The sequence below is a fragment of the Phodopus roborovskii genome, unplaced genomic scaffold (genome assembly GCF_943737965.1).
Source record: "Phodopus roborovskii unplaced genomic scaffold, PHOROB, whole genome shotgun sequence".
Lineage (NCBI taxonomy): Eukaryota > Metazoa > Chordata > Mammalia > Rodentia > Cricetidae > Phodopus > Phodopus roborovskii.
The window spans coordinates 10969787-11041565 of record NW_026126571.1 but is presented as its reverse complement, the minus strand read 5'-3'; the positions used below and the strand labels follow the sequence as shown (position 1 = coordinate 11041565).

The 71779-nt window shown below is 47.9% G+C and overlaps 1 protein-coding gene across 4 annotated transcripts; it reads right to left on the bottom strand.

Annotated features, from left to right (window-relative positions):
- Positions 1-36639: 36639 nt before the first annotated feature.
- Positions 36640-52903, bottom strand: Thnsl2 (threonine synthase like 2). Of its 4 annotated transcripts, none has more exons than XM_051203066.1 (9): positions 52868-52903; positions 50135-50369; positions 48507-48701; positions 47427-47579; positions 42946-43176; positions 40536-40684; positions 40303-40428; positions 37414-37565; positions 36641-37071 (listed from the first exon to the last, which is right to left on the bottom strand). In XM_051203066.1, the coding sequence occupies exons 1-9, from the start codon at positions 52892-52894 to the stop codon at positions 36846-36848; spliced, it is 1494 nt and encodes a 497-aa protein (XP_051059023.1). In that variant the 5' UTR covers positions 52895-52903; the 3' UTR covers positions 36641-36845. The 4 variants fall into 4 exon arrangements, with proteins under 4 accessions (XP_051059026.1, XP_051059023.1, XP_051059025.1 ...); XM_051203065.1 differs by having other exon boundaries at positions 36643-37074; XM_051203069.1 differs by lacking the exon at positions 42946-43176 and having other exon boundaries at positions 36640-37074.
- Between the last annotated feature and the right edge of the window lie 18876 nt (positions 52904-71779).

Genomic DNA, 71779 nt, shown 5'->3' with positions numbered 1-71779 from the left:
GTTGGCTCAATGGTTAAAATGCTTGCCATGAAAACATGAGGACTAGATAGAGTTTAGATCCCTAGGACCCATGAAAGTGCCATCTATAATTCCAACCTTGGAAGCTTGAGCAGTGGATTCCCCAGTGAAGGCCGGCTAGTAAGAGTGGTCATATGGACAAGCTCTTGATTGAGAGACCGTGCTTTAAAGAATAGGGTGGAAAAATGGTTGATGGAGGGCAACTCTCAACCTCAACCTCACATTCACACACACACACACACACACACACACACACACACACACACACACACACGAAAATGGAAAACAGAGGAGAAAGGAAACAAGACCATTCAGGACAGCAATGCTTTTCACGGAGGAAGATTATGGGCCAAGACATCAGGTGCTGGAGAATAGGGAGGGGTAGGGGAGGGTAGAAACACCATACAGGGGTGGTCCTTGAAGCTTTTGCTGAGAGCTGAAGAATGACTGTCAGACAAACCCCTGGTGGAGTCTGTCTCCCTCATTAGAACACCATCAGGAACTTAACAGCAGGGGACTGATTGTAAAAATGTCATTTGTAGGTGATTGTGCTGTTGTAGGAACATCACAGGGTACACTTTCACAAGCGTAGATGGTGTAGACCTCTGGATTTCCACACCCCACACTTAGGCTATATAGTATTTATATATGGGAGAGCCCATTGCTTCTGGTACCACGGTGAACAAAACCACACAATATTTAATCTGGCTCAGGAGAAATTGATGCAATCAAGGACAATAAACAGCTGTGTGAGGCTCCTGCCAGGAGAAACCAACTGTTCTACAGTGAACTGGTCCATAAGCAGGAGTGACTCTGAAATAATATTACGGAGTTAAGCATCGTGGCTACGTGAGGCGGCGCTACAGCTGTCTGTCATCACTATCGAATGCAACACCTTCTGTATAATTGTATTTGTTGTTCTGGCAGCAAGATGTTGCTGTTCACACTGGCATCAGCATAATTGTGTGAGTAACGCCCTGTTCCGCAATGCTATGGTGGTTATGATGTCACCAGAGGGTAGGGTTTCTTTTCTGTTCCTTTATGATCTTAAGAATCACCGTCAGATGTGCAGACTGACACCAACTGCGATGTTAGTGTGCGCAATTGTACAAACTATGGATTTGGGATGGTGGTTGTGGCACTTGCCATTTTGTTAGCTGCGTCTCTGATTTACCTGAAATAGTTGTGGACCACCCCCCCCCAACATACCACACCACACACACACACACACACAGATATTCTGGAGCAGGTACTCAGCACATACTACAGGCATGGACAGCACAAGTTCTACAAGAGGCAGAGCACATTGCTGCCTAGAAAAGCCCCTCTAGGTGAGGGGTCAGAAGCCCCCCAGGCAAACTTCTCCAACATCCTGATGTAATGCTTAATTATTCTTGTTTATAAAACAAGGCAACAAACAAATTAAAACAAATCAAAACAAAGGGAAAGCAGAGAGGAGCACATCTCCTTCTGGATAGCCCTCGGTGAAAGGCAGATGAGATGGTCCTTAAACCCAGGCCAAGTGCAATGTCTCCACACTCTAAGTCAGTGAACAGCACAAGTTGGGCGGTCAGGCGCTGTGACATGAATGGCTGCCTCCCACTGTTATCCACAGCGATCGGCAGCCCATGTGTTGCTTCCCATAATTCAGGGCTTTACCAGTCAGCAGGGCACAAAGCAGAGATCCCATGGAGTAGAGGTTGAGATCCACCTGATCACATTGGCATTTCATTTGAGCCAATCGATGGGGCTAAGAGGTCACAGTGTTGTGATGGAGCCCTTCTCTCAAGGAGAAATCTGGTCTGTGTGAGACTTCCCTGGATCACCTTTTGAGATTCCTACACCCCGTGGAAAAATTCAATAAAAACTACAACAACCCACTCTAGGCACAACTTCTATAGCCCGGGCCCCTCACGAAGAAAGTCCCACCTCGCCAAGCATGGAATAGCCCACGGAGGGAGCTAATTTAAAATCCCAGCTACCAAAAGGCCAGCTGCAAAAACAAGACAGTGATACTTTTATTACGTATGTTTGTTTATACGTTAACTAATTTTCACCCATCTTCCATTCTCTTGCCATTCAAAGTAAGATGTGTTAACAGTAGCTAGCCTTGTGTGTTGGTATTTACAGTGTTTACGGTACAGGATTCCGAGGGGATCGGAATTGGCTAGGAGAAGAAAGAGTGCCCTCCTGAGGAAGGAAAGGGACTCTGTCCTTTTGCGGGAAAGAACTTAGCATGTTATCAGTTGTGTATGAATAGCTGTGTATCGAGGCTGCGTGTGACAACTGTGCATCGGGTGAACACTTGACACTGTTACTGCTTCTATTTGCTCGGTGTGGTCTTGCAAGGTTTCAAATGGGCAAGGACATAGCAATTCCCTTTCCTGTGTGCTTTTTCTTAGAGTGAATTACAGGACAAAAATTTCACACCGTGAGAAAGGCAGAGATGAGGCAGCAGCTGTTACGTGTGAGCTGCAGGGGCACTGGGCGCTGTCCCTCCCATGCTGTCCCTTCTCGGCTGCAGCCCTGGGTGGGGTTGCTCACACTCCTGCAGCTTCTCCACCTCCAGGGGGAAGAGCATGCCCAGTTTCACTGTGGGACATTTGCTGCTCCTGCAGGACATCCCACTGTGGCCACAGGAGGCGACGAGGCTGGCTTTAAACTGAAAACTTGTTCTTCCGAGGTCCTGACTTCCAATCTAACTGCGCACAGGAATTTTGCTATGGTTTGGAATCTGAAGTGCCTGCTACCTTGAAAGAGGCAAAGTTCAAAGGTTCAAGGCTAGGTCTTAATCCCCTAGGACTGGTGTCTTGAAAAGGTCATATAAAGATACAGTGGGAAGTGATCGAAAGGGAGAGACCTTGGGAAAAACCACACCAGTCAACACATTGATCTTGGGCTTCTGACTCCAGAACTATGAGAAATCGAGCTCTGTTGTTAGAGTCTGTGATGCTTTGTTATGGTGGCCAGAGCAGACTGACACATGGCCAGACATGGGTTCTGTCTCAAGTGTGCAGAGCCCAGACTGTGTGACTGCCCCTCTCTCTGGCTCTCTTCTGCAGAGAGGACAAGCTTGTCAGAATCTGTTGACCAGCTGGGTCCGGGGAATCATGTCAGATCTGACAGCAGATCCCAGGGTTCTGCCTCCCTGATGGATCTGGGCCGATGAGAATAGGCTCGGAGGACTTGCACATTAAAACTGTGAGCGGCATATGTATTGACCATATTGCCAACATGCCGAGTGTCCCTCTTCCAGCTTAGGCAGGAGGAAGTCAGCCTGTCACTAAGGCCTGTTTCAGCCACTTCCAGGAGTGAGTGAAGGGGACAGCCATGTGCCACTAAGCACACTCTTAAGCACGACTCTCCTCAGCAATGCACTTAGTTGTGTCCTGTTTCCCCAAACCTCTCTACTGACCCCTGTTCTTTAAACTATGTTAAAAAGCTCTTCTCACTAAACTCCAGCCATGCTTCACACTGGTTTGTCCTTAAATTCCTTTCTGCACCAAAGTCGTGACTCCTGGGTTCATCTGAGCAGGGTCAAGCAGGTGGCTTGGAGGAGCCGAGTCTGCCCATGATAGAGAGAACATAGCAAGTGAACATACATCCGTTGTAACATGCCAGGGACATTAAATGTGAGTTTCTGGGCAGGAGATATGACACGGTGCTTACCTACCAAGTGCAAGGCCTGGGTTCAATCTCTCAGAACCCTCTGCCTCGTGTTGCTTCTGGAGCACTTCTGAGAGACTGTAGGAAGTACCTCGTCCCTAATCACTTCCTAGGAAAGTAACCTCCTACCCAGAGGGTTGCAGCTTCAGGAAGAGGTAGACACACTATTAGTGTGCGTGTGCCGGTCTCTACCCTTGTGTTGCATTTGACTAAGTCTCAATCGTTTGATTTCTACCAATACAGACTCGGGAGCAGGATGCTGGGATGAAAGCCTACCAGATCAGAGAGGCAGAAGTCGTAATACCCAGCCGACCTTCTCTTCAGCCAAGGTCCCAGAAGCCTCCTCCTTCTCCTACGCTGTCTCAAACAAGGTTTCTCAAACCAATGTCCCTCCCTTCTACTTCCTGTGCATCTCTCTATCCATCCTCCTGATCCCCTCTTGCTCTCGATGGCTGTTTTCCTGTGTTCACTCCTGTCAAATGATGCTTGTCCCACCTCTTCATCTACAGGCGGCTTTACTTAACCCTGCTTATAAGATTCAAGCAGGAAGCTCTTAGATTAAAGGTGTGTGCTAGGGTTGAGCCACACCACAACTAGAAACAGGGTTTTTCCAGTAAAAAAAAATGTGATCTCGGGGTTCAAATACCTTGCAACGCCTTTTTTGCACTGGCCATTTCTTTCACACTCCATCACAAGATGAAAATTCTTAGCAGTAACTGCACGGTGCATCCAGTCACATCTGTGTTCTCGCGGCTCCTTGGAGCATCTGACAGCATAGTGTTGAGGTTCCCATTCTCTTAAAGAAGAGAGAATGCAGTAGAGGTGGTATTCGAACCTCTGTCCCCGTAAGAGTCTCTAAAGGGGGATACTATGGTATTATTGTTGTTGGATAAAGGCCATTATAGGATTTCTCCAAGGGATCTCTTCTGGGGAATGTAGGAGTCGATGGCCTGGGTTTCAGCTTTCCAGCTACTTGCCCAAATAAGTCAACCAACTTCTCTGAAGTAAGGATCACTATTGGAGGCTGTAACAATAAATCGAAGTAGAAATCCTGGTAGCTTTATGTGGAGAGAAAGCTCTGGGTGTTCTGATTTGGTAAATACAGTGAGTAGCATTCATTACTTCTAATGAAAATGTGTTTACGAGCTGAGGGTACAGTTCAGTGATAGAGGGCTTGTCAAGCCTATGTAAGGTCCTGGGGCTGCATCCTCAGCACTGAACTAAGGAACTAAGTTACTTTGTAGGAATAGATCTCACCAAGAGTAGGGTAAATAACAGCAGACTCCAGGTGGTTAAAGACTGGGGATGACACTAGCCCAAAGGTGCCAGCCAGAGCCTCCAGCTCACCCTGGGCTGGAGAACAGTTGACCCTTCCAGAGGAAACATGGGAGGATCCCAGGATTCCTCATGACAAACATATCTGGGGGGATCTTCAGCATTCCTGAGGCTTCCTTCTGCCTACCCATGCACTTCCAGCCACTGAAGTGCCTCTCTTTGGGTCAAGTCTCCCAAGCTGGATGACACAAGCTGTTAGAACTCCCTCTGCACAGAAAGTCAGGTCAGCCTCCTGGGACCTTATACCTTTGGTCTTGTTCTAGTCACATGCTAAGTCCAGGCCAATGAATAAGCCTCTAGGTATTTGCACACAAGCACTGGAGTATAGCCAGAGAAGTCTCACATTTGTTTTCAGTTCACGGCCCTGGCTCCCATCACTACCCTCTCCCTAGACTATGCTGGCAGGATCTAAAAATTAAAGTTAATTAAATCATGAAGGGAATTTCATAACCCCAGCCATACTTAAACACCTAAGATGCAATACCATCACCTATTCCCCTACCTGCTTAGTTATTTCACATTCTTCAACACATTCTCTTGTTCTTTAGTTCATGTGTTCTCCCAACACTCAGAAAAGCAGCCATGAGGGACCATTATTCTCATGGTGCAGATGGGGAAACAGGATGGGAAGGAAAGAAGATTTTTCCAGAGTCACCTGCAAGTGATGGGTTGGGCTTGTTAACTCAGGGACTCCTGAGTTTGCAGTTTACTTTTTTTCTCATTATCAGAACCAACACCAAGCTTTTCTTTTAAAAGAAAAACAAAACAAAACAAACAAACAAAAAACCAAAACAAAACAAAATGTTTCTGGGTCATGGACATGGCTCAGTTGTTAAGAGTGTTTGCCTAGCATACACAAGTTCCTGGGTTTGATTCCCAGCATGGCATGTGGCTCTTGCCCATAATCCTAGCACCCAGTAAAGGCAGGAGGATCTGAAGTTCAAGGTTATCCTCAACATAGCAAGTTGGAGGCCAGATTGTGCTACACAAGACACTGTCTTCAGTGAGCCAACAAACAAATCCATTTGTAAGATTGTGTGCTGTGGGGACATTTATAGAAGCATGCAGTTTTGGTATAGGGCAATTGTGAAGCACTGCTTGAGCCTATATGGCTTGCCAATGTTTGCTTAGATCTGACAGTCCATCGATGGAGAATTGGTTAAAACAACAGACCAGCCATTAATAGCATTCTGCAGAGTCTGAAAACAAGGTAGGTGGTTGGTTCCATGTGACCTCACAGGAGATGTGTGCATGCTGTCTGGCTCATCCATGCAAAGTGGTAGAAGGATCCACTCCCTGGCTCCTGTGGTGGCTGGCAGCATTCTGTTCCTGGCAGGGTGTCAGGCAAAGGGCTTTATTTTTTGGCTGGCTGTCCTCTCAAGCTGCTGTTCAGAATCTTGCCACCTGGGCCTCTCCCCAGGCCAGCTTGCAACACAGTGGCTGGCTTTGTCAACGCTGCAAAAAAGGACAATCAATTATCAAGATAGAAACTACAATCCTACATAAAATAAGAGTAAATATTGTCCACTGGATTCTGTGGGCTAGAAAGCACGGTTTCCTCCACTTGAGGATGGGCATGAATGTCAGGGATCATGGTGGTCTCTTGAGTTTGTCCCTGGGGCTCAGCCAGCTCTTCCCATAAAAGACTAGAGATTATGCAGCAGAGAGGTCTTACAGACCCAGTGTGCTTGTTGGAATCTTTCAGCTCTGCTTTTGTGGTGCAAATGCAGATGGGAACAGCATGTAAAACAAAAAACAAAAACAACAGTATGGTCCTGTGTAGACCATGATGACTCCCCGGGGCAGCAGCGGGCGGGGGGGGGGGGGGCAGAGAGAATTGGTTCTCTTCTACTGTGCAGGCCTGGGGATCAAACTCAGGTTGCTGAGCTTGGCTGCATGTGTCTATCCACTGAGCCATTTTCACTGGCCCTTGCCCGTGGTCTTTTTTTTTTTTTTCGTTTCAAACCACAAACACCATTTTTAGCTGGCAGGCCATATAGAATGAGCCAGCCGTATCTGGTCCACAGAGTTTGGCAGCCCCTACTCAGTTTCTTTCTTTCTTTCTTTTCTTTTTTTTTTTTTTTTTTTTTTTTTTTTTGTTGTTGAATGTTCTTAATTGTAGTTACCAGAAAATCAGAGGACTTGGGGAGCACTGCTGTCTACGATCGTCTTCTATTGGTTGTCCATTTGACAGATACCATGCCTGCATTAAAGGAGATAGATTTCCTTTGCCTTTAATGAGCCTCACGTCTCTGCTCATGTTCAACATGGTGGGTAGAACATGAAGAAGGATATGTCCTTAACTAACTTGTCCTGGGCTAAAATGTGACTTCTGGGAGGCTGGGAACACGGTTCAGTCAGTTCCGTACAATCACAGGGACCTGAGTGTGATCACAAAACCTGCCTTGAGAAAAGGAGGAGGAGGACATGCCCATAATCGTGGCACTGGGGAGCAGAGACAGGTAGATTCCTGAGACTTGATGGCCAGCCAGGCTAGCGCAATCAATGAGAGCTGGTCTGCCTCAAAAAAAACAAGGTAAGGCCAGCGAGATGGTCCACTGAATAAAGGCACTTGCCTTGTAAGCCTAGAACCTGAGTTCTATTCTGGGGACCCTCATGGAAGAAGGTGAGAACTAATTCCCACGAGCTGCCAACATTCCTGGCCATAGGTATTGTTTAAAGCGCCCATAAGTGATTATTTCTGTTTTATAAAAAAACCTTTCTCTTCTTCTGTTTTGGACATGTGTGCAGGTCTGTGGGTGTAGTGTTTTGTGTGTGGTGTATGAACGTGTGGTGTATGAACGTGTGTGTGTGTGTGTGTGTGTGTGTGTGTGTGTGTGTGCGCGCGCGCGCGCGCCTATGCACATGAAGAAGACAAAGGAGGGCACCCAATGTTTCTTTGTGTTTTTCCATGGAGACACAGTCCCTCACCAAACCTGCGGTCTGGGATCGTACTCAGGTCCCTGTGCTTGTATGGCAGGCGCTTTACTGACTGAGCCGTGTTCCCAGCCAGTGGCTAGAGAGCCCCATGAGTCATCCGCCTCCCTGTTCCTCAGAAATGGGTTGTAGGTACATGTGATGACACCTGTAGCACAATAAATAAAAGCTCTAGAGGCAGGTATTGGGGTTCAAGCTTCAAATTGAAGATCAGAAAAGCAAAGAAGCTGGCCACAAGCTCTTACCTCTATGTCAGACTGAAAGGTGGTCCTGGCTCCTCAGACGGCAATCCCAGACTGCTATGCTCTCCTCAGTGTGGCTGGAGAACCCTGAGACTGACTGTCTTCCTATCCTCAATGTGGCTGGAGAATGAATGCCAGCTCTGAGACCCCGTTTCTTTCTGTCTTAAATAGCTCGCACGGATCCGGGCTTAGAGGGATGAGTTCCAAGTCACTCTCCTGTAGCCCAGGGTGGCCTTGAACTCAAAGATCTATCTACCTCTTAATCCTGAGTGCTGGGATTAAAGGTGTGTGCCTGGCTTCTATGGCTTGTGGCTGACTTTGCTTTCTGAATCCTCAGAGAAGCTTTAATAAATCCTGAATAATATGTCAAAACACACACCCCGTTGTCTACCTGAGTGTTGGGGATCCAAATTCAGGTCTGTATGCATTTACAGTGATGCAGAGGCATTGAGTGTGGTGGGACATAGGTGCTGGATACTCATAGTCATCAAAAACCGACCTCCATACACTGGATCCACTTCATCTCACACCAAGGGGAATTAGTGTCACAGACTCCTCTGCGAGTTCTCAAAGCAGAACAGTGTGAAATTGTGGAAAGGTATAAAAGTATAAAAAGGCGAAACTCCTACGACCGGGAGCGGTTTCCAAGAGAGGAAAAGAAGATGTAGAATTTCCCTTGTCTAGAATTTTATAGGGCCAAGGCAGAAACCGGACACAGGCTGATGTCATCTCCTTTGAGCTGGCTAATTCTCTGGTTACCATGGGCTTAACCGCTGGAGGGCTCACACATTCTTTCTATCCTATCCAGATGTGCTTTTCACACATTGTTCACACATTGCTGGCGAGTGGTTGAAGGCCCACTTTGCTCATCACTGACTCTGGTTTGTTAGTGGTTGATCTTGGTTACCTGTTGGTCATTAGTTACTGGCTAGTGTTGTCACCTTCACCCTGTGCAAGGGTCCCATGTGCTATTAGCTCTTTTTGTTTTCACAGCTACCAAATATCCATGGGATGGTCTGGGGTTGCTTTCCTAAATGAAGGTGGCTTGTTAGAAATCATCCTTACATACAACTTAGTCTATTATAATTAGCTACATTAGAGACAATGCATTAAAAGCAAGGACATGTAACAAACAGTAGTGCCTGGCTCTCATGGAAGCTACTCGGCCACCCTGCCATCACTGGCCTCCCTGCTTGGATCCTGTTGTCTCTTCTCATACCCAGCTAGCTACCAGAGTCTTTGTTTACCATCCGTAGAGCTCCTGACTTCAGTGTTTGGATCTCACATTCGCCTTTCGCCTTGCCATCCATTCCCATTGTAGCGCACACGGGAAATGTGTCGCTTTACCGAGAGGAATTTTCCCTCATCACCTCACTTAGAGCTAACTTAACTCCTGCCTCAACTGTAAGCCCTCGCGTCCATCTCTCCTGCTCCCCATTTCTTTCCTTTTCTATTCTTTTAAGCAAGGTCTCATGTAGCTCAGCAGACCTCAAATTCACTATGTACCAGAGGATGACTTTGAACTTCTGATCATCCTGCCTCTGCCTCTCAAACGCTGAGATTACAGGTATGCAGTAAGCCTGGTTAATGTACTATTAGGGATTCAATCAGATCTTTGTGGATGCAGGGAACACTCTACCGACTGAACCACAGCCCCAGCACTGAATTATTATTTTTCTTTTATAAAGAATAATTGCAACCTAAGTGTCCCACAGTGAGCGAATGGCGAAATCAACTATGCTGTCTCCACCCCATTAATGCCACTCAACAGTGGCAGGGTGCAAGTTTTGATACACGAAGTAGCAGGAAATCTGAAAGAAACGAAGCTCAGTGGGAAACACAACCAAAAGCGTATACATCATGAGTCTATTTGTGTGACAGTCTTGTTGCCAGGGGTCATGGATGGCACTCTGGACCTTGATTGCTGCACAGCTACATGTGTGGTCAAATTGCATGGTTCTGTGTACACAGATGAGTGCTTGTGACACATGAAAACTGAGTGCAGCCTGTGGGTTGTGTCAAAGTCCGTGTCTTGTTGTTGTTTTTAAATTTGTTTATTTTTATTTACTGTGCATTGCTGGCTTGCCATGGGTGTCAGGTCCCCTGGAACTGGAATTACAGACAGTTGTGAGTTGTCATGTGGGTGCTGGGAATCGAACCTGGGTCCTCTGAGAGAGCAGTCAGTGTCCTTAACCACTGAGTCATCTCTCTAGATCACACACACACACACACACACACACACACACACACACACACACCCGCCAGGCCTTGGTTTTGATAGCATAGCACAGGTAAGAAAGATGTTCATCTGGGGGGAGGCTGAGTGAAGGCTTCTCTGTTTACCTTCCCAACTTCCTGAAAATAAATAGTTTAAATACTCTGCAATCCCCCGAAACAAACAAGAATGCTTGTTTTTGATACTTATGTGTGCATATGTGTATGTATGCATGGTACATGACATCTGCACACGTGTGGGTGTGTACAAATGCCTTTGAGTAACTAAAGTCCAGAGGGGAATGCTGGGTGTTCTGTTCTGTCACTTTCTACCTAATTATAGTTTTGGATGAATTTTTCTTGTTTCTTCAGTTTCTGCATTGCTGGGAACCAAGCCTAGACCCTTGTTCATGTCAGGCACGCAGTTTACAGCTGACAAGTATCCCCCTGTTGTGTTCCTTTGAGACAAGGGCCCTTCCTGAACCTGGGCCTGGGTCTGCAGCCATTAAGGCTCCTCCTGCCCTGGGTCCTGACTCTTTCGGGACACGGACTTGTGTGGCCATACCGAGGCCTTTTACATTGGCCCTAGGACCCGAGTTCTTCTCCATTCGTGCACAAGCAAGCACGCTTTCCCACTATGCATCTCTCCATTCTCTTTATTACATTTTTGTTTCATTATTTTTCATTAGGAGTCCAAACAGACTAAGATAATGGTTTTTATTAATTTTTTGGTGCCCCTTTCTCTTCCTTTCCTTCTTTGTTCTGATGCCTACAATAAAGTGTTAAGTCAAAAACCCTGAGGTTGTAGACATCATTGCCTTGTCCCATACAACGCAGTGCCAGAGTTTTTGATGTGGATGTTTTTTTCTGCTTCTTTTCTTCCGAAATATTTCTAATATTACAACTGTTTTCTTGTTTTGTTTTGATAGGAGTATTGTTGTTGCCATTGTGGTGTAAAGAATACCCGGTTCATTTTAAAGCCCTGTCCAAAAATAACTGGACTGGGTGTGAGCTTATTCTGATAACCTGGGCTCTGGGGGGGGGCTGATGCAGGAGGGGTTTAAGATTGGGGCCAAGGGGACTGGGCTCAGAGTTAAGGGTCCTTGCTGTTCTGGCAGAGGACCCAGGTCCAGTTCCCAGCAGCTGCATCAGGCTGTTCACAAACACCTGCAACTGCCACTCCAGGGGATCTTACACCTTCTACAAGTCTCCAAAGAAAGCTGCACTTGGTGCCTGTGGTGCAATGCATACACGCAGGCGCGCCCCACACACACACACACACACACACACACACACACACACACTAAATAAGTAAACAAACAAATATTTTTAAAAATTGAACGATTGAGACCAGCCTAGTCTACATAGCAAAATTCAGTCTCAAAAAAAAAACAAAAAACAAACAAACAAACAAAAAAAAAACCCAGAACAATAAAAGCAAACAAACAAGCAAAACTCCCTGGAGTAATGCAGCTTGCCTCTAACATCCACGAACCGCTCCTTAGTCTTATTTTGGAACTGATCTTTCTCTCTGAGCAGTGGCTGGCATGGACAGTGCTTTATAGATTACGTAGGTCGCCACAGCCATCTTTTCATGGGAGACTTTTAGGACTGAGGCAGCGCTCAGCTTGACATGTGGTTAGTTTGGTAGAGCCTGAATGGTTCCCTGGTTCCGAATTCCTAACCTTCTCCTTTGCACTGGTGCCAGGCTGGCGTAGTTGTTTAGAAATCCTAAATTAAGTTAGACATACGTACTTCCACGTTCAGATCCGAGTCCCTCACACATTCTCCTGGGGCTGGAGGACCCAGCCAGACCTGAGACTAATTAGCACCGCTTTGAAAAAACTCAAGGTGGTCTAAGAGAGAAAAGAGGTTCTGTTGGTTGTTGCTCATTTGCGGATGTTTTTCCTGCGAAACCACATCAAAGTAGGGAAGCCCACCATGGACTTGGCAGGAAACCAAGGCTCCCTGGCCAATCTGAGCAGAAGCAAGTCCCATCAGGCAAGAAACTATGTTATCTTCTGGGCCCAGACTTCCCGGGAAACGCTGGTGAAGGGACAGCATCCTCCAAGCAGGAGAGCTCTTCCCCACTCCCAAGCCGGGCTGCTCAGGGGGGCCCACTCCAGGACTTACTTCCGGCAGAGGCCTGGCTTCGGTGAGACTCATTGAGTCTGCAGTAGAGGCACGACATGGTGAAGGTGACTTTAGGGGACTAACCCATCGTGTACAGTCCAGAAAACATTACGATGCCTTCCCATCTTGCCAAAAGGAGTCCGTCCTGTTTACTTCTCTGTTGCTGTGAAGAAGAGTTGGGGCAAGCACTGAAGTGGCCTTAAAGGACACTGCTGGCTGACTTGCTCAGCTTGCTCTCTTAGCCACCCAGGATCACCTGCTCACACAGTGGTACTCTTACAGTAGGCAGCCTCTCCCCATGTCAATCATCGTGGGATTGTTTATAATCCCAATCTGATGGAATCACTTTCTCAACAGAGGTTCTCTCTTTCCTGGCTTGTGTCAAGTTGACCAAGAAAAAGAAATAAATAAAAAGCCCTAACTAACCCGCACAGTGCCATCAAACCCGCTTTAAGAGAAACTAGAAGGTTCATTCCATTTACTGCTCAGCAGGGCATAAGAGGAGACAAAACACTAAGATCGCCATGTCCCTTTCTCCCCCTTATGTCTCAGCCTCTTAGGGGATTCCAGCACCGGGTTCTCACAGAGAAGCAGCTCAGTTCTCTCAGTCCAGAATTCTAAATTATGTTTAAAGGAAACATAAGATACAGGCAAAGGGGGGGGGTGAGGTTGCCATGCAATGTGCAGCTCTTCAACAAGAGGGACCACAAACTCCCATCTACACCTGTTCACCCGAGATGTAACTGTGGTCATGGCTATCATATCCAGAGCCCATGGCTGCTGCTGATGCTGCTGCTTCTCCTCCTCCTTCTCCTTCTTCTCGTTCTCTCTCTCTCTCCCTCTTTATTTTTTTTAAAGATTTATTTTTATATATACAACATTCTGCCTCCATGTATGTCTGCCCACCAGATCTCATTGTAGATGGTTGTGAGCCACCATGTGGTTGCTGGGAATTGAACTCAGAACCTCTGGAAGAGACAGTCAGTGCTCTTAATCTCTGAGCCATCCCTCCAGCTCCATGGCTTTTTCTTTATGGCCTGAGTGCCTGGCTCTTGACCTGGCATATAATAGGCAACAGCACACTTAGCATGAGTGAACAATTGACTAATTGGGATGAGGACTTGCTCTGATGGTAGTGGAGACATCTCAGTGATTTCTGAGCTGTGGAAGTGGCATACTGTTATATTCGTTTAGAAACACCATTTTGGCTGCCCTGAGTAAGTCTCTGTAGCAAGATGCATCTGGGGTTTCAGCTGTGCCTTCTAAATCTCAAAGGTAAGACCTGTCAACCCTTCTCCATACCCCAAACAGACGCCAGCCCTGTAAGTACAAAACCCACTTATTACGGAGTAAGGGTCTTGATTCGCCCCCCCCCCCCCAGTTTCATGTGGTGCCGAGGATCAAACCTTGGTCTTTGTGCTAGGCAACCACTGTACCAACTGAGCTATGTCCCCATTCTGGCTGTAAATTTTAAACATTACTTTTATGTATTTATGTTACATGCATGCACATGCATGTCACAGGTCTTGTGAGGGAGTCATGGGACAATTTGCAGGAATTGGTTCTCAATTTTCACTCAGTCCCAGTGATCAAATTCTGGACGTCTGATTAGGCAACACTTGCCTTCACCATCTTGATGGCCCTCGATGGACTTTAATGGGTCACCAATCACCTCGGCCGTGAATGGCAAGGGCCATCCAGGTAAGGAAGGGATGAGAAAGAAAGAAGCTAATGACACCCAGGCCCGCACTCTGTAGGTCCCAGAATTCCTTCCTCTAGTGCAGGAGTTGGGTATGACAATGCCTTTCTCAGCCCGCTATGGCCTAGGGTCCTAAGGTGCCAGATATTCAGCCGTCACCAAAGGTCAGTCTGAGGCAGTGGCTTCAAGTTCAATGTCTCACATAGATGAAACCTAGAGGCGCAGACCTTCCTAGGATTGTGCAAAGCAGAATTAACCAAGCTTTTGTGAAAAGGGTTCCAGAAAAGCGAGCATTTAAGGAAAGTGAGGGAAACACCCAAGAGCGGGAGGGAGGGATTGCCAAGACTGGAAGAAGCTGTGAAACTCTTTGGTCCACAGTTTTGTTTGCAGCACCATGGCAAAAACTGGACAAAGGCAGAGAAAATTTCCATAGAGGCCCAAGTCTCTGGGCCGCCATGGGCCAAGCCAACGGAGTCGCCAATTGCCACTCTATGCATACATCCCTGATCCCACCATGGAGTTAGTCATACTCCACTTGAGGGGACTCTAGCCAGCCCAAGCATGGCAGACACGGCCTGGCAGGCCCTGCTCTTCTCCTCCATTCCCTCTCCCTTGCTGAAAAACCGTTAGATCGCACGTCTCAAGCCAGCCACCAAAATGTATTCCTTATTTGGCTACTTCTTCCTCCTGACTACCAAGGTCCAGCTGTCAAAGTATTGAAGTCCAGCAATCAAAAGCCCCTTTGGCTACTCTACCCTACCTAACTTGCCCAGTTAAAATTAAACCTCTCATTCGAACACGGGGTTTCCCCTTTTACCTTTATGAACCATCATCTTCTTATGGGCCTTGTCTGTCTCCTCTCAATTCAGAGGCAGCCCTTTGTCCCGCTTCTGGACAAATATCCCTACTGCCTCTTCCTCATTTCCTTCCCCTTCTCCCTTGGCTTCCATCTCCTGTGTTTGTCTCTTATTTCCTGTCCTCTGTCCCTCTGGGGCAAAGAAATCTCCGTTGTGCTGAGGACTTGGCTTGGGGGTTCTGAGCCTAGACCAGGCCTTTCACTGTTCATGTGCTGGCCACCCAGGTAGGGGTGGCCAAAGCCCCCTCTGTCCAGCTCTCACTCAGGCTTTGTTAGTTACAGACCTTGTGTCAGCAGCTGTCAATCATTTGGCTAGCGCTGCTTTCCCCTCGCCGCTCAGGTGTCTGAATTACACTAAGCTTTCTTCTCTCTCACACTTCTATGACAGCTTGTAGCTTTACCATGGCCGTGTCTCAACTCTATCACAGCCATTAAACGTAGCTGCGTAGCTGCCGTCATCCTTGGTTACCTTGTATTTAGCTCCTCATCAGTAGGGTTGTCTGAGATGGTCTCCTAGGCAGAAAGAAGCTTCCTGTTTGAAGCCATCCTCCCTTACAATTTAATCTGTTACAATTAGCTGCATTCCAAGTAAGACTATAAGAAAGGACAGCAACGCCTTTTATTCGTCCTGTAGGAGCTGTGTGTGTGTGTGTGTGTGTGTGTGTGTGTGTGTGTGTGTGTGTGTGTGTGGCAGGGGAGGGGGAGGTGGTTAGACATCCAACCACCACTGTAGAGTCCTGTCTCTCCTGCTCTCTGTCTAGCCTGGTTATTTCATATACAATTATAAGCCCTCTTATTCTTCCTTAGTGTTCCAGACCTTATTGTGTTAAGTGTAACCTCCTTTTAACCCCAGCCTATTTTAACTATGTGAGCAATTTGTAGTTTTCATCACAGGCCTTTCAATCTTACTACTTAGAGTGAGCTAGCTCTGTACCCATAGGTCACAGTAGCCACAGCTTTGCCCAACCCCAGACACGCCTCCTTAAAGAGAAACAGAGAGGCAGAGCCTTTGACTGACAAATGCATGCCTTGATTTAGATTTCTGGCTCTTGAGAATGCTAGAGCGTCGTGGGAAGCCTACATTCTTCCTCTTTATCCCTTTCCCCTGATGATCTTGTCTGCTTTTTGTGGCAGTTTTGCCCAAGACAAGAGGTTAAAAACCGTAACTCAGAAGCTAGAAATAGGAACCCTAGAATCTGACAAGTCAAGTTGGCTTTGGTTTGAAAATCCACTGGGTTGTCTGATTTTGGCACCTGGCACGCAGGGAAATCATCAGTTCATGGTGGCGTCTAGTTTTGTCACCAGCCAGATGACTGCTTGAGAAATAGAGATAGAAAAAGGGTTAGTGGGGATAGGCTCACTTGAGAACCGCCTCTTGGCTGCTGAGCTGGCCAGATGCGGGGAGGGGATTCAGATTATCCCCAGAGCCCCTGGGGGCAGAGGAAGAAGTATAGGGAGTTTGAAGGTGACATGTTTGGCCTCATCTGAGACTTTCTAATAATAATCTGAAGGCGTGCCAGGGTTGCTCAGCAGAGAATAAATCACCCATAAAGGAGGTGTTTAAGCCAAGGCTGGAGAAAGGCATGGTGAGCTGTCAGAGGCAGGGTGAGACAGATTTAAATGTAAACAACAAAGCCTCCTCTTCACTTGAAATACTCTGTCATCCCCCAGTCAGTGTTGAGATGCCCCAAAGGCACGCTACACACATGCTCACAAAGCCAGCAAAAGGAAGAGAGCGAGAGAGTACTCTGTAATAACTGCTTGGAGGGGAAGAGAGTACACCATGAACAAATGCCCGGAACAGTTTTCGATCCCAAACCTGAAAGAGAACTCAAGCACAAAATCAAGAACACAGCCATCGGACAAAAATGATGGAGGGTTTTATCACATGCGGGTATGAGGGCACAGTGCTCTCCCCAAACAAGGAAAGGGTGAAGAGTTTATTATCTGTGGGAGGCAGTTTGTGATGGGTACGCTCCTGTACATGCTCAATTTAAAATACATCCCTTTGACATGCTCGGTTAGGCTCATGTTGTGGTTTGAGTGAGAATGGCCCTAATAGGCTCATAGGTTGAAATGCTTGATTCCCAGGTGGTGGACTGATTAGGAAGAAATAGGAGGTTGCGTTTCGTGTGAGTTCGGCTTTAAGGCTGTCATCCTGCCAGCAGCTAATCGATAAATCTTTTAATTATGATTGGATTGAGTCTAAGGTCTCTTCCCAGGGGTCACGCACGACAGGAGAAGAGAGGGTGACTAGGAAGAGGGTTCAGGATATAAGACATCAAGGCCTGCCTCCCACTGACCCATGTCTTCCAGGTAAGCCCCATCTCCTAGGGGCTTCACAGCTCCCCAGACGGCACGGCTATCTGGAGACCAAGTGTTCAAATACGTCCACCTGTGGCGGACACGCCTGTGGGGGACATTCTCATTCAAACGGCAGCACCTGTGCAGTGTAACCCGTAGCTACGCATGCACGTTTGTCCTCCTCCTTGTATTGTGCAGTGGCCCAGGAACAGAAAAACCCTTGCGTTAGAGATGGAAACCATGCACGGTCCCAACAGCTTGCACCCTACCATGCCATCCCATATTTTCCTTAAACAGTGATGTGACCTAACTCTGATCTGAGCTTCTAGAACTAAATACTAATTGACAGAGAATACAAAGAAAAAAAAATGGGGGGGGGTGAGCACATTAAATTATCCTAGAAGAAGCCGTTCCTGATTGCACACTCCTGTATTCCCTGTGGCTGGAGGATTAAGAGCTCGTGGTGGTTGGCAGCAGCACACCTTTAACCCCAGTAGGCAGGAGGCAGAGGCAGGCCTGATCTTACTGAGTTCCTATGTAAGTTTCACTCCGTAAGTGTGTGCATCTTGAATGGCCCTTGAAGGCATGTGGTGAAGGTTTGGTCTCTAGTCTGTAGCACTTGGAGGGAAGCAATCAGGCCTCCCGAATGTGGCTCTGGCTCTTACATGAGAAGCGGGGACACACATTTGCAGGGGTTATTGGGACTTTGGCCCCTATTGTCCTCCCACTGTTGCTTCCTGGCCACCACAAGATAAGCAGCTTGTTCATGCCACATTCCCTCCACGATGTGCTGCCCTACCACAGGTCCAAGGATGATGGAGCCAAGCCCCTGTGATTGAGACTTTCCGCTAAAACCAGCCTATCTTCCGTGCAAGTCCACTCTGGTATTCATTGGGGTGACAGCTGACTAAATTAGCATATGAGATTGACATGTTACCTACCGTGCAACGAGGCACCTCTGCGTTATCAATCATATCATAGGCCATTGGCGATCAACCCAAACCTCCAGCCCCTCTCCTTCTCTCAGACTTTGGTGACCAGCCCTCATTCTGAAGCCATCGGATCAGGAGGGATGGATCAGTCAATGAGGTGTGTCCTGGGCAAGCGCAGGGTCCTGGCCACCAAAGCACTTGCGAAACCCCTGGGCAGTGTGGCACACTCGTAATCTCAGGGCTGGAGAGACAGGGCAGGAGGGTCCCTGGGGCTTGCTGGCCAGCCAGCTGAGTCTACTTGGTGAGTCTCAAGCAAGTGAGAGCCCTGTGGAAAGCTAAGGCGGATGGCTCTGAAGACGATTCCTGAGGTGATTCTCTGGTCTCCGTGTGCACTACTCCCCGCACAAACTTGCCAAAAACATCATAGAAAAGGGGCAGAAATAACTGGAGAGCGTGGCTGCAGGGGAGACTCTTGAATTGCTGCCATCGAGGCATGAGATGGCCCTCGCAGGGACAAACACACTGCAGCATGGGCACTTGCCAAGACTGAGCAGAAGGGACACTCAGGGGAACCCTCCTTCTGGTGTGTGTGGGGGGCTATAAGGGTTTCAGGAAGATGAGGTGTCAGTTTTTTTTTTTTTTTTTTTAATGACGCAGCTGTTGGGGAACTAATTGGGAAGGACAAAGTTCTCAGAGGGAAAGGAAGGGGGAAAACAGAGTAATGAGGTAAATATAATCACAATATTAAATATATGTATATGAAACTCTCTGAGGTAAATATAATCACACTATTATATATATATATGTATGTAGATAAAGTTGTCAAAATTTAAAGACATTTTATTCTCCATATTTGGAAGGTTTTAGGAATTTGAATGCTAGATGTGAAGGACAGAGACCCACTATATCCCCATATGGCACAGGTGTCCACTGGGAGACACCTTCCAAGGCCAACCCCAGAGGCCGTAGGGCAGCTGCTTTTCAGTCTTACAGCTATCAGCTGACAGACCCATACTCTAAGATCAGATTCCTTTGTGTCTACACACAGACCATACACCGTACTTCCTCACACTCATGTGATCTGGGAAAGCTTCCGAGTGAGTGATGAGCCTGCCTTCTGCCACCCCCAACCCACTGGATCCCAGCCTCTAATGTGTCGCTTTCATATTATAACAGAGGTCTACCCCCCCCCACGCGCGCGCGCGCGCGCGCACACACACACACACACACACGTGATCTAGCAGGACCCAGTGCGTGAGACCCAGAGTTTCTACAAAAGCGTAGTAACACATCCAAATCCAGCTTTGGACCAATGGGTGTACGTCTTTGTAGCAGGCGTATATAACCCTTCCAGAATTCAGGTGTTAACTGTCACTCTTCCATGGGAGTGTCACTAGAAACTCGACGGCAGCTTTCTATACAGATGTATCTGATGCCGTGTGATCTAGGCTACTGGCTGACCCCGATACAGGGTCTGGTTTTGTTGTGGGCCTTGCTGACCGCCAGCATCCTTCCCTACCGCTGGGTGGATGAGCTATAACCCCATTCCAAAGCTTAGAGATGACCAAGTGCAGCGTTTCCTAGTCTTTAGAAGGTTTCGGGTTTTGTCTGTTCTCTTGGATACTGTTTCCCTGTAGCTCAGGCTGGCTTCAAACTCCTTATGTGGCTGAGCTGGTCTTGAACTCCTGATCCTCCTGCGGTCACCTCCCACATGCTGGGATTACAGGTGTGAGCGGCCATGCCCGTTTCATGCTGTGCCAGGGAACAAACCACGGGCTTCCTGAACACTAGGCAAACATTTCTATCCAATGCTCTATGTCTCCATCCCCATGGTTTCAAGGTAAAGGAATTTTTCAGATATTGTGAACATGTCCCCAAACCAGTAGACCAATGGTTGTCAACCTTCCAAACGCTGTGACCCTTTAATACAGTTCCTCATGTGGTGGTGACCCCCAACCATGAAATTATTTCATTGCTACTTCCTGACTGAAATTTTTCTACTGCTATGAATCGTAATGCATCTGATAAAGGGCCCCAGGGGCTTGTGATCCACAGGTTGAGAACCATTGCAGTAGATGCCTAAATTTTTAAATTTTTATCAATGTAGCGGGTCCTTGAATCGCTTACGGTTTTTATCCTAGTCTCTACATGGTCTATCTGTTTTTTTAAAGATTCATTTTATTTTGAAGTATACTTATGAGGTGTGTGTGTGTGTGTGTGTGTGTGTGTGTGTGTGTGTGTGTGTGTGCCCAAAGAGGCAAGAGGCATCAGATTCCCCTTGGGGATAGAGGTACAGGCAGTCGTGGGCCACCTAACACAGGTACTGAGAACTAAACTTGGGTCCTCTGCAAGAGTAGAAGGTACTCTTAACTGCTGAGCCATCTCTCCAGACTGTTTTGATTTTTAACAAAGGTATCTACTTTTTTTGTGTGTGCTACATTTCTGCATGTTAGGTCAAATGATAATTATTCTACCAATTTATTCTGAGGGCTAAGTTTAAGCCCCTCAAGGTACAGGAGTGGCCAGGCCCTGTCCCGTGAGAACCTCCAGAGTAAAAAGCCCAAGCTTAATTCTGGGGTTTGAAACCCCACCAATCCCTGCACTGGAGACCCCCACAATGGAAAATGCCATCCCGAAGAAACCCTGTATAAAACTAGTTCCAACTCAGGTCTCTGCCACTTCTCTCCTGGGCGGAGGCAGCAGCCACCCTTTTGTGCTACTCCCAATAAATCTCTTGTGTGAGGTTGGTTGTGTGGTGTGACTTTGCAGTTTCCCTTGGCTTTCCCCCTCAGAGCTGTAACACTTACACTAAAGTGGTTCTATGGTGTGATAATAATCCCCGCCCTCCCCCAATCTCTCAGAGATTTATTAGACAAACTTTCGATCTTAAATGACCTTTTACAATTTTTGGATGTACAGATCAGGGGGTCAGCTTGTTGAATTGTTTCCTTCCATCCACCATGCAGTCCCGGGGATTGAACTCACATACAGAGCTTGCCCAGCATATGCGAAGCCCCTGGGTTAAGTCCCCAGAGCCACGTGAATGAGGAATGGTGGTGAACGTCTGTAAGCCAGACTGGGTGAGTGAAGACAAAGGATCAGACGTTTAGAGTTACCCTCAGCTGCATGCGAGGCTTGATGTGGTGTGACAAAACTTTCCCCAGGGAAATGCACCCTGCACCTACCACCCCAGTTAGGAATCCTATACCCCAGTTAGGAATAGCTACCACGGAAGTTCAACCTGGTGAACCAAAACGCTTTACTGGGACATCAGCTGGAGAAGAAATGACTCGCAGACTGCATCACAAAGGCCCATCTCAGCCTGGGCGACAAGGCTGGGAAACAGGGCACACTGCACGCATGCCCACATGCACAATGGGAGAGCGTCCTCTCCAAGTGGCTCTGGGCCACTCCCCTCAGGCAGCTGGGGCTCACAGAGTTGTCTTTGCAGCTTAGCTGCTCTGAGAGACTTCTCTGCAGTTTCACTTCATCTGAGAGGAACTCTTCAGCTTTTATTGCTACTCTCGGAGGGAGGGACCTAGTGAACCTGGTTGGTTTCAAGGACTTCCTGAAATTATTTTGAGCTGTTTGCCTTCCTGCTTATGGAGCTTCCCTGAAGAATGGATGTTTCAATATTTGATGAAACTGAGATAGATAACATTCTATCTCAAAAAAAAAAAAAAAAAAAAGTGGGAAGAAGGGGTTAGCAATGTAGGTTGTAATCAAAGGCTCAGGTAGAAAGCTGGAAGCCTTTATAAATACATTCAGAGAAAGGGAGGGAGGGAGAGAGGGAGACAGGGAGAAAGGAAGGTGGAAAGCACTGTTCATGGTGAAATATGACACTGTCTCTCACAAACGCTGTAAAACAGCTGCTGCTCTTCCTTTGCTACAGTGTATCAGAGACAGAAATAAACGGTAAAATTAGACTTGGTGTTGAACCTGATAACAAAGATTAAACCTTCCTCCTGTTAGGCAAAGAGATAGATTTAAAATAATGTTGAAATAATTACTTCAAAGAACTGGGGAGATGGTTTAGTCAATAAAGCGCTTACCCCATAAAGATGAGGACTGGAGTTCAAGACCCAGCACCCATGTCAAAAAGCCAGGTGTTGGCAGCGGGGGCAGCGGGTACCAGAGCAGAGAAAGCGGAGAAAGGGGCGGTTTCGGGAACCGATGGCCAGCTGATCTTGCTGAACTGGTGAATGACAGGCCAAAGGCTATCTCAGAAAACAGTGTGTACAGGGCTTCAACTCTAAACAAGAGCTACTGAGAGCAGAAGAAAGTGTCTTTCCTTGGGAAGAGCCCCCGTCACCAAATGGTTGGCCATGATGTCACATACACACAGGCAACACATACAAACTGAACAGATTATATTTATATATTTATATAGATACATATGTATGTGACAACAAATAAATAAAAAGGAGGCCATGAGTTTGAAGGAGAGGGAGGGGAGTACATGGGAAGGACTAAAAGAGGAAAGGAAAAGGGAGATATAATGTGATTGTTATTTCAAAAAATAAAATTATTATTAAAATATGTTATAGGTATGTATGAGATTCTCACACATGATTAAAAAGTTTGTAACATGAAAACATAATGTGGAAGGGACACGGAGATGGCTCAGTGGTTAAGGGTACTGACCTCTCATACAGAGGAGCCAGGTTCGAGTCCCGGACCCTACATGGCAGGTCAGCACCCTCTGTAACTCCAGTTCTAGGGAGCCCAACACCTTTTCTAGCCTCTTCAGGCAGCAGGCATACATGCACACAGGCACACATGCAGGGAAAATACTTACACACATAAAACAAAATAAAAATTTAAAACAGTAATGCAGAGAAGGACTGAAAAAGAGACCCAAGGTTGACCCCCACTCAAAGGAACACACACATCTGTACACACACACACACATCTGTACACACACACACACTATATAAAACTAAAGTTTTAATTAAAATGATTTATTACTGCATGTAGATGTCAGAAGACTAATTTTTTTTTCAAAATTATTTCAAGATGGGCACGTGCCCAACACTAGGGAGGCTAAAGAAGTTTGAGTTTGAGGCCAGTGTGGGGTCACAGCAAGGTCTGGTCTTTAAAGGGTGACTTTCCTTAGGACTTGAATGTGGAGTGTCTCTGTGTTTCATGGCTAGAACATAGATCCCAAGTTTTGGCCTTGTTTTAAGAGGTTCTGGAGGTTTTAGGTTGTAGAGCCTAGTTAGAGGAAGTGAGCTGGTCCTTGGCGGCGCCATCCCGTGATCCCTTCTAATCCTGGTTTCCTACATTCTTGGTCAACACTACAAACGACTCTTGTGCATGCTCCTCCCCGTTATATGGATTGCCACTTCTGAAACTGCAAGACAAAATATGTCACAGAACGAAACCCGTCCTTCTTCCTGACCACAGCAACAAAACAGGTAGCTGATACAACAGCGGGCGGTACGGGCCTGTTATGTCATTTTCTTAGTAGGCTGAGGCAGGAGACAGCAGGTTCAAGGCAGTGTGGGAGACACGTGAGTCCAAAGGTGGCCGGAGGAACTCGAAGCAAAGAGTGAAAGGCGGGCGGAGGGTTTAAGGAAAGCGGGACAGTAAGTGGTGGTTTGAAAGTGGTCCCCGGGGGCCCATAGAGAGTGGTACTAATAGGAGGTGTGGCCTTGCTGGAGGCAGAGTATCACTGGGGGGTGTGGGGGCTTTGAGGTTTCAGAAGCTCAAGCCAGGCCCCACTGTCTCTTCCCGCTGCCTGTGGATCCAGATGTGGGACCCTCAGCTTCCTCTCCAGCACCACGTCTGCCTGCACGCCGCCATGCTTCCCGCCATGAAAATAATGGACTAACCCTCTGAACAGCAAGCAGCCCCAGTGAAATGCTTTCTTTTGTAATACTTGCTATGGTCACGGTGTCTGTTTACAGCAATAAAACCCTAACCAAGACACAGTATTTACCTTGCTTCAACCTTACCTAGGTTCAATTCCCAGTACCACACATACCTGCCAAGGACTGAGGCCACCTAGCCCTTCCACTCTTGGGAATTCTGCTGTAGAATCTTCTCGCTCATTCTTTTTTGAAAATCGCCTCACTGAGCAGTATCAGCTCACCAGGGTCCCTAGGCTGTGGCCAGCGAACACCCCTAGCTCGGCTACCTTCTTCCCATTCCTTCTAGTGCGGCCAGGTTTATCCAGTCACACTCCGGAGTCTTCCTCTGAGCGCCCCCTTCAGGCTGCTCTTCAGCAGCGCCCAACCCGTGAGGGGTGAGAATAATAAAAGTGTGTGTGTGTGTGTGTGTGTGTGTGTGTGTGCGCGTGCGTGCGCACGCGCGCATGCATGCTTGCACACGCAGTGTAGCTCTATCCAGCTTGCAATAGCCACACAACACAGGAAAGAGGCAGAGATGCTCCTACCATCAGCCCCCCAAAACTGCAGGTCATCTTTGTCTTCTTGTTATTTTGATGTCCTTGTTTTCAGAATTTAGTTTGTGAAACTATTTGTTTATTTATTGTGCATGTGTAAGAACATGCACTGGATAGCACACACATGGAGGTCAGAGAACAGGTCATGCGCAGTTGCTATTTCCCACCACCACGTGGGTTCCAAGGATAGAACTCGAGTCATCAGGTTTGGTGGCAAGCACCTAGCCCACTGAGCCATCTCATTGGCCCATGCGTATGTTGGGTTGTTTTCTTTAGTTTAAACTTATGTATTTATTTTGCGTGTATCTATCTTCAGAACTTTGAAATTTAAATAGTTAATTGCAAAAAGCAAATAATGGGCAGGGAAGATGACGTTATTTTTGGAAAGGAAGTGAGGCCCCAGGGTTGGAGAGCCCAACTATTCTCCTAACCTGCATGCTCTCCCACCCCTTCAATCAAGAGCGCCCATGCCCCCCCCCCCCCAGCCCAGCAGCCAGGTCCCAGGGTAGCTGTAGGCAGAGGAAGTGAGGCTGGGGAATCTGAGGGAGCTCAAAGCCGGATTTCTGGCCAAACAGATCCTCCCATTCTTTTCTTCCAGCCCCAAATCCCATGCTTACTCACGTCACAGCCCCTACTTTTAACCTGCCAAATGCCGCTAAATCTGCAAATTAAACCTCTGATTGCAGAATTCCTTTTGATGTTTTTTTTTTAAATGTGGGGATTTTTAAAACGTAATTATTCATACACTAAGATTTTAATTGTACCGCTTTCTCCCTCTCTCACCTAGCTCTTTTCAGGGCAGGGTGATTCCCTTCTGCAGGGCTTGCCCAGGCAGCACTGGTCCTAGCTACAGGAAGGAGCCTGCAGGAGTCTGCTTCTGCAGGTCTAGATGCTGCATCCTGGGAGGAGGTGAGGGCCTGGACAGCTGCTGGCGGCCTGCAACAAGTACCGAGGAGGGAGCTGTGTGGGCAGACAGAGGTCTTTGATCTGGGCCATCCAGATGTTACAGAACAGCTGGAAATACAGCCCAGCTGCCCACTCTGCCAGTCCACTCCTCCCTGCCCTCTCCAAGGCACACCAAGACTGGGACTTTTGGTTTTTATGTTGTGGTAAAAGATACATAACACAAAATGTGGGGCTCAGGATGTGGCTTGGTTGATGGAGTGCGTCTTAGTCACTGTTCTGTTGCTGTGAAGAGACACCACGACCGCGGTAACTCATAAAGGAAAGTATTTAACTGGGGCCTTGCTTACAGTTTCGGAGGCTTAGCCCATTATCATGCTGTCGAGCTTGGCTGTAGACTGGGTGCTAGAGAAGTAGTTGAGAGCTACATCCTGATCTGCAGGGGGGGGGGGGGGAAGACAGGGCCTAGCATGGACTTTTGAAACCCCAAAGCCCACCCCAGGGACACACTTCCTCCAACAAGGCCACACCTCCTAATCCTCCTGATATGATCAAAGAGCTCCATTCCCTGGTAGCTAAGCATTCCAATATTAACTTATAGAGAGAAGGCCCTGGGCTCCATCCCAGCCCTGAATACAACAGGGTAAGATGGAGCATGTCTGTGACCCTCATAGCCCTGATGGCTTTAAGTGAATAAATGAAAAGTGGAACTTTCTATGTCATTGTTTGAGACAAGGCCTCTCATTGTATAGTTCTGCTGGCTTGGATCTCTGTATGTAGCCTCAGACTCATCATTGTGCTGAGCTCAGGCTCATGTGCAATCACACCCACATAAAATATACTTTCCTATTCTTTTAAAAGATATGGTTATATAGTCCAGACTGTACTCAACTCCCTGTGTAGCTGAACAACTCTCTGTTTCCTTCTTCCTTCCTTCCTTCCTTCCTTCCTTCCTTCCTTCCTTCCTTTCTTTCTTCCTTCCTTTCTTTCTTTCTTTCTTTCTTTCTTTCTTTCTTTCTTTCTTTGTTTTTGCTTTTTGTTTTTCCAGACAGAGTCTCTTTGTGTAGCCCCAGCTGTCCTAGAACTATCTCTGGCCTCAAACCACAGAGACCAGGCTGGTCTCGAACTCACAGAACTCCTCCTGCCTCCGCCTCCGCCTCCGCCTCCGCCTCCGCCTCCGCCTCCGCCTCCGCCTCCGCCTCCGCCTCCGCCTCCGCCTCCGCCTCCGCCTCCGCCTCCGCCTCCGCCTCCTGAGTGCTGGGAATACAGGTCCTGTGCCACTGGGCCTGACTTCTGTGGTGCTTCTGTACCAGGAAGGGAAGCAGAGAGCATGGGGTCTCCCCACCATTTCACAAGCAAGTGCACTGCAGTGCTGAGCAGAGGGGGTGGGGTGTGCGGGAGAGGGCGGGAGAGGGCGGGAGAGGGCGGGAGAGATGGAGATAGAATTGAGAGTGGGAATGGGGCTTCCCGACCTTCAGAACATGCCTGCTGTAGGTCCCATCTGTATCCTCAAAATAGGCCTCTATCTCTAGAGTTTTCTGCCAGTGCCCAGACTGATGGCAGCACAGACCCAAGAGCCACAGGACAGCAAGCTTGCATTCTTTGTTCCTTTTTAAAAAGATCTGCTTATTTACTTTATGCATATGTTTGCTTGCCTGAGTATATACATGGGTACCTTGTGTGCAGGTACCTGAAGAGGTCAGAAGAGGGCGATGATGGGTCCTCTGGAATTAGTGTACAGGTGGTTGTAAGCCACCTAAAGTAGGTGCTGAAAAACCGAATCTGCATCTCTCCAGCCCAGAAAACTTTCTTTATCTTGGGAAACAAACAACAGGGTTATGTTTTAAAAGTTAATTATTACTGTTATTGCATTTATTTGTTTGCACTGGGGAGGGCTGTGGCTGTATTGTAATTACAAATGATTACACGGGAGCTAAAGTCAGAGGACAACTTTGTAAAGTTGATTTCTTCCTTCTCCTTCTACCTTGTGGATCTTGGGACTCGAACTCAGGTCACCGGTCTTGGCAGTGAGCACCTTTACTTGCTAGGCCATCTTGCTGACCTCCAAAAATAGGGTTTTTGAGGAACAAGTTCAAGGGGTCTACAGTATAGCATGAGGACTATAATTAAGAACCACGCACTCAGTACTTGAAAACGGCCAAGAGCACCACGTAACCATAGACGGGTTATAATGTGGGATAAGCGTCGGGGACTGAGAGAGCAGATTCCTGGTGTGAGAGTGACCCCAGGAAGAGTGTGGTTCTCAGCGATGACAAGGACCACGCTGAGCAGTGCAGTGCTGGCCTGCTTCCTGTGAAACCTGTGGCATTGGATCCACTTGGCGGGAGCGCCTACAAGCCACATTTTACAGTAAGTCACTCACCCACCAGCTGAAGCCCACATAAGGCCACGGTATATTCACTTAGCATGTGCCCTGGTTTGCTTCCTGCTGCTAGGGGAGGGAAGGGTTTATTTCACCCTACAGCTCATGGTTCATCATCAGGGAAAGCAGAAGCAGGAACTAAGGCAAAGGCCATGGAGGAACACCAGTTTCCAGCTTGCTTCCCACAGCATGTTAAGCTTGCTCTTTTATACAAAGCAGCAGGCTCCAACCAAGGAGTGGCCCCTCACTTCACTTCAATCTTTAGTCAAGAAAATGCCTCCCCAGACCCCCAGGCCGGTCGGCGTGGGCGATCCCGCAGCTGAGATCCCTCTTCCAAGCTGGCTCTTCTCCTGTCCTTCTGTGTCCCTGCCCTTTTGCAAAGCCCCACCCTGCAGGTTTAAAGCACAGCTTTCCAGTCTCTTCGCCCATCATTTGATCCCCTGCTCCACCCACCTAGGCTCACAGGTCTAACCCTAAGCTTAGAATGACCTCTGTGTCTTTTCTGATATGAGCCCGCCCCCTCTTTTAGATCTCTGTCTGTCTCTCTGTCTCCCTTGTGTGTGCGCACGCGTGAATAATATTCATAGAGCATGTGTGGGATCAGAGGACAACTGGCAGGAGTTGGTTCTCTCCTCCATCGTGTGGGTCCCCAGGGTTGAATTCAGGCCGGCTGGGTCAGTGTCTTTCCACACTTAGCTTTCCCACCGCCGCTCCCGCCCGACCTCCCTCTCCAAAGGCAACTAGACCCGGCTGGAATAGAACAAGACTCGCTACCTTCTTTGACAAGAATTCTAGCAATGGGCTCAGCTCAGGGGACAAAGGTGCCATCCCCTCTGCTCTACCATCCTCTCGGAGGACATGGCATTTGCATCTGCTCTGTGTTTCTCCATCTCTTGCCCCTGTGTTATGAGGCTGAGCCACTTGGGCTGAGCTTCTCTGATAGCGTGATGACCAGAACCAGGTGACAAGAGTTTTTGGGAACTGCTCTACTTACTGAATCTAGGGGGACAGGCTCCTCAGTTTTTCCCTCTTGCGCCAGGGGCTGGGCACATCAGCATTCTCTCATTTGCTCAGATTTGGAAGATGGTGACTGAACACCTCCAGGGACACTGACATGGCTGTTCCCTCAAATAATCGATGCCAGGCTCCTTCGCCAGGGCCAACTCTATTCTGACTGACTGAGGGTGTTCCCAGGAGGGATGGCTGTGTAAATTAGGGCTTCTCAATTGCTCTGCTCTGATGATCTGTGTGCCATGGTCAAGGCAGAGGTCCTAGCTAAGCCTCAGTTTGCTCACCCATAAAGAGCAAGGATTGAGAGAAATTTCTCAGCAGGGAATCCAGGGCTTGCTGATCAACCAGCTTAGAGAGCTCCAGGCCAAGGGAGGACCGTGAGCTAAAAAATGAAAAGGGACCTGAGGTTGTCCTCTGGCCTACACACACACACACACACACACACACACACACACTCACACACACACACACAGACACACTCACACACAAACACTCACACACACACTCACATGCACACAGACAAACAAACAGACAGACAGACACACACACACACACACAATTCTCCAGCAGCAGTGTATTTTTTTTCCCCTACAGGGTTTCTCTGTAGCTTTGGAGCCTGTCCTGAAACTCACTCTGTAGACCACGTTGGCCTCAAACTCACAGAGATCCTCCTGCCTCTGCCTCCCAAATGCCGGGATTAAAGGCATATACCATCACTGTCTGGCCGTCAGCAGTGCACTTTATGTGTGTGATTTTATCTTAACATCATTTTTCAAATAATTTTCTAGATCAACCATCTGAATGACTTAAAACTAAGTCATTGTATCATCATCATCTGAATCCACGATCACCGATGATAAACAATGTCGCAGTAAGGGAAGGCAGCTAGGGTTCGCTGGCTCTAAGAAAAGGTATGTCACCTCCTAGCTGCTGTGACCAGGGTATTCTGCCTTTAAAACTGGAAACGCTTGGAAGAAGGAAGTTACTGCAGCACAAATGGGAGAAAAACATGTCAACAGCAGCAACGATCATGTCCCAGGAAGACAGGGTCGGCGTCTCCTTGCACCAGAGTCCTGGTGAGAGCACGTATATATCACGCACTAGCAAGGCTGCTTTGAATCCCTTCACTCTGTGTATACATTTGCTCACCATTAATCTGAACGTTTACCTCTGCTTTTCCTAGGTGAGGCAGTGCACGTGTTTGTCAGTGTAGGGAGTTCCTAGGAAGGTTTATCACAAAACTAAAAACTGTTTGAGGCAGTGCAGAGCTGCAGAGCGGCTGAGAAGATGGCTCCGTGGGGGAGGAGCTCCTTACTGCTCAGGCACTGAGTTGGAATTCCCAGCATCCACATGAAAAGCTCCACGCGGCTGTGCGGGAACATCTGAAAGCCCACACCTGTGATGGGGGAGACGAGGATGGCTGCCAGCCTCCTTCCAGGTTCAGCAAGACACTCTGCCGCGAGGGAAAAGGTGGAGCGTGATAGATAGATAGATAGATAGATAGATAGATAGATAGATAGATAGCGCAGGGCACCTGACTCCTCCTCTGGCCTTTGCACGTGCATGAGTTTGCCCCTCCCATGAAGACACCCCTCAAAACACGAACACACACACATCCATACTAAGGCATATGTGAACTTTTTAAAAGCAGGGAGGCACCAATAGTAATTTAAGATGTAATACATTTAAATTTTCTTTTAAAAAATCATCTTTGATGGGATCCAGGACTCGTTGACCAATCAGCTTAGCTACTTGGAGAGCTCCAGGACAATCAAAGACCCTAAAATAAAAGAAAAGAAAAAGAAACAGAAACTGGGGGCAGCACCTGAGAACCAACGCCTGAAGGTGTCCTCTGGGCCAAGCCCGAGGTGTCACTCAGTAGCAGAGCACCTGCCTAGCATGTGCAAGGTCCCAGGTTCAAGCCTCCAGCCTCCAGGGCGCTGACTTCTCAGAAAACAGGCAAGCAGGTGGCTTGTGGTGTCGGGAGGAGCCTGCGTGGTTTAGCCTGCTGTGGTTTGAAATGGGCAGGCCCATCTTTCAAGGGAGGACTTTGGGTGTGCTCTGCTGCCCTCTGCTGGCTATGAGAATTATTGGCAGGAGCATGGCATAGAGCTGGGTCCCACTGCGTCTCAACCCTCAATACCCAAACTAAGTCAATTAACAAGCAAATATGATCCCTGATTAGGGGAGAGTCTTGGGCAGAGACAGCAGCAGGATAGGAGTTGGGGGGGGTGACCCTCATAAGTGTCCCTAGCAGCCAAGCCAAGGAGGGCCTCCTACACTTTCACCTTGATCGGAAGGACCCGAGCCCCGCCACAAACTCCTGCACCGGTTACACACAGGCAGACACACACACACACACACACACACACACACACAGACAGACACACACACACACATAGACAGACAGACACACACACATAGACAGACAGACAGACACACACACACATAGACAGACAGACAGACACACACACACACAGGCAGACACACACACACATAGACAGACAGACAGACAGACACACAGACACACACAGACAGACAGACAGACACACACACACACACATAGACAGACAGACACACACACACATAGACAGACAGACAGACACATACACACAGACAGACACACACACACAGACACACACACATAGACAGACACACACACACACACACATAGACAGACAGACACACACACATAGACAGACAGACACATACACATAGGCAGACACACACACACACACAAACACACACACACACACACACACAACACACGCACCTACCTCCATCCAAATTGTTTCCTGCTTCGCCTAGCTAGGTATCCAGTGCGGCCTGACAGGTAATGAGAAGCCATCCCGCTGTCCCTGAGCATTGGCTGAGCTCCGTGAGAACACAGGCTGTAGAATGGAGGCCTGATGATGGGTGGAGCCCAGAAGATAGGTCTGGGAGGAAGGAATCGACTTCTTAGGTAGGAGCAGCAAGCTCTAGGCACAGGGGTTGTCTCTATGCTCTTTCCAGGAGGCAAGTGGCTCCGTCCTACCTAGTTTCTCACCCCATGTTTATTTTAGCTGGGAAAATTCAACAAAGGTTCCCAGGCCTCACTCATCTCTTCTTAAACCAACAGGTAGCCATCCTGGTGGGGCCCACCAGCTGCACCCCCTCCTTGACCCTGAAAAATCTCACGGAACCACCGCCAACCCCTTCTCATAGCAACACCCATTTCACCAAGCACACCCCCACTCCCAGCCATCCCCTTCCTGGGAGAGCAGCTCCCATAGAGCCACATCAGGAGGAAGGGATCTTTTCTTAAATCTTTCCTCCATGGCTCCTGCCCATTCCCTAATGATGAGGCTGCTCCTCCCATTCTCAGATGCCAGAATCTCCTTCTCAGTTCTAAGCCATCACACCCAATGATTTGAAGGGGACTAGAGGTCTGCAGAGCCAAAGATCCCTTCCTGCTCTTACGTTCCGAGGACCTCCTAACATCCCACCATTGTGAAAGCTACCTAAGCCCTCTGAGCTTCATCTTTCCCTCTCGCTAAAATCAATTTCCTGGGCCTTTGAGAATGGTTCAGTGGGCAAAGGGACTTTCTACATTAGTTCCATCCCGTATTAGTCAGCGCTCTGTTGCTGTGAAGAGACACCGTGATTACAGACATTCTTATAAAGGAAAGCATTTAATCGGGGCTGGCTTAGAGTTCAGAGGTTCAGTCCATTGTCATCACGGCAGGGAGCATGGTGGCGTACAGACATGGTGCTGGAGAAGCAGCTGAGAGTTCTACATCCATATCCACAGGCAGCAAGAAGACAGAAAGCCACTGAGCCTGGCTTGGGTCCTTGAAACCTCAAAGCTTCCTCCAAAAAGACCACACCTCCTAATCCTTCTAAATAGTGACACTCCCCAGAGACCAAGTTTCCAAATCTATGAACCTATGGGGATCATTCTCATTCAGACCACCACATTCCCTGGACCCACAGCGCCGAAGGAGAAACCAACCCCCACAAGTTGTCCTTTGTCCTCCAAGTGTGCACTGTGGCTTGCACTCCCTCACACACACAGACACACACACACACACACACAAACATACACAGACACACACACAGACACACACAAACATACACACACACAGACACACACACACAGACACACACACAGACACACACACAGACACACACACAGACACACACACAAACACAGACACACACAGACACACAGACACAGACAGACACACAGACACACACACAGACACAGACAGACACACAGACACACACACAGGCACACACACACAGACACACACACAAACACACACACACAGACACAGACACACACACAGACACACACACACAAACACACAGACACACACACAGACACACACACAGACACACAGACACACACAGACACACACACAGACACACACAGACACACACACAGACACAGACACACACACACACACAGACACACACAGACACAGACACACACACAGACACACACACACAGACACACACACACAGACACACACACACACACCTGGTACAGCTCATCCTTACAAACTCACAGGGTTTAGCGGGCTATGAATACCACTACTGAATCCATGTGATTCAGCCCTGAAACTACCTGAACAGATCTGGCGACGTCTAGGCACAGCAGCTGGGTTTGTCAGTTACCTTCTAACCTTGGCTGGAGCTGTACCAGCACTAGGCTAAGCAGAACCTTAGGAAACGTCATCCTCAGGAACAGAAATCTCAGGCAAGACAAGACTAATTCACAAAGCAATCAGTAAAAATCACAAGGTAACTTAAAAGTACTGGATTGCTGGGTGCAGGCTATCTGTGTGTTAGTAGGAAGACAGGTTTGCGGGGCTCTGGGAAAGAAATCTATTATTTCACAGAGTCCCCAAAGCAAATCTGCACGGCAATACTCTGATCAGCAAGCAGGAGAGGAAACTGAGGCCCACACAGATAAAATGCTTGCTTCATGCCCCTGCTACCAGCAGACACATGACTTAGAAAGATTCCAACCTCCTCTTCATTTGAAACCGCCTCCTGCCTTTTCCTGTTAGTAGTACACGTGTACATGAGCTGTGATGTGTGTGTGTGTGATATGTGTGTGTGATGTGTGTGTGTTGAGATGTGTGTGTGTGTATGTGGTGTGATGTGTGTGATGTGATGTGTGGTGTGTGTGTGTGTGTGATGTGTCATTGTGGCACATCACAGATCATATGACTCTTCTCTTGAGTTTGTAGATGGTCTTTCCCTCAAACATCATCGTCTTCCCTTTGTGTACATGTCTGAGTCCTTTCCACTTCTTACAAAGACACCACCCACATTGGATTAGGTCCCCCACAAAGACTTCATTTTAAGTGAATTACCCTTCATTCTCAAGAGACTAGCCTGTGTCTGCCTCCAAGGTGCTGGGTGACCACTCTCATCCTGAACTGCCATTTCAGACCTCGTCACCAGTTACAGTGATACTCAAATGCACTGTGGCTTAAAGTCTCTGCAGAAAATCGGAAGAGGACACAACTCAGCCCAGAATGGTGTCAGACGAGGGTCAGTGCACCCTGAAATGGTCTACAGCCTCTCTTCCCCATCCTGTCCCCAGGACTCCTCATGGCCATTTGTGTCCCACCTGGTGCTGTGCCCACTATGTCCTGTGCCTTTTATTCTAGGCTCCCTCAGGTGGCTTCTCCAGGCAACCAGGGCTGCAGCAGCCCCTTGTGGGCCTTCTGGGAAAACACAGCCAGGTTTCCACATAAAGCAAAGATCAGCATTGGGGGGGATCAGAAACAGGGGGGGTGCGCGGGGGAGAGGGAAGGAGGCTGAAAATAGCAAGGGAACCCCACAGGAATGCAACTGGCTCTCCAGAGGAACCGTGATGAACATTTCTCACCACGCTCAAAGCCATACTGAGGTAAGGCCCATCTCCATGGCACATTCCCTCACCTCCCAGGACCCCAGTCAGCCCCTTTTAAAAATGGGAACACGAGGAGCACACTGTTAGGAGCGCGGCTTTGTGGAGGAAGTGTGTCACTGTGGGGGTGGGATCTGAGGTAATACACGCTCAAGCTAGGCCTAGTGTGGCGGTCTTGGCTTCTGCTGCGTGCTGATCCAGATCCAGAACTCCCAGCTCCTTCTCCAGCACCAAGTCTGCTTGTATGCAGCAATGTCCCATGCAATGATGATAACGGACTAAACTTCTGAAACCGTAAGCCAGCCCCAATTAAATGTTTTCCTTTATAAGAGTTGTCATGGCCGTGGTGTCTCTTCACAGAAATAAAAGCCTAACAAAGATACCGTGTCACAGAGACTGCGAGTATAACCTGTAAGGGGTCACTGCCATTTCCTTCGAGTAACCCTGCCATCCCCGCCCCCAGTAGGTCCAGCATCCCCACTGAACGCTGGTTCTCAATGGCTACCGTTCCAGGTACTACAGAGATGTGGACCTGGCATGTTCTGATGGGACAAACCAATCAGACAGGCTCTGTGTGGTTCTCATTCTCAGTCCTGGGTGAGGAAGTTCCTGAGGCCCAAGTAGATGAGGGCAGAGCAACTGTAAGGGCAGGGTAATAACATCCTCTGTGCCAGAGTTTTCCTCTACTCCACGCCATCTCTGCTTTCTAGAGGGAAGTCCGCCATCCAAGGCATGAGGACTGCCACCGCCACTCATGGACTTGCATTTGCCTGAAATTTCTCCTGCTACCTGCAAGATCCGAACCCAGTAACATAAGTAACTGAAAAGCTAGACGACTTGGTTAGTACACTGATGCCCCCATGGTTTTCTGTCCCACACGACCTTCACTTTTGTGATCAGCGTCTTTCCATACCACCAGCCCAGGCTTCCCTGCCTCCTGCCTGCTCTGCTGAGCTAGCCTGGTGCAGCAGGTGGGTGTGGCACATGCCGCAGCATCAGCTCTCAGGCCAGTGGGGCTGCCAGCAACCCTGCACATCTGCTCTGCCCAACAGCCATTCAGAACCCCATACAACTAACAGAGCTTTTATTCCAGGGGTTTCCCAGTGTTTTAGCAGGTTGAAAGCAACTGGCAAAGAGAGCCAAGGCTCTGAATTTGGTTTGGTGACTGAATAAACAGGGAGCTGGATACAGTAAGACCCAGGCCACAATGTAGGCGAGTAGCCTTGCATCACAGGTCAGGACCCTGACCCTTTCCAGCTGAAGCTGACCCCAAGTCCAAGGCTCATCACTCACAGTCCCTAAACATGCATATTAAGCAAGGATACTGCTGAGTCTTTCAACAGCTGCCAGCCTCTACCCCAGTTGCTCACTCTTCCCCCACAGAATAAAGGTGAGCAAGCAGATTCCCAGGAGATATCTGCAGCTTTCCCCAGAAGCAGGGACACAAGCTACTCAAGGGCAAAGCTCCTTGGGACAAGAACACACACACACACACACACACACACACACACACACACACACACACACACACACATTTAAAGACACATACCATGTATATCTGGCTGCCCTGGAACTTTCTATATAGACCAGGCTGATCTAGAACTCACAGAGACCTGCCAGTCTCTTCCTCCTGAAGTTTAAAAAAATATTTATTTTTATTATTGTAAATTATATATAGGTACGCGTGTCTGTATGCATATCTGTTCACATGAGTGCATGGCCCACAGAGGCCAAAGATGTCAGAACCCCTACAGCTGAAGTCATCCATGGTTGTGAGCCGCCTAACTTGGGTGCTGGGAACTAATCTTGGGTCCTCTGGAAGAGCAGCGAGAGTTCTAATCTACTGAGTCACCCTGTCCCAGCCAGTCCCAGGACAAGACTTCAAACCAGTTCCAGCCTGGCTACTCTGAGGAGTTGACAGCACAACCTTCCCACCGCTGGGACAGGCCCTCAATCGTGCACCTCAGCATCTGTGTCCAGTCATCTCCTCTCTGCATCGGGATGCAGCGTGTCTCCTTGTGCTCCAGGGCTAGGATCTCTGCAGGAGTCTGGGGAGTCAGCCCAGCAGCCTGGACTGCTTCTGGGAATTTGGCTGCAGAGGCAGGGGCTAGGCAGCACCGAGAGATGCTACTGAAGACGGGCAGGACACGTGAGAACAGGTAGCAGGATGGGGAAGAAGATGGAGGAAGGAGGACCAGGGGAAAGGTTCAGGACAGGGTAGGACAGAGAGCAGAGACAAAGACATGATTAGTACCTCAAACTTACCTATATAATAAGCCTGCAGCGTTTCCCTATGAAGACCCAGTGGCCATCGCCTCCCCTTAGGACCTGGGATATAGTTCACGCCTCTTCTAAGGACAGTTGTAGCTCTTGGGCACAGAACCCACCATGGTCACCAACATCACTATTCTCGATGCCCTGCTTCGAGAAGAGTTATTCCCCCAGTGCCCCAGGCCTCCCTGCTGGTACCTGGACTGCCCATTGTCAGACTGCTGGTAATGGTAGTTCACCGCTGTGGCTGAGTGGGGGCACAGCAGGTACTGGTTCTCCTCCCAGCAGCGGCCCATAGTCTGGATGATGGCCTCATCAGACACCGACTCGGATGTTACAGCCTCTGAAAGCTGAGGGTCAGGGGACAGGGGTGAATGTTGGGAATCACAGAAGGAGGACTAGGACCCTGTGATATGCACAGCCACAGCAGCGCCAGGAATACTGACCCAGCTCAGAGTAAAATCAATTTCCAAGTTTTGAGCCAATTCCAGTTTTGAGCCTACTTAGTAGAAGGGTTCACAGAAGTTTTGGGTACATCTCAATGTATTTAGATCATGAATCAAATTAGCACACTCCTGATCTACAGCCAGATACAACACAAGTCAGGGGTGTTCAGACTTCCCGTGGAGTGAAAACTACCCTGTCAGTGCTCACCCCATTTAGGAGCACCTCCCCGGGAACTTCTTACTCACAGGCAGAGGAAGACTCCCTTCTCAGAGCTCCCTGGCATACCAGATAGTTTCTTGAAGAAGTTCTGCTTGCTTACAACATAGCAAACACCCTACAGGTACCCAATGGCATCATAGACCAAGTGGTTCATAGATTGTTTATGTAGCTATTTCCTGGTTAGGGTCAGAGACAGTAACCAATATTTTTTCCCCTTCTCTTCCTCCTCATCTTCTTCCTTTTCCCAGTTCTGAGGATTGACTGGAGGGTCTAATGCATATTAGGCATATGCTCTACCATTTAGATGCATCACTCAGAATGTTAGCTGCATTTGTATTTCCAGCATCTAACCTAGTTCTTGAACCATAGCCAATAGATAATATGGATAGGTGGATGGATGGGTGGGTGGATGGGTGGGTGGGTGGATGGATGGGTGGATGGATGGATGGGTGGATGGATGGGTGGGTGGATGGATGGGTGGATGGATGGGTGGATGGATGGGTGGGTGGGTGGATGGGTGGGTGGATGGATGGGTGGGTGGATGGATGGGTGGGTGGATGGATGGGTGGATGGATGGATGGATGCCCTTCCAGCAAATACAGCATCCTTTGAGTATAGCCAGGGAGAAAATGAAGAAACAGAGGATATGATGTTCAGTTTTAATGGAGGATCCTATTTACATAAGGAGGCAGAATATTGATTATCTGCACAAACCATGAACCAAACAAACTAATGTTTGGCTCTGTCAAAAGCAATTAAGCTATTCAGAGCACTGCCTGCGATTGCAGAGGACCCAGGTTTGGTTCTCAGCATCCACATGGTGGCTCACAACTGCCTGTAACTGCCATTCCAGGGGATATGATGCCCCTTTCTGGCCTCCACAGGAACTGCTTGCATGAGGTACACATACAATGCACATTGGTAAACATTCATATACATTAAATAAAAAATAATAAAGCCCTTTTCAAAAGAAGTATAGATTATAAAAAAAAGGGAGGCCCCACTTTGGTCTTCAAGGGTATATAACTCAGCTCAGATAACTTTGTTCAGGGTTGAGACTAGCCCTTCAGGAGGGACACTAACACATGAGGGACTAAGTTAAAGGAATTGGGAAGGCCATGTTGGTCAATAAGGATTCTCTTTAAGTGGAGGACACTATGGTAAAATCTAACTGTGCAATCTATAAGGAGCACATTCTAGAACTTTGCAATGATCAGAGTTGTAGTGAGGTAGATGTTTCAGTCCCCCAGTGGGGGAATGCGGAGCTAGCATGGCCACTGGGTGGGAATGAGGGACAGAAGTTTAGGATACCCTGTAAAATAAGGCCCTATTGCCAGGCCGTGTTCAAATAAAAGCAATGCTTTCTAACTAGCTTCCTAAAATAAATCAGACTTATGTATTAACTAAATGAAGTCTCTCTAACAGAGAGACAGAGACAAGAACAAAGGACAGAGATAGGGTCAGCAAGAGCTGTAGTCTCTGTCCATGCCAGAAGGGCAGAACGACTTTGCCCTTGTACAGTTATTGCCATTATTGGAAATTAACAACAATAATAAATAAAAATATTCTGGAATGCAGGCATAACACTGTATAAATAAATAAATCTTAAAAAATAGGAATGGTAACTGCTATGTATTTCCAGCAGTATGTAAAGAGCCTCCCGTGTAATCTCACAGCACCTTATGAGACAGGCTTTCTTGTTATCCTGGCTCTGCAGATGAGGAAACCGAGGCACTGCTTTTATAAGAGTAGCTTAGTGCTTCACAGCTCTCCTCATTCAATCAGTGTTAACTGTGAAAGTTCCTGGTTTGCAGAAGATGCTCAGAAACCAGGCGTTCCCATCCCTTGTTCAGACAGACTTCCATCCCCCCAGTCTGTCCTGTGGCTGTGTCCCTTTCTTCCTCCATGGGATAGGGGTCTTTGTGCTCACAGATACACACTAGGGGAACCTAGAACATTAAGCACATAGGGTTGTTCCTTTAAAGGAAGGAATGTAATAACCGCTATCCACCTAGAAGGCTGGATGTGGATGTGTTTACTAGTCTAGTGACCTTTGCCCTGTGTGCTAGAGACTTTCCCAGCACCCATCATCAGTAAAGTCACAGAACCAATCCCGACGACTTTACAGAGTTTCAGTGTAGTCACACCTGATCTGTGTGTGACTTGTGTGTTCTTTGTTGTGCACATGGACTGAGTTAATCATCACAAGAATGGCATGCACCACATTGTGCTGTGCTTAAGATGCCTAAAATAAACCACTGGAGGTCAGACTAAAGACATTTGAACCAAGAGCGTCTACTGAGTCCTGGCGAACTGAACTGCCTTCTTGCCTCTCTTAGATCGTCAGTCTGCTGGCTGTGGAGGTTGTAGAGACACCGCACCCTCCAACCCTACTCCCACAGGCTATGGCCAGTGACCAACCTTGCTATGTAGTTCCTTGGGTAGGTGCAGACTTTGGGATCTTTCAAACTGTTCCATGAGGGCTCTTGTTGCCTGGCTGTCAGAGCCAGAGAGCAGCCAGAAGATCCTCTCCATATTGTAGGGCACCTGAGTGGAGAGGCAGGGCTCTAGGCCACCCCCATTCCAACCGTTACCCAGCCCCGCCCCGCCCCACCCCACCAGCTGCTGACTGATTTTCTCCCCACGGGGCCCACCTGAATGTCCATAGCAGATGCCAGGGTTGGCTTGACGACCTCACACAGAGAGAAGTCTCCCTTCTGGACAGTCCTGTGGATGATGTCATTGCCGTTCACTGCCACAACCAGGCGGATGGGCAGGCCCATCTTCTGAGCAATGCACCCAGCTTGGGACAAGATTGGAAGACAACAGGCAAATTTTAGGACAAAGGCAAAGAATTCTTTTTTTTTTTTTTTTTTTTTTTTTTTTAATTGAGCTTAAATAGAAACAGACCAACCTGGGTGCTGTTTGGAAATGAGGCTAGAGAGAGATGAGAAGAGACGTAGGACGTGGGAGAGGGAGAGAATGAGGAGCGTCACTGTGCCCTGCCTCCCAGGGACTAACACACTTATGAAGGGTGTGCATCAACCTCCGCAGAGGAGGAAACATCTTTCCTGCACCCTACCCACCTGCAGAGTCTAGATCTTTACATTCCACCCCTGCGGCTCAGGGAGGGCGACTGACTGTTCACTGCAGACACACCAGGCTAAGTGGCACAGCTTCTGGGGCTTCTCCTGTCTCCGTCATCTTGTCGTGGGAACATGGAGATTGCAGATGTGTGCTGCCACATCTGGTTCTGTGTCTAAAGATCCACACTCAGACTCGTGTGACAAACACTTCACCCACTCAGTTCTCCTTCCCAGGCCCTCGCTTTTTGGAGGGAGTGGGGACGTTCACCAATATCACCTTAAGTTTGTAAAGCCCGTTCATTCACACTCTTATGTCACTTCATTGCAGTGTCCTTCAGTGATGAGGAAAAACGGAAGCTCAGGAGGGCCCAAAGACTCAAGGCCGAATGGGTCCTTAGGAAGACGGCCAGACGGGAACGTCCTTTGCGGCTATTGCCAATGTTTTATTTTCTGCCATGTGCTGTGCAGGGCGCAGCTACAGGTGGCATCTCTAGTTTGAAGATGACATGGAGGGGAAGCATGCTGGGTGTCAGCCTCTGAGGAGTGGGGAAAGCAGCCTTCCTTGCCTAACTGACAGCCCACTGTCATTCTGTCTTCCTATAAGAAGCCAAGGGGTCTCCTAACACTACGATGTTTTTTACCATTTCACCCAATTCACTCCTGGGGCCAGAGACACTCACACCATTGCCTCCTCAAGAGATGGCAAGGGTGTGGACCCCAGCCAGCTTGGGCTGTCACCTTGGCTCCACTACCGGTCAGCCACTACCGGGAGAGCTAGCTTCTCTGTGTCCAGTTCCTCGTTCTAAAATGTAAGAGTACTTCAGGTGGACCTGGATACACATCTGCAAACCTGGGCTTCCACATCTGCAAACCCAACTGACCAAGAATCAAAACTGTCCAAAACAGGGTGTGGCGATACACCCTACAATCCCAGTACAGTTGTTAGAAGCCGAGGCAGGGGGATGGAGACTGCGCTATACTGAATTCAAGGGCAGACTGAGTTATAGAATGAGAACCTATCCCAATTTAAAAAAATCACACCTATATTAAACATGTTCAGACTCTTCGTTGCAAACGCTCATTAAAGCCCATGTCCACTAAAATGACATCTTTGTTGCAAATGCTCATTAAAGCCCAGTGGCCACTGAGATGACCTTTGCATATTGTTTCTTGTTTAAAGCATGCAGGTGTACGTGAGTAGGTCATATGCAAACACCATGCCATTTTACGTAAGGGACTTGAACGTCTGCAGAGTTTGGTATCCGAAGGCATTCAGGAACCAATTGTCCTGTACAACAGGAGACAGCCACATTGTCCTAGCCCCATGAAATTATTAACCCACGAAAAACACTTAGGACAACAGCACCTGGGGCATGCATAGTTAACGCCTGAGAATGTTTGTTAGTATTCGGTGCCAGGCAGTGTGGGACAGCACTTTTCCTGTTCAAAGCTCACGGGCACCCCGGCAGTCAGACACGTGATCAGGCTTTCATAGCCTAGGAGCTGAGTCTGAGGAACGCTCTAACAACTGTGCATCTAGTAAAGGGCCAAGCCAAGGCCAGACTCCCGAGGTCAGAGTCTGTTCCGCTTCACACGGCCCCAGGGCAGTGAGAACACAGAGCGCCACTGCACAGAGCGGGTGTCCCTCAGCAGGCGGCGGGCAGAGCTGGGAGTAAAGTGGAAATGTTGGGAAAGGACACCGAGCTAAGTTGAGCCTTGATTTATGTCTACTAGCAAATAAGTACAGGCCAGGCTGCTGAAGTTCCTGGGCCGAGCCCCTCAATCTCCTTCCGCTGCAGGACCGTGGAACGCTCTGTCCCCAGCCTCTGCAAGTCAGAAGAAATCTAGGGCATTCCACACGGCTTTCTGTCCTCTTTAGAATAAAACAGCACCTTCTTCTCCACATTTGTAGGCAAAGGGCAGCTGGAAAGACTGGGCACTTTCTGGAAAGCCCATTTGCATCCCAGGATCTCCTTACCTGCAAGGTTACCCGCAGCCCCTGTTGGCACAACCACCTCCACAGGGGGGAGGGGGTGCGTGTCCAAGGAGGGTGCACACTGGAAATAAGCGAAGAAGTGGTGTGCCATCTGCACTAGGACCCGAGACCAGTTGATGGAGTTCAAGCTCATCAAGTTGTGCCTCTGGACGAAAGCCACATCAGCAAACACGGCCTTGATGGGCTCATCAAGTTCATCGCTGTTCCCTTCCACTGCCAGGGAGACAGAAGAGGTGAGCTCTCAGGGGCGGCGCGGCAGAAGCCCCGACAGTCCCTCTGAGCTCCGCCAAGGCCCATCCTCTTCCATCTAGTCCAGCCTTTCACATGGCCTGGCCTGGCTTTCCAGGCTCTGTATAAGCTGCTTGGGGAATAGAACACGGGTCATTTGTTCTTGTGACCCTGAACCTTTGTCCTCACTTGGGAGAAAAGAAAATGTGGTCAGAACCATTTCTAATTGTCTTGTATTCTATAAAACACGATAGAAAAAGTCAGCATCCTGGGATATTGGGGAAAGAATTCCCCTTGTACTTCAAGCCTTCATTATTCCACAAAGACTATGTCCTTCACTCTGCTGAAGGGAAGCAGAGGGTGTTTGCCCAACTGAAACATGTGAACCCGATTGGGACGGGGGAGGGGGCAGTGGGGACAGGGATGGGGTGGTCACTTCTCCTCTGTAGAGGAGTGCCAGCATCCCCATCTCTGCTCCTATGTGCTGGGCAAGCTTGCTTGGGCAGAACTTTCCCCTGAAGCTGAGTGTGTACACTGGGGTGAATTATTGGGTAAATTATCCACCAGTCTAACATCAGCAGCCCCATCTAGCTGCCTCAGTAAATGCACCAGTATTAACCCTTCCCTGATATCCGTATCTAATTCTCCTTTTGGGTCCATCTCAAGGTGGGGCTGTGTGTGGAGGCTACTGGGAGAAAGTACCAGGACAGCCGCAACCCTTCCCTTCTCATCACGGTATAGCAGCAATGAAGGCGGGTACCGTCTGCAAGTCCATGTGTGAACCCCAAGCAGCCTGGTCCATGTGTGGTGGCCCATCTCCTTGCTAAGGCCAAGCCAGTCTTTGCCTGGCATGCCCATGGGGTCAGGAGTTGGGTCCAAGATGGACATGTGAGTCTCAGGTCACTGAGACTCAGAAGGACATTTGCTGGGGTGCTAGAGAAATGAGCCCCACTTTTAAGGAAGAGTCACAGGGGAAGGGAGACTTGGCTACCTCCAGAGGAAGGAGCCTAGGATTGGGGAGGGCAGAGCAGAGACTGGGGAGTACTTGGGAAAATCAGCTAAGTGAGAGCCTCTTCACATCTGGACATCCCAGTTACAGAAGCCGGAATTTGTTCTTTCAGGTACATGAGTTGGGTTTTCTGTTGCTTCCATACCAAAGCCATATACTATAATCGATGAACATCTAGTGCCTACTCAGGACTTGGTGCTCAGGGATCACACAATGCACATGGAGACTATCACCCTTACAAACCCAGTGGCTGGGCCAGACGCTTGCCTTGTGTATTTGTTACATGTCTATTGCTGTTATAAGACACTGTGACCAAAGCAACTTGTAGAAGAAAGAGATTCTGGGGGCATACAGTGTCAGAGGGTTAGAGTCCATGGCCATCTGGCGTGGCGCTAGAGCAGTGGTGACAGTTTACTGCTTGTCCACTCTAGTGACACAACTCTATCAAGGCCATACCTAATCCTTCCCAAGTAGTTCTACCAACTGGGGGCCGAGCACTCAGGTATATGAGCCTATGGGGCTTTCTCATTCAAACCATCTCATCTCACTCCCGGTTCCCGCGGGTTTACAGCCACATCATAATGCAAAATGCAGTGAGTCCAACTTCAACAGTCCCCATAGTCTATCAGTCTCAAGACTTAGAAATTCAAAGCCAAACTCTCTTAATTGTAACACCCTATAAACTAAAAAAAAAAAACTATGTATTTCCAAAATATAATAGCACAGAATATATAAGCATGACAGCCTGACTTTGATCTTGGTGCCCATTTAAAGGTAGAAGAAAAGAAATGACTCCACAAGGTTGTTCTTTGACCCTCATGTGGTCATTGTGTCATATGCATCCTTCTACACATCACACACACAATGATGATGATGAATCAATAATCTCAGCATTCACGCGGTCCATCCCTACTCCTTGAGCTCACAAAGGGAAAACACATCTTTCTTATTAGCCCCTGAATCCACACACATCTTCTTAACAGTCAAAGCAGAAGCCTCAAAGAAGGAAAAGAAGACAAGCAGCACTTAAAAACAAACTTAATGTCTTCAAAGCCTACAGAACTATTTCCTTGATGCACAGAACAGAAACATCTTAGCTCTAGCAATGACTATGACATGATACACTTATCATCAACAACACATCTGACACTATTTCCCAGGTGGGCAATGCTCTCCAGCTGCAGGTGAAGATCCCATTCATGTCCTTAGACAAAAGTCTTCCAATATATCCTTATGAGTTAGAGAGAAGAACTGAAGAACTACAGAACAAAAAGCAATTCTCGGCTTTAATGTTAGGAAAAGACAGCCCTAGACCCACGATGAGCAAGCTTGGCATGTGAGAAACATAGGGCCTTCAAGAGCCCAAACATTTTTCATTAAAGTCTCACAATGACTGTTGGAGCCTGCTCCAACCCGTCAGCTGGGTTACCCGAGTAGGGGCATGAGGATTGAGAAAAGGCAGATAAAAGAAACAGACAGAGACACAGGCTAGCTCAGGTCCATGCCTTTCAGCACACCGGACAGCCCCCAGTTTAATTTAGACCCTGCTTATGTGCGACTAGAGGCAAAGCAGAACAAAGAGCAGCATAGTTAATAACCAGCTCCCTGCACTGTCCTTGAATGGAGAAGCAGCCAGGTTCCCTATCTGTCACGTGAGTCCGGCTAGCAGCAAGCGGCTTTATTCCCTATCTCTATGTGCCTTTCGGGTGGCATCAGAAGCTCGTTAGTTAGATGATATGCTCTTTCCCATGGGCTTAATCAGAACTTTCTCACAGCTCTCAAGGAGACTGAAACAAGCAAGCTTGAACTTAACATCTTATAGGTCAGAATAGACTCCAGATGGACACTGAGTCACTTGTGGGCTCCCACAAACGACCATAGAAAAGTGCAGCCAGATCCAAGGCTCATGCATAGGACTTTGCCTCCAATGGCTCAGCCACACCGTGGACTTTATCCTGGCATGTGCACATGCTTGCCAAAGAAAAGAGCAGAGGGCCCTTTTCTCTGCAGTTATGAAAACAGACAAAGGGGTTCATGCTGCTCTCGTGACAAGACTTCCCCCCAGTGTCTGAGCTCCTTGGTATATTCGTACAGGCCATCCTCTGTGGTGCTTGTCTTAGCTACTGTGAAGAGACATCATGGCCAAGGCAGTTTATGAAAGGAAGCATTTAATTGGGGTCTTGTTTACACTTACAGAGGATTGGTTCTAGATCATTCTGGCAGCAAGCCATCGGGCATGGGACTGAGTGTTTACATCTGATCCACAGGCTGATTGATTGGGACTGGACTGAGCTCTTGGAACCTCAGAACCTACCTCCAGTGTCACAACTCCTCCAACAAGGTTTCATCTTCTAATCCTTCCCAAACACTAACCAGCCATTCAAACATGTGAGCTCTCGGGGGCCGTTTAAAATCAAAACACCTCAGGATTATACCAGGACCCAGGCAAATTGTAGAAGGAATTTTATTTTAGTTTTATTTATCTATTTTTAAATTTATCTTATGTGTATGTGTGTCTTGCCTGCATGTATGTCCGTGTACCGTGTACATACAGTGCCAGAGGGGAACATTGGATCCATTGGAACCGCTGTTACAGATGGTTGTGAGCTGCTATGTGGATGATGGAAACTGGACCCTGTCTTCTAGGAGAGTAGCTAGTGCTCTTAACCCCTGAGCCATCTCTCTACCCACTTATATTTATTTATTTACTGCTAGAACATTTCCTATGTATAAACTGAGGGATCAAAAAATAATGCTGCCAAAAAAAAATTATGCAGGACAACCAAAGTGTGTAAAACCCCAACCAAGACCCCTAAAGCTACTGTTGCCATAAATTAGCCAACGTCTTCATTAGATGACCATCCATAATGTAACTGGTAGCAAGCAGCACCAAAATAGGAATTTTGAGCAGTCTGTCCTCTAAGGAAGGGCATGGACTGCTAATCCATACGGACACATTCTCTCAACTATGAAACACGTCTGTGCCCATAACACTCCAGTGCCCTGGCTTAAATGTATGGCTCTGCATGGCTGCCTACATGTGACATTGGCAAGTGGGACCTGCACGGAGGCAGCATTGATAGACACCTGTAATAGTTGGACACAGTGAGTGCAGGTCTAAAGTGTATGCCAGCTAGTGTGGGAAACTGTGAAGCTGGGAACTTGCCCAGAGCTAATCCCACCTATGAAGACAGGCAAGCCAGGGCCACACAGCTCCCGTGCCTACCTCCAAACACACGGACATTCTCCTTCAGCACTGTTGTCATCTGGAGCTCCTGAATCTTTGTGCAACGGCCTTTGGGCAACAAAACAATGATGTCCACATTCTTCAGTCCTTGGACACTCTCAATGGCAGCACTTCCTGTGTCCCCAGAAGTTCCTAGAAAAAGACCAACCCTCCCTTTAGAACAAGGGGCATGGAAAAAGAATGAAATAGACCTTAAAATATTGGTGCCCAAGGACAGCAACAAAGGCTTTCAAATACTTGAAAGACAGGTGCTTAATACTTAGCCCCGGGTCCTTAGATACACTGGTAAAATTTAGGATACCATCGAGTATTCAGTACAACTAAAAATATCACTCTGAGAAGGACCCACAGCCTTCAGCAGACTCACAAAGGGTCTATGATAGTTAATCTTGTCAACTTGGTGGTTTTTTAGAACTGTCATGGAAACCACCTCTGGACGTGTCTATAAGGACATTTCCAGCAAAGTTTGATGGAAAAGAGAAGACCAACCCTGAATGGAGGCGGCACTACTGTGTGAGCTGTGGTCCCCGGCAAAATGAAACCAAGGGAGCAAGCTGAGCACCAGCATCCATGCTACCTGGTTCCTGACTGTCGAGACAATGTCACCATGCCTTCCCCGCCGTGCGCACTGTGCTCCCAGACTTAACTCTGAGCACCGAACTTTCTTTACCCAAGTTGCCTTTTTTGGGTATTTTGTCCCGACAATGAGGAAATTAACTAATAAAGAATCCACTGGCTTTCAACCTACTAACGCTGAGACCCTTTAATACAATGTTGTGGCGACCCTCCAACCATAAAATTACTTTCATTGCTACTCCATAACTCTAATTGTGCTACTGTTATCAATCATGATGTAAATATCTGTGTTTTTTGATGGTCCTAGGTGACCCCTGTGAAAGGGTCATTCAACACCCAAAGTGGTTGCAACCACACAGGTTGAGAACTGCTGATCTAGAAGCACTGATAGCATAAGCCTTAAAAGATTCAATCAAGGGCCTCTTGTGCATGGGCATCCTCCAGCTGGGGCGCTAAAGGTCCCTGTCCCTTCCCAACACCCACCTACGACAATGGTGACATGCTTTTTTCTCTTCTGCAGGAAGTACTGCATGAACTGAGCTGTGCAGGACAGAGACAGGTCCTTAAAGGCATATGTGACCCCATGCCACAGCTCCAGTATGTTCAGCCCATCCCTCAGCCTGTGTAGATGAACCACATCTCTGTGGCGGAATCTGCTGAAGGCTTGGTCAATCAGATCTGCGAGGGAAGAGATTGGACAGCAGGTGAAGGTATTAGCTCTTCAAGTTGCCTTTGTGCCTCTTCAAAGTGTTGACTCCCACTGCCAGATAAAGAGTCCAGAAAGCCTGATCTTAAATGACATATTTAAAAATAGAATTGTAAAGGTCTAGAAAAATCTGGGGGGGGGGGGGGAATACATGCGGACATGTATTAAACTGCTCATAAAAGCATTCCTCTTTAGAATTCCTGGAGACTAGACCTGGCTCTAGAAAAATGCCTAGTTTTTAGTTTGTATACTTCTTATTGAGTCTTTTTTATTCTATTTTTATTTATCTTGTGTGAATGGGTGTTTTGCCCGCTGTATGTTTCATGTGTGTGCAGTGACTGAAGAGGCCAGAAGAGGGAGCTAGAGTTACAGATGGTTACCAGCCACCATGTGGCTTCTGGGAACTGAATCCAAGTTCTCTGGAGGAGCAGCCAGTGCTCTTAACTATTGAGCCATCTCTCCAGCATATTTGAGTCTCTTTATAAGCATGTATTTTAATAGAAGATCAAATCATAGACCAAATTAGTCAGTTCAGCCTCCTAACTTTCGCCCCTAAAGGTGGAAGTTTTGTTAGTTTGTTCTTTGTAATACTAAATCTCACACCTGTGGTGCCAGGACAGATGTTTGTAAACTTAGCCACAGTTTAGCTCTGAGCTTCTTGAACTTCCGTTGTGGGCCATACCTGAGGTATTATTAAAATGTGGAGTCTGGATCAACAGTTCTGATCTGACTTTGAAATCTCTAACCCCTGCCCACGTGGTGCCATCACTGTTGGTCACAGGAATAGTGTTTCCCAACTACACAACCTTCTGTTACTTTTGCTGACTTGACACAAACCCAGACATATCTGGGAAAAGAGAATTTTCCTCCGTCAGATTGGCTTGTAGCAAAGCCTGAGGGAATTTCCTTGTTTAATGACGGTATGGGAGGCGCCCAGCACACTGGGCAGGTGGCTTAGGGGTGCATAAGAAGGAAGGATGAGCAAGCCATGGGGAGCAAGCCAGCAAGCATCTCCTCCATGTGTCCCGCCTCAGTCCCTGCCTCCAGGTTCCTGCCCCTGACTTCCCTCAGCAACAGAGCATGGCCTGAGGGCTGTATTCCGAAAGAAACCTTTTCCTCCCAAAATTGCTTTGGTCATGGTGTTTGATCACATCAACAAAAACCCTGGCTAAAAATATTACCCTACAGATTTCCTTCTTGTCACTCAAAGTGTCACCTGAGAACCAACAGCTGCAGCCTTACATATGCACTGGTTTTATAATGATCGTGGCTCTATAGCAGGACCAGGTGGAAGAGAAACTTCCATCAACAATTTTCTATGGTTAATTTGCATCTCAGGGAGGGTCTGTGTGGTGCTGAGCTGGGGTGGGGATGTTGTGGGGGGGATGTTGGGGAGGTTCCTCACCATTTAGGTCATGTCTTGGAATGAGCTCCAGGCCAATGAAGAGGGCACACAGCTCCTTCACCAGGCTGCGATAGGAAAGTGTGCTCCAGCGACACAAGGTCTCTCTGTCCAGCTGTGGGAGCTCCTCTGGCATGTAGAGGCCGCCATCTGGTGCATAGCCAGAGAAGAGGGCCCCCTCAAAGTTGACCCGTGGGGCCCCTCCCCGGGTGCTGGTGTACCACATGATCCTGGGAGCCTGCAGAGAGAGTCCCAGAGGCAACTGGGTGGAGCTGAGCACACACAGTCCTCTGTACCACAACTCCCTGGGATATGTATCTCAGACACAGCTATGGCAGCTCTTATTTGAATCTCAGCTTTACCAAGTCTTGTGTAAATTATGATCCCTCTGATCAAAACAAGCAATTCCACCGAGCTCACTACCTTGAGATATACGCATTGGAACAGGCAAGGAAAGAACCACAACTCTTACCAGTGGCCAAGAAAACCTGGGAATGGATAAAGACCATAGCAATAGAGGTAGCTGCTGTTTTTGACAGGCTTCTTTACTAGTAGGGAAAAGACCAGAACACCTGACTGGCAAACGCTGGTGTGGATGTGGGGGAAAGGGGCACTTATTCACTGTTGGTGGGAGTGCAAACCTGCACAGCCTCTATAGAATTGGCGTGGTGATTCCTCAACAAGCTAGAAATGGACCTACCATATGATCCAGATATACAACTCTGGGCACATTCCCAAAGGACGCTATATCCGACTGCAACGACATTTGCTCATCCGTGATGATTGTTGTAAATGAGATCACAGAACGTTTTAAAATGACCTCACAATTTCATTTTGGGCCTCATTCATAGCTGTGCTCAGGTGTGTGCATTAGACTGCCTGAAACCAAGAATAGTATTAAATAGAACTTGGGTGTGGGGGATACTGTCCTGCTGGGACAATGAGTATAAACAGAAATGACTTTAGAAATCTGGCATATACAGTCACCCCACACAGGACTCCATCACAAAGAACAAAATCAAGGCAACCTCAAAAGCCCATTGCAGGCGCAGCATCTCAGAGGGCAGAAGCAGGGTCAGAAGGTCAGAGGCTAGGCAGTTAGCTCCTTTAATAACCACAGGGAACCCTGGAATGCTGTGGACAGTGTCAGCTCCCAGGCAAACTGGCCTGAAATCCTCTCTGCATGACTTTACCAGACCAGACCAAAGGAAATGCTGCAAAAAATCGCAACCAACCAAACTGCTGCAGGTGCCCGGGCAGGACAGAGGCAGGCAGGGCGACAAGGCACAGCTAAAAGGATCATTTCCCCAAAGCCCCGTTCTCCGTGGAATGGGCCACATGGTACCCAGGCACGGAGGCGGGCTCCAGATTCTGCAACCCAAGAAAGACAAGAACAGGGAACAGAGCTTGGCTTGAAGCAGCTCGCACTGGCGAGTTCTGTGTGAGCAGTAAGAATACGGCTGCTTAATCACAGAGGCCCAAGCTCTTCTTGGTTTTGATCAATCATTCACGCGACAGTGTTCCCAGCCTAACAACTACAAAAAAAAAAAAAAAAAAACCCCGATGGTCCATTTTTTAGCAAAGCTAAAACAACAACAAACAAAAAACCAGTTGTGCTGATTTTTTAGACTGTTGTGTGAGGGCTCAGACCTCCACAGTACATTATTGTGGTAATTACTTCTTGGGACTTCTCTGGATTTTATTCCAGAATGAAGACAGGGCAATAAGCACGATAAATAATAACAGTGATAATCCGCCTTTGGGCCCGAATTCTGCATCTGGGAAGGCCCCAAGCTGCAGGTGGCTACCCTCGGGGTTGGAGTCTAAGGCCTGGGAGCCAGGTGTAGAACCGCTGTAGCATTCACAGAGGCCGAAGGCGACACCCGTAGCCTCTGAACACAGCGCACTGTCCTGGGTTTCAGGGTTCTCCCCGCACTGCGGAACCCCGGCTGCAGGAGGAAAACGCGCGGAACCTTCCACCCGTGCAGACTGCTGCCACCCCAAAGCCCCAGCTGGCGTTAAGATCCTGGCAGGGAAACCAAGCTGAGCTGCGGGGGCCGGGATAGCAGCAGCCAGGACTCAGACGGGCCCCAGAAGAGAGCCACAGCGTTACCGTCGGGGGCGTGGAGCTGCCTGGCTACCCGAGTCCAGGGAGGGGGGCGACGAGCACCGCCAAGCTGTCCGGGAGCCCGAGGTTCTGCGGGAGTTTAATTCCGAGGCTGGGGAGGAGCTCTACCGAGGGAGGAGAAAGGGCGTGGAGGAGGGATGTGGAGGAGGGGTGCAAGAAGGGGGGAGCGGCAGAGAGGAGAGAGCAACTAGTCTTCCTGTGCTCTGAGGAGCGCCTCTCAGGCCCTGGATTTTCTTTTACCCATTATCTTCGCTGCAACTCGACAGAAAAAAAAAAAAAAAAAAACTGGTAAAATTATGTTTTATTTTTATTATTTATTTATTTGAGATAGGGTCTCTCTCTAGCTCTGTCCTTGAAGAACTTTCTATGTCCCCTTTTCCCCGCCCCCCCTCGATTTCTGGGATTAAAAATTTTGTTTAGTTTTTAGATGAGAGAACAGAGGGCCATGTGGGAAGAAGAAAGGCCCTTTTGTCCTTTGGCTTTCATGGCTCTGGCCTATGCTCAAATCCACCAGATGGGTGCATTTTTGGAGCTAAGCTTAGCTCCCCGGTCCCACCCTCCCCCCCATCCCCCCTCCTCCCTGCGTCTTCTTCATGGAGCTTGATTACCTTGAAGTCCTGGTCTTTGGACTCCATTCCTGAATGCTGAGATCACAGATGGCCGGCACCAAACCCTTATGCGGGGAATTGAACCAGAACTTCTGGTGTGTGCTAGACGAGTGCTTTACCAGCAGAGCTGCATTCCCAGTCTCCAGTTTGCATCTCCAGGGTGAAAAGAGCAAGCACTTGGGGGAAATTTTCTCCAAATATGCCCCAATGTCCCTGGATGCACATTCACACCCCCGAGTAAGCGGTGGTTTGAAGCTGGAACAGACAGGTACGGGCTAAGCTTTACTCTTGGCCCTGGGGTGGGCCTGATGCTTGCCCCAGCTGGGTCTCAGGGTCTCAAAGACGTCATTGGTGCTGCCTTTCTTGCTCATCCTCCTGTGATCTCTGCTTTCCCAAGTTGCCTGCCGTCTATGCTTCCAGCAGGCATGCCAGCCACAGCTTCAGGAGGTCTTACTCAGCTGCCAGCTGCCACTATCTAGGCTGGGTGGGCCTCAGAGTCTCCTGAGTAGGAAATACTAAGAGGCTGGCCCTGCCCAGGGTATGCAATGGGTCTTTCAAACATAAGATGGAGCCAGAGGCTTGCCATGGAGTTAACACAAGGGTCAGAGGGGCCAACCCACTAAGGGGGTATAGGTCAGTCAGGGACCTCCTCTGTGCTATCTGAGAGGTACATTTAACCACCCAGAGGCCAGGGAAACTGGGACTCACCAAATGCCATAAAAGTCAGCAGTGTTTGCTACCATGTTCCCAAGAAATCTTCCTAAGCATCCAAGGACAGCAGTACCATCCGCAGGCCTACCACCAGGCTCTCTGCCTGGGCTCCATCAGGCCTAAAGGACAGCGCGCGCGCGCGCGCACACACACACACACACACACACACACACACACACGGCCAGGGAGCAGCCTTCTGTGAAGCTCACCAAGTCTGGAGGAACAACTGAGTTAATCATTAGGGGATGCTGCCTAGGACATTCACACCAGGGGCGACGGAAGACCTAGGAAGGCTGGACTCTGAGAGAAGCCAGCACAGTCCAACCTTGGATGGAGTTCATGCTCTACTTTGAATCCACCTAAGAGCTTCTCCCCTCTTCCTAACAGTCTGTTATTGTAATACATGTGTAGATTTAAAGCTATGCAGTAATTAGTTCTTTCAAATAATCAGACTGGAGGTGGAGAGATGAGTTAGCGGTTCAAAGCATCGGCTGCTCTTAGCGAGTTCAGTTCCCAGCGCCTACCTGGCAGTTCACAGCCATCTGTAATTCTAGACGGGGGAGGGGGGAATCTGACCTCCACTGGTCCGGGCATGCAAGTGGCACATGCAGGCAAACCACTCAAACACATAAAATAATCAAAATCAAAAACAGAGTAAACAGACCAAGGCAATCTTACTGCGCTGCCCTTGGCACTGTTGCTCAAGCCCCGGGGTAAACATTGAGTTTACCCGTATCACTCAGTTCTCAACCCTCCAGTCCATTCAGCGCTCCCAGTTTTGTCCACAAGATGCACGCCCTACGGCCCCTTATGCCATCAGTAGGCCGGACCCCAGCGCTCCGTGGCTTAGCAATAACGCCATCCGCCCGTTAGAATCTGCCTCTGAGCCCATCTGGCCCTGAGTGCTTTCTCCAGTCCCAGCGGAGGCGCCCTAGAGCCCTTACTTTGGCACCCCGTGGTATGTAACACGAAGACATGAACAAATGGGTTTTTGGGTTTTTTTATTATTACATTTATGCATTGGTGTGTTTGTGTGCAAGCGTACACACATGTGTGCCTAGCACGCAGGCATAGCTCAGAGGACAACACTTAGAGGTGTGTTCTCTCCTTCTCCCAACAGGGTCCCAGGGATCACTGTCAATCAGGCCAACACCCCAGCATCTGCTACCTTCCCTTCTCCCATCATTCTGTGGCTTTCCCGGTCACGGTGGCCTCCATTCCTGTTCACTGGACATTGACAAACGGAATGGAAGAAGGGAGAAAATGAGAAGAGTGGGCGAGGGAGAGGTAGTCGCGCTCACGCCCCGCTGGGAGTTGTTTAGGGTTGGTCACTCTCTTCTCTGGTGTGGTACTGACGGTGGTTACACTACCTGCCACTAGATGGCAGTATGTGGTCAAGGGTGCTTGGGACCCGTGTCCTTTGGTTTTGGTTTCTATTTCTCTCTGCCTGGATGTCCAAACTTCAAAACATAACTACAACGGGAAATAATGGAGTTCTGGAAAGTTCAACATCTACCAAAGCAAACTATGTGTGCCCACAGCTGTTGGTGGCTACATTAGGCTACCCTCTCCTTCCGTGAGCTGGAGAACTGATTTGGGGAACACTTAGGTATGCTAAGTTGTTTTTGATAACATCCCCTCATTGAGACACTAATAAAACGGGTTCTCTTTTATAAATATATCCCATTTGCATTTAGTGTTAGAGACTTTAAAGCTGGACCAACCTGGAGAGGACTTTTGGGCTTCTGTTAGCTGAATGATGCATGGGAACTGAGCACGTTAGTGGGGTCTTTCTCCATAGACCTTTCCTCACTGGCCATACCTCTGTCCCTGCTGGGTTGGCGAGAGTAAACCTCAGATAATGTTCAAAAACATCAAGTATGGGGCCAGAGTCAGGCAGCGTAATCAGCTTTGTAAGTCACTCTGTGCTCGTATCTCCCAGAGCTTGAGAAGGGGATAAAGGTCAAGGGAGAGGCAGCTGCTGCCATCTTAAGATGTAACCTTGGCTCCAATTGTGTCCGCATCTGTGGGCTGACCCAGGAAGAGTTCTTTGATAGACAGTTGCTTTTGAGAAGCAGGAAAGTCCTCTACCTTGGGCTTTTTGGCCTGCGATGAATTTGAACCTTCTCCAGGTGGTCCTCCCCCCCCCCCCCGCGGGCTAGAGTTTCATCTTCAGGGTCCTGGCCTACGCTTCTACTGCAGTGAAGCAGGCTGCCCTATGATTTGCAAACATAATGAGTAGCCAGGCAAGCTAGTGCTACAGAGCAAATCCTGGTAAGAGCTAGAGGAACAAGGAGTTTGCTGTGCTTGTCAGGAACTACATCCATAAAGTCTCACCAACATGACTCCTGAACATGCCCCGAGCAAGGGCAAAACAGTAGACCTGGTAAAGTGATTGGAGAAAGCCTCAAGCCTATGCAAAGTATTTGGTTGGAGCTTCTGGCTTGCCCCTGCAAGTTTCTCCCTTCCTCCCTCTCTCCCTCTCTCTCTCACTCCCTCTTTCTCTCCCTCCCTCACCCCCTCTCTCCCTCCCTCCTTCCCTCTCTCCCTCCCTCCTTCCCTCTCTCCCTCCCTCCCTCCTTTCCTCTCTCTCTCCCTCCCTCCCTCTTTCTCTCCCTCCCTCACCCCCTCTCTCCCTCTCTTCATCCCTCCCTCCCTCCCTCTCTCCCTCCCTCCTTCCCTCTCTCCTCTCTCCCTCCCCCTCTCCATCCCTCCCTCCTTCCCCCTCTCTATCCCTCCCTCCTTCCCCCTCTCTCTCCCTCCCTCCCTCCTTTCCTTTCTCTCTCCCTCCCTCCCTCTCTCTCCCTCCTTCCCTCCTTTCCTCTCTCTCTCTCCCTCCCTCCTTCCCTCTCTCCCTCTCTCCCTCGCCCCTCTCTCTGTGTCTTTCTCTCCAAACCCTACCCTTTAAACAAAGGAAAGACACCCAGGGCCCAGCTCCATGTTCTGGGTCTATTACAGGGCCCACCTCCACCCCTCTTGTGGCCCTGCTGTCCAAATTCCCACCTAAGTGCTCACTTCCGACCATGCTTGGACACAAACTCAGTTTGTGGACACACCATCACACTTCACCTACAATCTATAAGACTTTCCTGCCCTGGCTCCGGTGCACTACTATAGGCTCAGTCTCTGAGACCAGCAAACCCACCCAGGCGCTGCTTTGCTTTGCTCAATATATCTGTTATGTTTTTTTCAATTCTGCTTGATCTGGCTTACAGGGTCTGGAGAGACACTTATTATGGCAAAGGGCAGAAAACCTATTATAAAGAACAACAGGTAATTAAAAAAAATTTTTTTTGAGAGCTCTTAAAATAGTCTTCCCCAGGGAAGAGCATCCTACCTGGTCACCCAATGCCAAATGGTCAGCTATGAAAACAATGAAAGAAAAAACAGCCATGAATTTGAAAGAGGGTTTGTATCCCAGGCAGCAAATGGATTTGGAGAAAGTAAATGGAAGGTAGAAATAATGTGATTAAACCAAAATCTAAAAAAAAAAAAAAAAAAAAAATTTGGAAAAGTGAAAAAAAGAAAAAAATTGCATGTACACTAATGGTTTCTAAAGGGGAATGAAGAATGGAGAGTTAAGAAGGAACGAAGGAAGGAATGAAGGAAAGAAGGAAGGAAGGAAAGAAGGAAGGAAGGAATGAAGGAAGGAAGGGAAGAAGGAAGGAAGGGAGAGAGACTTTTAAAAACATTGAGAAATATGGCAAAAGTCTGCAGGGGGGGGAGAGAAAGAACTGGAAAAGGAAGAGAAAGAACTGGAAAAGGAAGAGCCCAGGGAGCTGGATGATGGGGGGGGGGAGAGAACTGGAAAAGGAAGAGCCCAGGGAGCTGGATGATGGGGGGGGGGAGAGAACTGGAAAAGGAAGAGCCCAGGGAGCTGGATGATGGGGGGGGAAGAGAACTGGAAAAGGAAGAGCCCAGGGAGCTGGATGATGGGGGGGAAGAGAACTGGAAAAGGAAGAGCCCAGGGAGCTGGATGATGGGGGGGAGGGGAGAGAACTGGAAAAGGAAGAGCCCAGGGAGCTGGATGATGGCAATCTCTCACTATCTCATCTCTCAGGCCCGTCTTTCCCATTTGGAAGGTGTTTGTGTCCCTCAAACATGGAAGGAAGGAGTTTACTGAACACACAGGTCCTGTACTGAGTGCAGACATCTGAATGTCTAAGCTCAGTCAAGAGCTGAGTGGATTGTGTCGGGCAATTCTCTAGAAGCCAGAAGAAGTAGAGAGAGGCATGGCACAGCTCAAGTTGCCCTCCAGCTTAACTTCTTCCTGTGACCTTGCACGGATCCCTTCACTCCTCTGTTTCTCTATCCGTTAGCAAGGAAATGCTTTAGGTCAAGGCTTTCCGAATTCGAGGAGATTCAGAACTTGTAACAGGGTTGAAAACCTTAGGGAAGTCTGATCTGAAGGCTTTCATACAGTCCCGGCATTCCTGGATTCTCCAGTCCTGTAGACTCCTGGTGACAATCTCTTAGAATAAGTGTCCTTAGAGGACATGTTCCGGTGAGGTGGAGCATGTCCTCTGTCGGGATAGCAGTTTAAGATTCTGGAAAGACATGTTTGGTGCTGGTCATAGAGAGGCAGAGTGTAGAGGGCACAAGTACTCCTTGATGAGCCCTGCAGAGACCATGCACCGTTGTCTCCTCAACGGGGGAAATGGAAACCCGTCTTCTACCTCGAAGGCGGGGAGTGGATGTTGCTCATGACCTGGGGACTTTGAATCCCCCAAGATGGGTTTACCCCAAGTTTCCCTCTCCTCTCTAGACCTCTATCTTAGCTTTGCTTCTCAGCCAGTAGAACCCATCCTTAGGGGAGATGTCGCATGTATTTTATAGCCCACTGACTTCTAACTTTGCTGCTCAGAGACCTCACCAGATCCCAGGCCCTTAAGCAGTAGAACCCACCTTCATGGCCACACACACTTCGCAAAAGATATAGCCATCCCTTAGGCTTCATTGTACACATAGGACTGGGGTGATTGCTGCAAGGACCCCTCCCCCAATTATACTGTACTTAGATATATCTGGATAAACTGGCTGGGTGTTGACTCCAGAAGTTTGAACCATGAACCGGCGCCCACCAGGATTGTTTCTCTGCTGGCCATGACACTTGCAGGGACTCCTACAGGGGAGTGTTCGCAAGTAAGTACTCAGAGTTTAGTAGGGAAAAGGAAATCCAGCGAAGGAGCCAGAGGCAGTGGTACCCTCTAAGTGGGTTGCATGTCTGGGGCAGATAGAATGATGAAGGGCACGTGTCTTGAAAGGAAGGGCTGGCGGGCATAAGGAAGAAGCTCCCAGGAACAGCCGTCCTTGGCCTTCATCCCCAGGAGAATTGAGCAGTCTGGCCAACGGGAAACTGTGCTGAGGGGACAAGGAAGAGCATATGAAAGTGAAGGGGCGTGGAGGCCGCACCCTCAGTGACTAAGGCACTTGAAGCATGGAGGGTGGAGGAAGCCGGGCTGGCACAGTGGTTTCTGGTCATGTGGCTCTGAGTCTTTCACTTTCACAATGAAGGTTTCGCCTTTTCTGAGTAAATCGCAGGCAGGCCTTTGAATTGCTGCAGGAATGACAGGCTTCCCAGAAGTGTGCAGCTGACGAGTACCAGAGCGTGGACTCTGCACTGGGACCATTGGCGTAGCTACGGCGCAGATTGGGTGCCATAGCAAAAGGCTGTGACTTTGGGTTAAAATACATGGTTTTAGAAGATAAAGAGGAAATTTACCTAATGAAAGGCTGAGCAAGTGAAGGAGGATGGGGGAGTCGGACATGTCTGCAGTATTCCATGCCCTTTTTAATGCTAGCCTGTTTCAAAATTGCATTTAATCGATGCTAAAAGTCTGAATCTAAAGTTACACATGAAGTCTGTTTATGCTCTGCCATGAAGACTGTCAACCAGGCAAACCTGGCTGTACTTTTAACTGGAAACTTAACTAATGAACTGATGAGCTACCAAGGTGGCTGTAACCTTGAGGGCTGGGGGAGAGCTGTTGACCTGGTAAGGCTATCAGTACCCTAGCCATCAAACACCATCAGATCTGAGTAGATACACTGGCCTGAGTGAGCGAGACAGCTTTCTGGCGAGACAGCTTTCTGGCTACCTAGGCAGCAGCCCCAGGTCTCTCCGTGGCTGTCAAGGTGACATCAATCTTCAGCTGCCAAACCCAGGAGACCCTGACAGACTTTCCTGTGGCGTAGGAATTTGGACATGGCATCCACCTTCTCATGGCACAGCGGGGCAGTCAGGGTCCCAGTGCTTTGCTTGTTCACGGTTTTGACAGGTGGAAGTTTCTGTGGTCACCCACAGCTTCCCTGGAGAAGACACAGGGGTGCCGCCAGGAGCTGCCATGTCTCTATCATAAGAAGCATTTTATCAAAATGCCATATTCTCATATTTGTGGATCATTTGAGGACCAGGGGATCGTTATCTGTTAGGTATATTTGTGGACCGTTTGAGGACCAGGGGATTGTTATCTGTTAGGTATAAGCAGTTTAGTATCTGCAGAAGGCAAACCCCAGCTTTTACATTGTAAACAATTTACCTCAGTGAACCAGCATTGTCTTGAATCTGATCTTTCACAAACCTTGTTTTCAGAATGGGAATTATCATATATAAGTACATCCTAACCTGAAATACGTTAGAGACCTACTGTCTCCTTGGTGGTGTCACTCCATGCGGCCATCTAAGATGGCAGGGAAGTCATGCCCACTCCCTTCTTCTTCCTTAATCAAAGTGGTGTCTGTCTGCACGCTGTACTCAATGCTGGCTGCCCTCGTGTTATCCGGAGCAGTTCCAATTTGGAGTTACCAGGTTTAAGTTAACTTTTGTTACAGATTTTCCACTACAAAACAGCAAGTAAGAAAACATAAGAATAAAAGATGTTTCCTAGCCACGGTGTGGACGCAATGGTGCCGAACACAGCTCCTACCGGCTCAGCCTGCTGCGGGTGGCCTGGCATTGTCAGTTACGGTGCTGCGCTCACAACCCATGGCCGGAAGGTCAGTGGAGAAGCGTTGCGAGGGCAGGGGAGATGGAAATCAGAGTAGCTGTGCTGGATGCCCAAGACTGAAAGAAAACCCACATGTGTGAGCTGGAAGAGCAACTGGAGGATTTTGAGAGAGTTTTAAGAGTGAGGAAGATGCCCAGAGATTATCCAAGAAGAACGGATTTGTTATGGGTGAAGCTCGAAGCAGCAGAGCAGGATCCGTTGTGGGAAGAATCCCAGACCACACGTTGGCGACGAGAGAGGCTGGCAGGCAGGACAGGGAAGGTGCAGGGGCACAATGCCCAGATATTCTGGGGAAGGGGGCCTCAAGTTGTCTAACGGTGTGAGACAGCCCCAGTTTGGATAGATGCTGCAATGAGTGGGGATTGGATTTAGAGTCAACACTGCCCAGTTCCGAGCCTGTGCCGGAGAATGAAGACTAAGGTGCAGGGCATCCCCTGTGATAGCCTGGGTCCAAAGAGAAAGAAAAAGAAAACTAAAGGTGGGGTTGTGCCCTTGAGGAGAATGTCTGTTGAAGAAGGGTCACGTGGCACAAAGGTGGCCTTTATTCCAGTAACTTTGTTCTTGTACCTGTTTGTGGTCCAGGGGAGCAGCATCTCTGTCAGGGCACCCTGAAATTTGGGAAGAGTCCTGAACCCCTAGAGGCCCTTACTTGGGATGGGCAACTTACTAGGCCAAAAGCTGATCCAGTCTGGTAGAGGTTACTGGCCTCTTGGGCAAAGGCTGCCCCCACCTCATCCGCTGACCTTGCTGGGCTTGCAGGAGAGAAACTTAAGACTGCTGAACTTTGCCAAGTCAGGGTAAGACAGTTTTTCAATTCTTCTGAGTTGGTCCATCTGATACTTTAGGCCTTAGCCAAAGTTGATCACCCCTTGGTGTAAATTAAGCAGCTTCAATATGCAAAACAACTCTTTCTCCATATTGTGAATCAGTAACTACGTTGAGAGGTTCTATAAAATCTGTCAATACCATGAGAATAACATACAGTTCTGAGTTTTGGACAGAATCATAATGGCTTTTAGTGACTTTGTTTAAAGTTTTTGACTTACAACTTGCCTTTCCTGATTCATTTGTATCAGTATAAAATTTAGGGGCTCCATATATTGGTGCTCTCCATACATTGTGAGAGAGGATCCAGTTAGTTCTGTTTATAAGTTGAGTTCTCTCACTTTTGGGATATTTGTTGTTAATCTCTCTCTAAAAATATTACTTCAAGCTCTTTGCCAAGGTTCACTTTCTGCCTGTAATTTGTTATTTTCATCAGTAATAAAAGGTAATACAACTTATGCTTGGTCTATTCCTACTAATTGATGAAGTCTCAGTTTTCCTTTTGGAATCAAGTCAAAGACCTTTTCCACATAAGTTTTAAATTTTTTACTCTGTTTGTGTGGTAAAAGATCCATTCTAAGATAATTATCTTCCCTCTACATGAAAATTCCTGTAGGGGGATGCTTAGAGGATAATATGACTAGAATGCTGTTAATCTTCAGATTCACACGTGCAATATGTAATGTCTTCTCCGTCAAAGTTAATTCTTTCTCAGCTTCTACTGATAATTCTCTTGGACTATTTAAGTCTTTGTCACCATCTAAGTAAGGTCTTGAATAAATTATTCAGTTCATTTTTTTCTATTCCAATAGTGGGCTTTAGATAGCAAATGTCTCCAAGCAATCTTTGAAAGTCATTAAGAGTCAGCAATTGATCTCTCCTAATTTGCACATTTTGAGATCTCATTTTCTGTAGGCCTATTTTATATCCTTAGTAATTAATAGAATCTCCTCTTTGTATGTTTTCAGGAGCAATTTGTAATCCCCAACAAAGCAAAATTTTCTTTCCTTCTTCAAACATTCTTTATAAAGTACTACATTTGAGTCAGCTAGTAAAATACTGTTAATATGATGGTAAACTATAGATTAAGGAAATTGTTTACGTATTATTTCCAATGTCTGAATTACAAAATATAGGCACAGACTGGAACTATTTAACATTCACTGTGTGAGAACCTCCCATTTGATACTCTTAGCAGGCTGAGAACTATTGTAAGTAGGCACTGTGAAGACAAAATGTTCTGCCTTTTTCCCATAAAGGTATAGTGAAAAATCAGTCTTTTAAATCAATTACCCTTTAGGTAATAGAGAAGGCAAAGGAATTCCAGACTGTACAGAGCCCACTGGTTAAAACACCTCATTAATAGCTTTTAGATCTGTTACCATTCTCAATTGTCCTCATTTGTTTTTAATAACAAACACAGCAGAATTCCAGTGGCTGGCTGATTCTTCAGTATGCTGAGTATTTAGCTGTTCCTGTACCACCTGTTCTAAGACCTGCAGTTTCATTGTTGTTACAGCCATTGAACAACAACCATACAGGGTTGTCTGTCAGCTATATTAAAGGTAGGGCTCTTGGTACCCTTGAAAGATTAGCAGCCATTGTGGTTTTTGTACAACTCTTCTTTATAATACCTTCTAATATTTTCCCCAGCAACGTACACTAATTTATTGTTTGTTTCTGAGATTGAAGGAATGTCAATCTGAGTATTCCATTGCCGTAACAAATCATGTCCGCATAAGTTTGTTGCTATGTTAGCCACATATGGCTTAAATTTTCCTCTCTGTCCTTCTTTCCCTACACATTCATTCCATCTCACACTCTGTTTTACCTGAAATAAAGTTCCAATCTCTAATAGCTGAACATTTACCTCCTGAAGAGTCCAATTTGGATGCCAAGATTCTGGTGAAATTATTGTGATATCCGCATCTGTGTCTACAAGGCCTTCAGTGATAATGTCATTTATCTGTATTTTTAATTTTAGTCTTTGCTCATTTATAGAAGTCTGCCAAAATATTTGCTTTATTATTTTTTTCCTGAATTTTTTTTTGTGCTCTTTTCTATAGCTGTTCAATCTTCCAGAGCAGGATGGTTTCTTATAATAGGCATTAGGTTCTTTTAATTGCTCTGGGAAGGAGATTCCTCCACTGTTACAGGAAATGACTGAACTGAATCTGGCATGGGGGCCTGTTAGAGAACTATCAAGTCATTTCCAAAGAGCAAAGGGCTGCCTTGCCTGTACTGTGTAAACTTACATTTATTTGTTTAGTGGCCGCCTTTGTCACACCTTCCGCATAATCAAGAAGGGAGGGGCATTCTGTTTGAATACGTCTTAGAAAAAACATTATTTATAGGAATGCCCTGACTACAGTCCCTTTTTAAGTGAGCTTGTTTGCCATAATTGAAACACTTGACATTTCAATTTGTCTTCAAACCTCTGGAAATCACCTCTCCTATCCATGCATCATCATGGTCATGATATTCAGTATTGAATGTATCTCTGATCCATTCCTCCAATTACCCCTTTGCATTGTGCATTAGCATTTCCAAAAGCCAGTGATTCAATTATTATTTATCTAGCTTCTGAATCTGGCACCATTCTCTTTACTGCTGAAATCAGTCCTTGTAAGAAATCCATGAAGTTTTCCTTTCATTTCCTGCTTCTCCAATTCTATTTGAAGCATTCAAAGATTCTGTGTGGCATTATAGCAGGGTGTGGTCATCATATAGAGATTAACTTTGTACACCAGTAAAATCTCCCTCTCCAAGATGTTTATCTTGGGGGATTTCCATATCTGTAGCCCTAAGTCATTGCTCAATATTCTTAGCCTTGTCTTTCCACCAGGTCTTTCATTGTGATTGAGGACCTGGATCTAAGAGTGCTCTAACCAAGTCTCTCTAGTCTCTAGGAATAATTCTATTATGAGCTGACCATGTGTTTACGGCTTTGCAAAAGGTAAATGCATGCCATATGAAACTATCGCTTCCTTGAATCTCCTTAAATTTAACATTTCCACAGAAGTCCATTTAACTCTTGTACAGCCTTGGGGATATCTGTCATTTGGCATTTGTTCCCATAAGGTGAGTGGATAAATTAAAGTTGGTTGTTTGAAAACCTTAGGCTGTTCCTTTCGAACCTTATAATGCAACTCTGAAATTTGTTCTCCATTAAACAAATTGTTTTTGTCTTGATCTGAATATCTCTATGATCTGTTTTATTACGTTTTTCTAAAACTTGTTTCCTAGCACTCAAACTGACCAACTTTTTAGTGATAAAACTGATGCTTACATAAATCCCATCTGAATTAGTTGTCTCCTCATTTAACTGTTGCGTTCTCAAACTGCCCAGCATATTTTCATGCAGAGACCTAAGTCCCTCCACTGTAATAGTGTTTCCCATTTAATGTGGGGAAACTCTCTTCTAACCAAGCCCTCCCTTTAAGAATTCCCACTGTGTAGCACTTCTGAGCGAAGAACACAGGCGGCGTACAGCCTGGCTGAGGACAGCTGCAGCTTCTAGCATGTAGCCATATGCTGAGAGCAGCAGCCCCAAGGGGTGCAGAGACAGCCTGAAACTTGTGGGGGGTGGGAGAGAGAGAGAGGGAGAGAGCTGTCTGAAAAACACACATGTGATTGTGTAGAACAACTATGAGTGGCAGGAGCAGCCTTCAGGCTGAGCCAGTCGGTCTGGGGCAGGTAAGTCCTGCGGTGTTTGGAGCCCAGATGCTTCTGGGGTTTGGGTGGCAGTTGGAGACTGTGTTAGGGAGGCTACAACAGGAAAGTCCCAAACTCGCTCACAGGCATGGGAAAAGAAAGAAAGAAAAACTAGCCGGTCTGGACAGTGACTCTGGCAGGCACCCCACGTGCAGCTCTAGCTCTGGCCTATGCCAGTGGCTGCAAATCCACGGGCAAGTGGCGCTGTCGTGAATTCATGCTTTTAAGTTGGGCACCAATATGTAGCATGAGTTCTAATGGTTCTTAATAAATAGAGTTCAGTTTCAGATATGTGGAAAAGTGCTGAGAGGTAAGGGAGGTGAAGGGACAAAACCACAGCACCTTCCCTTCTCAGCTTCCTAGCTGAGAAGAGACTGAGCTCCTGTCCCCTCTCAGCTTATCGTCTTCTCTGCCCAGCCATATCCCTTCCTGTCTGCCTGTAAAGAGCTCCAGACCTCTATCTTTAGATTGTGGTTAGCTCTACCCCCTGATCTTCAGGAAAGCTTTATTTGTGATACAAGCAAGATACCACCACATACATAATACTACTTGTTAAAAACACACATGCATACTAGTAAACGGCATGCATGTGTATGCATATACACATGTTCAGACACACACAAGCATGTTCATTGTTATGTGTATGACATGTGTAGCCATTATGTGCATGAACAGACTTTTCTTGGGCACACTCTTATTTCATGGGGATGGTAAGTCGCCATAGAGACAACAGTGAGTAGGGCTTTGCACTTGGTCAGCTCTCACTAATGTTTGCTCACTTAAAGCAAACCTGTGCCTTGCCCACATGATGTTTTGTTATTGACCATGCTCATACGAGTTAATGTTTATACGTGACAGTAAAGAAGTCACCAGTTACTGGTGTATGGTCAGCATCTGTGAGGAAGTAGTGCCCTATAAAACAGCGAATGGTGAGTGACTCGGTAGGCAAAACTGCTGTGGTTAGCTGTGCAAAAGGAACCTCACTGCCTTCATAAGCGCCTGCAATATGAGCCAAAAAGAGTATATTAAAACGTGTAAGACTACAACAACAATAGGTAAGTGCTAGCCTGGGCACTGAGGGGTAGGTTCTAGGACTGAAGGTCTGGCTCCACTGCCAGCTGCTTGTTCAAGATCTAATGTTGAGGTCGAAGGAGAGGTTCAGGCCATTGCAAACAGGATAGAGTAGAGGGTATTGCCTCTTTGGTCTCTTGCCACTTGTGCTATTACTGACCAGATGAAATTATTCCAGAAGAGTGGAAATGGCGCTGGTCAGTGTGGATCTAATGGAAAATTGTGCCTGCTGCTACTTCATTGCATGACCTAGTACACATATTTTTAAAGATTGTATTTCGTGTGTGTGTGTTTAGTGCCTGACAGTGTTTTGATGCCCTGGAGCTGGAGCTCCAGGAACTTGTGAGCCACTTAACACAGATGCTGGAAACTACACTAAAGTCCTCTACAAGAGCAGTACCTGTGCTTAATTGCTGAGCTATCCATCCAGCCCCAAGTTCATATTTTCATTCATTCATTCGTTCATTCATTCATTCATCCATCCATCCTTTTAGCAAAAACTGGGTAAAAAACAATGCTGAAATATAGATCAGGGAGACAGATTATGGTGAGCCATAACCCTAAAACCACAATTTAGAGACAGGCGTGTCCCCTAACATGTATGACTGACTTTACAGAAGGCACTGCTATACTTTGGTGCCTCTTTTAATCATCATGACAACACTCTGAGTTATCACTGTTATTTTACCATTTTATTATTGAGATAACTAAAGCCAAGAAAGGGGAAATGGCTGTGACTGAGGTCGTACTTTAGGGAGTGTTTGCATTTGAGTGAGAAGCAGGTGCTGGATCCCAGGGACCCCGTTTTAACTTCTTCCATCTCCCAGGGTAGAGAAGGCTGAGCCTGGGACCCAGGCAGCCCTGGGCACTGGGTAGTAATGTGTTCAAGAAAGAGGAGCCCTATGAACAGAGGGTGCAGTGTGACAAGGGAGGGGTGGAGGACTCCTGAGGCTGCCCCAGGACTCAGCCTCTTCTGTAGGCGATCACATCATTGCTTGTAGCATCTCGACTATGAAAGGATCTTTGATCCTGATGTCAACCTGTGTGCTTTCCATGCACGTCCATTCATATAAAAGCACAGGAGTTCTCTGGAGTCTGCAAAGCTCTATGACAGGGAGGGGGCTTTCATCAGTATCTTACCGAGAGCCTAAACCCACAGGATGCCTGGGTGAGCTCAGGTACGCCTGGGACCGCCCTGCTTCCTGCATTTTGTCCTGGCCCAACTACAAAATAACTGTCTCATCACTTCGGGGGCAATTCGATTTGGAAGATAAACTTTCTGGGCTGTCTGCTGGAGGACATAGTGTTCCCATTCCAATATCCAAGCCACCAAAGGAGGAGGGAATGGGGCAGGAGGGTGATTTACAAGCAGAGAGCCACAGAGGGAAGAGTGGTCTGGCCACAGGATGGTCCTTATGTTAAATGATTTGGTGGCTGGGGATGCAGTTCAACTATAGAGCACACACTCTCGTACGACATAAGCCAGGCATCGAGTCACATGCCAGGAATCCCGGCACCAGGAGGTACAGAAAGGAGAATGAGAATTTTAAGGCATTGTCAACTATCTAGTGATTTTGTGATCTGCGTGAGGTCCTGTGTTTAAAACAAAATTACCTGGTATCAGCAGGCCTTGGCACTGACTTTCTCTGTCAGAAGTCAAAGGCCTTGCTTACCCAATAGATTTTCAATGAGAGTGTGAGGTCCCTGAGTTGCCTGCTCTTCCAGCCGTTTCTCTTCTGTACCATTACATTACAGAGAAAGTTGTGGTGCAGAAACCCTCTAAGTCTGCTCCAGACACCTCAAAGCCATCAGCTCAGCCTGGACACACTATTCAAAAGACATCCTCTAAGTCTTTCACTTTGGTGAAGAAGGTATGTGGCTTCTCTTCCAGGTACTCCCTGCTTCTGGAACAGTTGCTGGCGCCCGGCCCCTGGGCACACTGTCAGCGCTGTCATCTCACAGTCCCCTAACAGCTACCGACCTCTATTGTGTGGAGGAGGTGGGGGTAACGGCTACAGAGTAGGATCCTCAGTCACGGGGTCTCCCAGGCACATTGCTCCTCCAAGGAGAGCCAGGAACGGAGGCAAATCGGTGTCAGTGAAAGCCTTTATCCCAGCCAGGGCAGCTTCACCTGCTCAGGGTGGTCTTCCACGCGGCAATGCCAGCCGGCCGTGGGCTGTGAGAGTGGTGACAGGTGCTGTGGGCCCTGCCATCCGCCCCTCCCTACGGAGCCTGCGCAGTCCAGGATAGCCGGTGGACTGGGTATCTGCTCTCTCGGCTCCTGCCTTTCCCGGCAGCCTTGTGCCTCAGGCAAAGCAGGAGACCCTATACCTCTTCTGGTCAATCCCTATTTCTGCTTCTTCACCTACAGGATTCCAAGTCAAAGTGAAGAATGGGAGAGGATTCTCCTCGTTTGTTCATGGCAAAAGGTGGGTTGTCAAATGTTTTCTGTAGGCCTTTTCCAAGGGCCTTTAGATTTTTAACCTTGGCCAACGTCTCTGGCGCTGCTTTCGGTTACTTCTTTTATTTATTTATTCCCTCGTTCTTTTTCCATTCAGTTATTTTGAGCCTTCATCTTGCCATGTATCCCTAGTGGTCTCAAACTCAGCATCTTTCTGCTTCTGCCTCCTGAGTGCTGGGATTACAGGTCTGGAACACACTATGCCCGGCCTAGGCCAGAGAACTGGGATTTTTCTTGTTCTTAGTCTTTGTTTGGGGGTACTTAGGTCTGCTCTGCTCATTTCTAGATGACATCCCATGAGTTTAAATGCTAAATAAAGAAGTCCAGAAAATTTCTTCGGTCCATAAGTTCACCCCATTTCTATTGAGTGCAGAAAAGTGTGTGTCAAGAGATTGTTGGTTGAGAGTATAAAGACAGAACATGTGTGTTGTTGCCGTCTGATGCCATGTTCATAGCAAGGTCGAATCCTCACAGGACAGTGAGGATTTGCACTCAGAACATCTGCAGCCATCCTGTTCTGACCAAACCAGGGCCGAATTACCAGGGTGCTCCTCTGACAGACAGAGGAGCAGTGACTCCAGGAAGGGCCCCTTTCTAATTCACCCTTGCCTCCCACCTCCAGGCTGCCCTTCCACTCCCAGAGTCAGCCACTCCCACCACCTCAGCCTCTCCTTGCCCCTCCCTGCCTCTTCCCCCATCCCAACAGCACCTAACCGGGATGGAGTCAGAAGGACTTGGTGCACTGAGACCCTGGTCAGGGTGTGCAGAGCACAGCTTGCCTGTCCTGTCTCTGCTGGGGCGGGGCCACAGACCATTCAATCCAGAGATGTCCCCAGACTTCACTGCACCTGCAGATGTCCTACCCAGGAGGCCTCAGTGCCTCCTGCAGCCATACTTCCCGTCAGTGCAAAGCGTCCACAAGGGAGGTTTGTTTGAGCAAAAGCTCTGTCCTTGCTGTTCCCTTTGGCAATGTCAGAGCGTGGCCACAGCCTTTCCCTCTGCCTCAGCACTAGCCAGCGAGCCACAGAGGCTGCCATCTTCCACAGCTCAGGGGCCTAATGAATGCCTCTGCCCAGGTAGCATTAATGTGGGGTCCCACTACTGTCAAGTTCATTGCAGCCACCAGGCTCTGGGTTTCCAACCCCAGGCAGTCATCGTCCACGCCCAGAGGTCAGCTGCGCCCTGCCCCCAGTTTGCTGGATTGTGCACAGTCTTCCTCCCATAGCTGTATCTTCCAGCTCTTCTTTGTACCCAGAGTGTGTTTTTGAGTGACACAGGCAGAGCATAGGCATCATCACTTGATCCAGCGGGACCTCCCTCAACTGGGAGAGGAGGACTTCAGCCAGGTCTCATCCCTCACTTACACAGCAGAGCAGGGCAGCAGAGAGGAGCCATCTGGCATTAGCCTTGGTCTGTTCTCTGATTCAACACATCACACACATCCTCCTGTCCTGTGGGAGAGAGGTAGACAATGGATTTCATAACCAGGGCTTCCAAAATCATCCATCTGGGAAGGGTAGAACCAGAGGGCTGGAGAGATGGCTCAGAGGTTAGGAGCACGTGTGTTCTCATTGGTGCAGGGAATTCCCAAGACTTCCAGGCACTCCATGTGAGTGAGGGAGATAGCAAAGACCCCGTGTGGTGTTTTAGGGGAAAGATATAAAAGAAAAGAAAATAGGCATTTGGGGAAGGGTGTTTTACGCACTCACACATTTGAGGCCACTTGGGACAACAACTTCATTTGATTTATAGTCAACATCAGGTAAACATTTCATGATTTCTTTTCTCACTTTCAGGCCATGTCTTCAAGAGGATCCGCAAAAGACTTTAGATAATTCTCCACTTCATAGTTCATTATGTAAAATTAATAAAGAGAGCTTTGTTTTGAAACATATTTTCTTTATGGCTTCCCAATGAGATGATATTTTTTTTTGAACGTGTGTGTGTGTATGTGTGTGTGTGTTTATGTGTGTGTGTGTATATATATGTGTATGTGTGTGTATATGTGTGTGTGTGCGCATACAAGAAGGTCAGAAGATGTTAGCAGATCCCCAGGCTCTGGAGTTTCAGGTGCTTGTGAGCTGCCCGGTCTGGGTGCTTGGAGGTCAGACTCTGATACTCTGGAAAACCAGCAAGCACCTGTGACCCCAGATTCTCCTCTGTGTAAGGCCTAGTGATGGGTGCCAGATTTGAGAGAAGTAACTCAGATGGGAGTCCCCTCCATATTATAGGCTGGGCAGGAATCGTTAAGGGAAGGAGTTCCCTCAACACTAATTTGTTCCAGCAAGCTAGAGGCTTATATGGGTTGATTTGAAAGTCACCCTGAAGCCCTAACTCCCCACTCACACCCCACTATCTGAGAAACAAAATTACTGCAGACATCATTGCCTACAATGAGATCACAGTGAAGTGGGAAACACCAATCGGTATGGCGGCTTTTGTTCTGTAAAGGGGAAATTTGGAAACAGACTCACCTTGCAAGAGTGCAGGAAAGCAATCTGGAACAGGTGTCTCGCTCAGAGGGCACTGGGCCCTGCTAACGCCGCATCGCACACTTCCAGCCTCCAGAACTGTGGGCTCATTAAGCTCTATTGCTTAAGTAACCCAGGGTGCAGAACAGACAACTACAACAGACGGCGTGGCTGCCGAAATATACCAAATCTGCCCACACAGTGTCTGTAAGTGCCAGGAGTGGAGTGGACCGGAGTAGGCCCTAATAAAGGTCCACCCTCTTCATGTTAGAGACGACCCTGTCACTTGTGACTTGGGTTATTTCTCACACACTCTATCATGTCCTTGTCTCAACTCTCAACAAAATTTCATCCTTCAAGGAGTGGTATTCTCCCCATAGTATTCGAAACTGCTTGCCCAACATGAAAACAGTCACTACGTACAAATGGTTGACTGAGTTTTAAGGAAGCTGTACTTATGGGCACTGAGATGTGAATTTATATATTTTCACATGTCGTAAGATATTATGAATTTTGATATTCCATTCTGAGACAGTCTCGTGTAGCTCAGGCTGGACCTGAGCTAACTATGTAGCCAAGGCTGACCCTGAACTTCTGATCTTCCTGACACTACATCTTGAGTCTGCTGAACATTTACAGATGGCAAAACCAT

Bases quoted from the DNA above. Each gene is read 5' to 3' on its own strand.
- Thnsl2 (XM_051203065.1), bottom strand. From the start codon at position 52,894: ATGGAGTCCAAAGACCAGGACTTCAAG. The intron at 50,370-52,867 runs GTAATCAAGCTC...CTCTCTCTGCAG, and splicing joins CCAAAGACCAGGACTTCAAG to GCTCCCAGGATCATGTGGTA. The intron at 48,702-50,134 runs GTGAGGAACCTC...CTTCCCTCGCAG, and splicing joins TCCAAGACATGACCTAAATG to ATCTGATTGACCAAGCCTTC.